Below are 72,089 nucleotides of genomic sequence, written 5' to 3' on the forward strand. Positions count from 1 at the left end.
TTGTCTCCCTTCAAAGATACACCTAGCATCCTCATGTGCTAGGTTAGGAAATGGATGTAGGGAGAAGATATCTACATACCCTACAATTCCAATTGAGGAAGGATAATTTATAAAGTTTGATAAGTCAGAAGACCCTATGACAAGGATGGGTGATTGGTTATTGAATGATAGTTTCCACCCTCCGTTACATCATTTCCCACTCCCCTCTATACCTCTCACCTTACACTCTCTTTGGTCTCTCACCTCTCTACCTCTCTCCCATTGTCCCTCTCTATGAATAAGAGAGATTGGAGTTAGACATGTGAGATAAAGAGAGAGAGATAAAATCAAATAAATATGGAAGGATGGAGGGAGAGGTATGTCTAGATAAAAAGTGTATGGGGGGAGTGAGGGAGAGGTAGGTAGATAGAGATAAGTAGAGAGAGGTAGAGAAATAGGTACCTAGAAGGGAGATAGATGTAGGTTGAGAAGGAGGTAGTAGGGAGAGAGATTGGGGAGAGAAGTAATATTGATAGAAGTAGAAAGGGAATACTTGGGAGATAGAGTGGGGGATAGAATAGAGGTCTTGCGAGGAGAGAGATATATATAGAGACAGAGATAGCGAGAGGGGAGATAGAAATAAGTTGAGAAGGGTGAAATAGATAGAGATGTGTGGAGAGGGAAGGAGAGAGATATACATAAGTGGAGGGGAGAGTTGGAGAAAGGGAGGGAAGGAGACGTATCCAAAGAGAGAGAGAGAGAGATAAAAGTAGAGAGGGATGAAAGGAGAAGTAGGTAGAGAGTGGTGCGGGAGCACCTAGCACTTAGGCTCATAGTCCTTCTTAAATTTTGGCTTGTACTGACCTTAGCCAAGTCAGGTTTCTAATAAGCACTCCAGGAGGGTCCAACATGTGTGTGCAATATTTGGTTTGAGTCAAGTGTAGGCCTAGTTGAGTTAGTTTTCTTTCTAGGTGTGCACTTTGTGAGTAGGTGTTAGGTTGAGTAGTTAAAATGGCCTTCTTGATGGTCAAAAGTGGCATAAATTGGTGAGAGAATTAGAGATTTTTAGAATAGTCTTAGGAATATTGAAAAAGACATGAATGATGGAGTGTGATCGGTTGCCTAAGTTGGAAAGGCAAAATATGGAAAATTGTAAAAGTTGTCATGACAACTTTGGTCCTAAAAGAGCTTAGCGGTGGAGTTAGGGTAACATAGGATGCCTCCACACATGGGGAAGACTATTTAAACCCTCTCTTGCATAGATACCAAGGTTGGATGCATTGATTTTTGTGAATGATAATCTGAAACCACTCATTTTTGGACTGCTATCATTGTTTTTGTCTTATTTTGCTTGAAAAGTGAAAAAAAATGGATTGAATCCATTGATACAACTTTGGATAATTGTTATTTGGTGTGTCCTAGTACCATTTGATCCATTTCATTCTTTGTAAATATTTTCAATTAGTTCTTTTATTGTTTTGTTTTCAAATGGCCAGTTTTGGCTTGTAAATAGCAAATTATGTAAAAATGGTTGCCCCATAAAATCCCTCTGTGCTACCACCACTGCCTATTGGGAAATGGAAGGAAACCCTATGTAAATTGTAAATATGTAGGGATGAGTTTTGGAAGTGAATTTTACCATTGTTCCCACCTTGTTTTAGGCGAGTCCAGGAGCAACCTGGCTAGAGAAAACAAGGTGTAAATTGAATGTATACTGTAGGGGTGACCTCAAAACCTAAACTTTAGCATTTGGAATTGAAGGAAAGGTCCATTTAGAGTTATAGTTGAGAGGGGAAGCTTTGACAACCTCATTTCATAGCCTTACCCCTTTGTTGAACAGTCACAACCAGTTGAAACCTAAAAACCCTTACAAAACCTCATTTTTGGGTTAGGGCACTGTATGGTAAGTTCGGAGACTAAAACCAACAAAATATCTTGAGGATGGATGAATGATTGAATAATAATATAACTTGTTGCAAGGTATTTTCGACTGATTCACTCAAAACCCTTAAAAACCGGATTTAGGAGGCCTAATTGGGGCTCATCCTTGTAGCCCTATTTCTAAGCAATTTTATGAAATCGGTAAGGGAATTGAAGATTGCAAAACCTCAAATAGACCTAGTTGACCTCATTTCATGGTAAATACAACCTCCACACCTCTACAATGACTCATAACAGTATGGGGGTGAAAAGTGAGAAGTTGACAAGTTGTTGTCAAGGTTGCAAGATGAGTATATGACAAGCACCTTGAATTGGTAAAGTTCCTAGTCAAAACACTTGTTGCAAAAACCTTGAGATTGGCAAAGAGAGAGTCCTAGCAGAGATTGAGAAGGACCTGGAGGTCTTGAAGTATAGCTAGACCTGGTAAGGTTGGTGGAATTGAGCAACACAACCTAGGTGAAGTGTGAGCAAGCTAGGTGAACCCTATCAAATTGGTATCAGAGCCTATAAGATTTGGGCTAGGTAAAAGTTGATGTCCTTAGAATTGGAAGAGTCAGTTAGAGACAATATCAATATGGTGACCAATGCAGAGTTGGCAAAGAAAGTGGATGATCAAGAGGAAGAAAATAGACTCCTGAAGGAAAAATTGGCAGAATTGGAAGGTAATCTTGGTAAAATTGAAACCAAGGCAGATGAAGTGTTGGTAAAGGTTAAAGGAGTAGGAGGGAAGGGAAAAGAGGTGTCAAAAGTAGACAAAATACCTGAACCTGATCCTATTTTGGAACAAGAACCTTTCCTAAAGGCATTGAAAGCCTTAAGTGGTTAATCACTAGAAGGATTGTCATTGTTTACTGGTAAGATGGAAGTAGAAGTGGTTCTATAATGGATAGAGGGCATGGAGAACCATTTTGAATGTGAAGGCATAAATGAAGCTCAAAGAGTCAAAGTGGCTAAGTCTAGGATGAGGGGAGCCATTCTCGCATGGGGGAAATTTGTGCACGATGAGAGGAAGAAAGTGGGTAAAACACCCATCTCTTCTTGGAAAGGGATGTTAGTCAAAATCAAAGAAGCCTATCTCCCTAATGACTATGAAGTACAGATCCATAGGAGAAGGCAAAACCTAAGACAAAAAGACCTTGATGTAGGTGGTTATACGGAGGAGTTTCACAAACTTAGTCTTAGATCTCACGTGGTGGAATAAGAGAGCCTTAAGGTAGCTAGGTACCTAAATGGACTAAGATAAAATATCCAAGAAGAAATCAGTCTATTGAGCCCAAATAAAGTTCAGCAAATCTATCAACTTTCCCTTAAAGTGGAATAAAAACTTAAATGGAAATATGATTCAAGTAGTAGCAGGGGCAGAGGTAGAGGAAAATAAAATAGAGGCCATAGGGGAGGCTTTGGAGGAAGAAATTTAGAGCAAAGAACACAAGGTGAGTCTAAACTCATTGAACAACAAGAAGGTGACACTGGTAAAGGAGGATTCAATAGAGGAAGGGGGTCAAATAGTGGTTTTAGAGGAAGGTCTAGTGGACAAGGTAGGCGTTCCTCATATTTTGCCTCAATGAAATGTTACCATTGCAATCAGCTGGTTCATCCAGCATATAGGTGTCCAAAGAAGGGAACTTCATCACAGAGTGGTGAGAGAAGGATAAACTACCTTCAAGAAGAGACTTCAAGCAACAAGACTTCAGAGGTTGCCTTAGAATCAGAGGTAAGTGGCAAACTAATGATAAGAAGAACTTTGATCAAAGAACCTGTCAAAGAAGAGCCTAGCCAAAGGAGATAACTATTTAGAATCAAATGGAATATTATGGGCAAAGTTTGTAAGGTGATTATAGACTCGGGGTCAACAAACAACATTGTGTCAGAGGAGGCAGTGAGTAAGCTCAAGTTGCAGATGATTCCTCACAAGAACCCATATAGGGTCACTTGGTTGAACAAAGGCCAACATGCCTTGGTAAATGAGCAAGCATGGGTGAATTTCACCATTGGGAGGTATAAGGACAGAGTGCTATGTGATGTCCTACCCATGGATGCATGTCATCTTCTATTAGGAAGACCATGAGAATTCGATAGACAAGCTATTCATGATGGATCCAAGAATGCATATTCATTCAAGAAAGATGGAGTCACATTCAAGATACAATATATCCTTGAGGAAGGTGAAAAGAGAGCAGCAGGTCCTAATGTCCTTTAGGTGAGTGAAAAACGGTTCTTGAAGACACTTGAGGAAGGTGAAGGTATAGGGTTTGCATTAGTGATGAAACCTAAAGAGGAAGATAAGAAAGAGAAACCAGATTTGCCAATGGAGGTTCAAGACCTATTGAAACAGTTCAAAGGAATAGTGAGTGGTGGACAACCAACCACCTTACCTCCTAAAAGAGCCATAAGCCATCAAATAGAATTCATACCTGAAGCATCCTTACCTAACAAAGTGGCTTACAAAATGACTCCCCAACAAAATGTTGAAATTGCTAAACAAATTCAAGAGCTCTTAGACCAAGGCTTAATTAGGAAAAGTATTAGCCCTTGTGTTGTACCTACTGTCTTAGGCCCAAAGAAAGGTGTTACTTGGAGATTGTGCACTGACTCTAGGGCTATAAATAGAATCACCATTAGATATAGGTTTCCAATTCCTAGAATAGAGGACCTAATGGATTGTTTAAGGGGAGCCAAATACTTTACCAAGATTGACCTTAAAAGTGGATACCACCAAATTAGGATTAAGGAGGGTGATGAATGGAAAACAACATTCAAGGCAACAAATGGTCTTTATGAATGGCTTGTAGTGCCATTTGGCTTATCAAATGCTCCAAGCACCTTCATGAGACTCATGAATGAGGTGATGAAGGACTTCATAGGTAAATTTGTGGTGGTATATTTAGATGATATTCTCATTTTTAGTAAGGATAAGGTTGATCATGTTAAGCATTTGCAAATTGTGCTACAAAGATTGCATGGGGAGAAGCTAACCATGAACTTAGACAAGTGTGAATTTTTTAAGTAGGATTTGGTTTACCTTGGGTTTGTGTTGTCACACGGAAATCTCAAGATGTATCCTAGCAAGGTTGAAGCCATAGTAAATTGGCCTACTCCTAAGTTAGAAATATAGGTGAGAAGCTTCCATGGTCTAGCTCAATATTACAGGAAATTCATTAGACAATTCAATGCTATATGTGCACCAATTTTGGACACAATCAAAGGTGGGATGAAGGAAAAGTTTCAATGGAATGAACAAGCCAATGAAGGTTTTGAAACCTCGAAAGAAAGGATAGCCACTCAACCGGTTTTGGTGTTGCCTAGCTTTGAGAAACTCTTCACAGTGGAATGTGATGCAAGCAATGTTGCAGTAGGTGTTGTCCATAGTGAGAAGGTAAGTGATGCTAAGAGGAAATACTCCCCATATGACTTGGAGTTATATGCATTAGTGCAGGCTTTGAGGAAGTGGAGACAATATCTCCTTCCTAAGGAGTTTGTAGTCTACACAGACAATCAAGCTTTAAGCTTCCTAAACTCACAAGACAAACTTAGTCACAAGCACATGAAGTGGGTAGAATATATGCAAGCCTACACATTTACTATCAAGCACAAAAAATGTCAACTAAACAAGGTTTTTGATGCATTGAGCGGGAGACTTGACAGTCCAAGAAATTTAGTTAAGAAGCATAGGTGTTGACAGTTTTAGAGACCTATACCCGGATGATGAAGACTTCTCAAATGCCTACAAGGTGTGCAAAGAGTATAAAAATCATTTTCATACTGAGTATTCTGATTTTACCTTGCAAGATGGGTTATTGTTTAGAGGAGGGCAACTTTATGTGCCTAGAGGGTCAATGAGAGAAAATCTCATACAAGAGAAGCATAATGACAGTCTTAGTGGTCATTTTGGAGTCAACAAAACTCAAGAGTTAGTCTAAAGATATTATTATTGGCCTAGCATGAATCAAGATGTTAGGAAGTATGTGGAAACTTGTATTGTTTATCAAAAGGCCAAGGGCACTTCTTCAAATGACGGTTTATACCAACCTCTTCCCATACCAAATAGACCTTGGGAGTGCATTAGTATGAATTTGTAGTGGATTTGCCAAGGACAAAACAGGGCTTTGATAGCATTTATGTCATAGTGGACAAGTTTAGTAAGATGGCCCACTTTGTACCTTGCAAGACCACTCATGATGCATTTCATATAGCTTATTTGTTCTTCAAGGAAGTGATAAGGATACATGGCTTACCCATGAGCATTGTTTTAGATAGGGACTCAAAGTTTATGAGTGATTTTTGGAAGACACTTTGGAAAAAACTTGGTACTAACATATCCTTTGGATCAACCTACCATCCACAAACAAATGGGCAAACTGAAGTGGTTAATAGGGGCTTAGGAAACCTATTGGGGTGCCTTACCAAGGAGTATGGTCAGACATGGGATCAAGTGTTATCACAAGATGAATATGCCTACAATGACACTATAAATAGAACCATAGGCAAGAGTCCTTTTGAGGTGGTCTATGGTCTTCACCCAAGGGGTATTCTAGAGCTAAGGGACTTAGGGAATGCTACCACAAGGAGTGGATATGCTGAAGATTTTGCTCAGTCAATGAAAGAGGTACATGAATCAGTCAAGCAAGCATTGATGGAGAACACAAGTAAGATCAAGCAAAAGGTTGATAAGAGAAGGAAGAAACTACAATTCCAAGTAGGTGATCTTTTCATGGTGCACCTTAACAAGGCAAGGCTACAACAAGGGATACATAATAAGTTGCAGATGAGAAGGTTGGGGCCATGTGTCATCCTAGCCAAGTATGGAGAAAATGCATACAAGGTGGACCTACCAAGTGAAATAGGATTGTCACTGATTTTCAATGTGGCAGACTTAGTTGCTTACAAAGGACTAACTCTAGGTTCAAATTATAGTCACTCAAAGGTATTTGATGATGTAAATAACCTTCAAGTACCAACAAGACCAAGTCTAAAGGCTAAGAAGGTAATGAGTTCAAGGATCTCTAAAAAGACAAGACACCAAATTTATTAGGAGCACCTAATCAAGTGGAAGGGTATGGATGATGCAAAGGCTACGTGGGTGCCTGAGATAGAGTTCAAGAAGTTAGGCATTGATCAAAATCTGATCCAAAAGAGGTGACTTAATTTTCTTTTGTTTGGGAGAATGGTGCAGGAGCACCTAGGACTTAGGCTCATAGTCCTTCTTCAATTTTGGCTTGTACTGACCTTAGCCAAGTTAGGTTTCTAATAAGGACTCTAGGAGGTTCCAAAGTGTGTGTGCAATATTTGGTTTGAGTAAAGTGTAGGCCTAGTTGAGTTAGTTTTCTTTCTAGGTGTGCACTTTATGAGTAGGTGTTAGGTTGAGTAGTTAAAATGACCTTCTTGATGGTCAAAAGTGGCATAACTTGGTGAGAGAATTAGAGAGATTTAGAATAGTCTTAGGAATGTTGAAAAAGACATGAATGATGGAGTGTGATCAGTTGCCTAAGTTGGAAAGGCAAAATATGGAAAATTGTAAAAGTTGTCATGACAACTTTGGTCCTAAAAGAGATTAGCGGTGGAGTTAGGGTTAAAAAATTAACCTAGGATGCCTCCATATGTGGGGAAGACTATTTAACCCTCTCTTTCATGGATACCAAGGTTGGATGCATTGATTTTTGTGAATGACAATCTGAAACCACTCATTTTCGGACTGTTATTGTTGTTTTTGTCTTATTTTGCTTTAAAAGTGAACACAAATGGATTGAATCCATTGATCCAACTTTGGATAATTTTTCTTTGGTGTTTTCCAGTACCATTTGATCCATTTCATTCTTTGTAAATAGTTTCAATTAGTTCTTTTACTATTTTGTTTTCAAACGACCAGTTTTGGCTTGTAAAAAGCAAATTATGTAAAAATGGTTGCCCCATAAAATCCCTCCATACTACCACCACGACCTGTTGGGATATGGAAGGCAACCCTATGTACATTGTAAATATGTAGGGATGAGTTCTGTAAGTGAAGTTTACCATTGTTTCCACCTTGTTCTAGGCGAATCCAGGAGCAACCCGACTAGAGAAAATAGGGTGTAAATTGAATGTATATTGCAGGGGTGACCTCAAAACCTAAAATTTAGCATTTGGCATTGAAGGAGAGGTCCATTTAGAGTTCTAGTTGAGAGGGGAAGCTTTGACAACCTCATTTCATAGCCTTACCTCTTTGTTGAACAGTCACAACCAGTTGAAACCTAAAAACCCTAACAAAACCTCATTTTTGGGTTAGGGCACTGTACGGAAAGTTGGGAGACTAAAACCAACAAAAAATTTTGAGGATGCATGAATGATTGAAGAATAATATAACTTGTTGCAAGGTCTTTTGGACTGATTCACTCAAAACCCTTTAAAACCGGATTTAGGAGGCCTAATTGGGGCTCATCCTTGTAGCCCTATTTCTAAGCAATTTTATGAAACTGGTAAGGGAATTGAATATTACAAAACCTCAAATGGACCTAATTGACCTTATTTCATGGTAAATACCACCTCCACATCTCTGCAATGACTCACAACAGTATGGGGGTGAAAAGTGAGAAGTTGACAAGTTGCTGTCAAGGTTGCAAGATGAGTATATGAGAAGCACCTTAAATTGGTAGAGTTCTTAGTCAAAAAAATTGTTGCAAACACCTTAATATTGGCAAAGAGAGAGTCCTAATAGATATTGAGAAGGACTTGGAGGTCTTTAAGTATAGCTAGACCTGGTGAGGTTGGTGGAATTGAGCAACACCAACTAGGTGAAGTGTGAGCAAGCTAGGTGAACCCTATCATAGAGAGAGATAAGTAGATAGGAATGGAAGGAGAGGTAGGTAGAGAGATAGGGGTAGATAAAGAGAGTAAGAGTGAAGATAGATGGATAGCTAGAGAGAGAGGATATAAATAGAGAAAGGGAAAGGGGAGGTAGAGAGTAGAGATAGATGGATAAGTAGAGAGGCAAAGAGGGGAGGAAGGAGCAAGATTTATGTAGATAAATAGAGGTACGTAAGGAAGAGAGGGAGATATATGTATAGAGAGAGGGAGAGGGGAGATAGACATAAGTAAAGATAGAAGGAGGGAGAGGAGGCAAGGAGGGAAGGAGAGGTATGTAAAAAAATAGAGGTAAGAAGGGGGAGAGAGAGATAGAGATCTCGGGGTAGATAGGAGAGAGTGAGATAGAGAGAGGTACAAAGATGGCAGAAAGGGAGAGAGATAGGTATAAATCTTGGGGGAGACAAAGGGAGAAAGATAAAGAGAAATGGAGAGGGAAGGAGGGAGTGAGGGAGTGAGATAGGGGGAGAGAGGGAGATTTATGTAGGTATATAGAAGTAGGGCGGGAGGGAGGTAGATGTATATAGAGAGAAAGGGGAGATAGATGTACAAGTAGAGAAGAAAAGTGTGTGTGTGTGTGTGTGTGTGTGTGTGTGTGTGTGTGTGTGTGTGAGAGAGAGAGAGAGAGAGAGAGAGAGAGAGAGAGAGAGAGTGAGTGAAGGGATAGAGAGGGAGAGAGGAGATAGAGATAATTAGAGAGAGAGAGAGAGAGGTGGGGAGGGGAAGATAGAGATGAGATAAAGAGGAGAGAATGTGTGTGATATATGTAGAAAAGAGGGGATATATAAAATATAATGGTGACAGAGAAAGGTTTAGAGCTTAGAGAGAGAGGAGAGACTGAGATAGAGAAATGGGGGAGAGAGAAGGAGAGGGAGAGTGATAGGAAGAGAGATAGTTCTAGAGATTGAAGAGACAAAGAGAGTTAAATACAGATAGAGAGTGAATGATAATATGAGCTTAGTGATTATTGAAATTTGACTACCTAATAAATTATAAGATCTAGAGCTTGGGGAGAGAGGAAAGAGGAGAGAGTGAGATAGATAGAGTTAGAGAGGGAGGAGGAGAGAGTAAGATAGAGAGAGTTAGAGAGGGAGGAGAAGGAGAGAGATAGGGAAATAGACAGGTCTAGAGCTTGGGGGAGACAAGAGCATGAGATAGAGAGATAGAAAGAGAATGATAATAGGAGCCTACTGATTACTAAAATTTGACTAAGTCTAAAAAATCATAAGATCTTCTAAAATCTAGAATCTACATTACTACTCCTAGAGATGTGAAACAATTCTCAAACATCCTGCCAATATGTGCATAAAATATAACTTGAAGTATAAGAAATATAAAACAAAAAGGTAAAATATAACCTATACTTTATTTTATGTATATATCCTAATGAAAAAACCTAAGGGAAGGCCCAAGGCATTAGCATTTGTAGACACCTAAAATTGGCCTATATAATTAAATAAATATTTTATTTAATTATTTTATCCTAAGTCTTCTATTAATTAAATAAATTCTTATTTATTTAATTAATTCATTAATCCTCTTCTAAGCCTTTCCTCATTTAAACAAAAACTTTTATTTATTTAAATTGTACTTTCCTAAATTATATAAATACTTTATTTATTTAATTGATCTCACTTCCTCTATTAATTGAATACATATTTATTTATTTAATTAATTCATTAGCTTTTTCCTTCAATGACACATGTCACTTATCTTTTAATTTTCCTCTACCTACCCTCTTACTATTTTTATTATTTCTTCTACCTACCCTTTAATCTTAGCTGACCATTTATCCTCTTGACCTTTTACTCTTATCCCTCCATTTCTAAAGTGTCTTCTATGTAAGATGATAATCTCCTTCATTATAAACCCTAATCAATGCATCTAATCACCTTATGCAATCAAGATTTCTTGCTATCAAGTGTCTTCAACCACAATCTATTCTTTGTTGAGCTCTTGTGCACACATAAAATCTGAGAGCAAATATATCAAACAAGATCAATGGAGATAGGAGACAATGGAGATTGAAACCCTACTTGACATGTGAATGGTAATATTGTTTAATTGATTTACATGATCTTAGGTATCTTCATTGGTGTATGGTGAATGTTTTGTTGTAGAAGTACGGTTTTTTATTGTGGTCGAATCTTTGTGGTCTTACTTGATAGTTTTCATCATCATTTTTCACCGTATACAACATTCAAACGTGTTCGTTCTTTTTGGAACTATAAACTTGAGTAAGAGCATGTTCCTTTTGTAGCTTTATGTTAGCAAAATGCATACATGGTTTTCTTGTTTAGCATAATGCATACGTGCTATGCTTATTGAGCGAAACGCATGCATGAATTGCTTTCATAAAAGCATGCACATTTTTTTATTTCAAATAATAGTTACGTGTTTTTAATTCAAATATATGTGTTTTAGCTTGGATTTTTTGAGTATTAACATGTATGTGGTTTTTTAATTTATTAAAAAAAGGTCTTTTGTTTTATCTATTTAGACATTTTTTTGCTAGTGGCCACCAAATTGTCTAGCATCTTGGTGCACTTACCCTATCTTCATCTTTATCTCTATCTCTAGACATATCTCTCACTCTCTATCCATCCATTTCTCTCCCCCTCTCTCTCCCTTTCCCTCTTCCTATACCTCCATATCTATATCTCTTTGCATGGCTATCTCTATCTCTGCACATTTCTTCTCCTATCCCTCCCTTTGTCTTTATCTCATTATTTCTCCATTTCTCTTTGTGGTCCCTATATCTCTCCCTTTCTCTACCTCACAACAAAAAACATCATTTGATAAATGGCCTACCAATTGACCTCATGTACTCCACAAATGTATGAAAAAATTAGATCATTTTTTTCCTAATTGATCTTTCTACACCTCTTTCGCATACTCATTATATACCAAGATGTGATTGCTAGTATTATAATATTATCAAATTATATTCCACATCCAAATAACATTGAAACAAATTAATATAATTAAAATATTCAAAGCAATATCATGACACAATATCATTTCTAATTTTAATTATAAATTATATTACTTCTTTATCATTATTTATTTTAAATAAATATATATATGTTAACCAAAGTAGATTAATGCTTCTTCAATTATAATTTAGACATTTGTCAATTTCATAAGAATGTCTAACTTAACCATCCCATATACTTTAAACACCACTATTAAAAAATCCATTAATAAAGCTCATTCTATTTATTAAATATAATATAAAATATAAAACATTTACAGCCTACAAACATAAATTTAAACAATACAAAATATTAAATATATTCTTTAACTATATAATATACTATTCTACCTAATTATCATCTTTTAAATTTTATAATACTACTATCAAATTAAATTCTACATCTAAATCATAATTAAAGAAATAAAAATAATTAAAATATTCAAACGAGTTAAAATAATTAAATATTCAAAACAATGTTAAGGATAATAAACGATTAAAATCCATGGCACCCAACATCGTTTCTAAATTTGACTATTTGCCATATGTGCTTAAGGGATTCCATAATATTTTTTTGACTAAACTAAGTAAATTATTTATTATTTATTATGTTATATGGGTTTTAAATGGTATGCAATTTATATAACTAAAACGTGTGCGAGTTATAAGAGGATGATTATATAAAGAAATTAAAGTGTAATTTATTAAAACTAAGTTAAATAAATTTAATAAGTGTTTTAATTTTTAAAAATTAGAAAATTGAAAACAGGTATTTGATTTTATTAAAAAAATGGAAAATAGATAATTTAAATTTTGAAAATGATATTTATTAGAAGATGAATAACAAAATTTAAATCAGTTAATTTTTAGAATCTAGTTAAGATTGAATTTATATGTTCAAATATTTAAATAAGATCAAATTTACACAAAAATTTAAATATTATATAGAAAAATAAGTTTCGAATCATAAAAATAAACATGTGAAATTTAGACTTTCTATACTTACAAATAAAGATTCACTTCCAAGTCTCAATCAATAACAAGATTAATGATGTTGAAACACATCTTAAAAATTTATTAAAAATATTCTATGATATTCTCTTTACGACAACTCCCTATTTAGAATCAATATCTTCTTATAAATTAATAAAAATTGTATTCAATAAACCTACAAGACAATGAAAGTAACTTTAGAAAATAAAATTTATATTAAATAAATAATAAATAATAATAAAAGTTGTATGCAATAAACGTCCAAGGCAAGGGAATGAAAGTAACTTTGGAAAATAAAATTTATAAAAATAAAACAAAAAGTGGAATCGATATTTGCTAAAGATAAAAAAGACAAGAGAGCCGAATAGAGGCTATTTCATTCATATAAAAGAGTTACCACAAATGTCTTTTTTAAAATATGGTTAATAACGATGTGATCTAATCGACATCTCACTTTGGAATTATCGTCCTATTCTCTCCCTCGTTTCTCTTGTCATCGCCCACGATTCTTTAGAAATAATAGTAAGATTAAAAGAATCTATAAATTTATTTATTTTCTTTAGTTTAAACCATAAAATATGACGTTTCGAGTAATTCAAACCATAGAATATCTTTTAGATTTATAACACCAATGCAATTTTAAAATAATTATTAAATGGTTTTCTGTAAATGTCATAAATTCGTCAAATCTACGTAGGTTAATAACTTTTTCCATTAAACAAAATTGTGTGGAGATGATCGAGGCGGGCTTTGGATTGAAAGGTGAAGGTTAAAGTAGGGATTTAATAAAAATATAAATTGGGTTTTTATGAGGTTATTATTTGTCAAATATGGGTCAATGTCAATGGGTCCTTGATCTACTGGTGAAGTTGAATGGTTCTAAATGAGTCCACAAGGGATCAAGTCTTGTTGAGTGCAAGGCTCCGACATCATAAGGGATGAGGTCGGGATCATGCCTCGGGCGAATTTGGCGGAATGGATACCCCGCAGTCCTCTCATTGGGCTGGTAGCTTGAGGGCTTCATGCCCTTGCTAGGTTGTCGTGCTCGCAAGTTTGGACCTCCATCAAAAAATATGGGTCAATGAGTTTGATTCGAGAATTTCATGAATATGAGGTCCCACTATAAAAAATAAAAAACTTTCTACGAAATTATTTGGAATCTTTTCTTGGAAAATAGGAGCTCCTACTTATTAGGCTTGCATATTTGAGCAAGAGAAAATGGGGTGGGGCTAGAAATTGCCCCACTAGTTTAGGAATTTTATTTGTCATTTGTCAATCATCTAAATTTAGATTCCTGTGATAAAAAAAGTTTGGAGGGAAAATGATTTGTGTTTACTTGATTTTATCTTTGTATATACTCCAACATTGAGAGTATAGAAAACAACATCAAAATTCATGAAACCACTAGCTTCCTTAAATTTTGAAGCTTAAACTTTTAAGTTGAATTGCGCTACAAAATTAATAGGACCAATAGCTTTAAAATATTCTTAAAAAATCTCATCCGCTCCAACTCTATTTTTTAGGAAACTCCCCTCCATGGGACCCTAGCCTAAAGGGGCTCTATAATGAATGGTTCATAAGACACAACTTGCTGAAGATTTTGCAAATAGGGTAGCCAACTAAGTGAGTTTAACCTTAGGGGAACTTCATTGTTAAGTGTGCTTGAGTTGAATTTGGAGTAGTAATGAGAGCTCAAGTTGGAGCAGCTATGAGATGGGTGACCTTACGAAAGGGTCAATGCTTCGCCTGTGTGAAGCATCACCTAGATAGAACGAGTGCTAAGTCTACCAGTCATTTTTCATGAGAGATGGGATGTTGTGAACCACTACTCATGAAACATGGGGCAATAAATTTGAATCCATGATTAAACACACTTGTTTTGGAGTAATGATGGGAGTTCAAATTGGAATAGTTTTAGAATGAGTGAACTCATGAAAGGTCTAATGCTTCGCCTATATGAACGTAGCGTAGATGCAATGAATACTGAGTGTATCATTGATTTTCATAAAAGATAAATTCTCGTGAACTATTCATAAGACGTGAACTACTATTCATAAGACATGAATCAATGAATTTGACTCAAAAATAACACATTGAATCTTGATAGTAAAATGATAAATATTAGATTTCAGTGAGTTTGATGAGTGATCAAAGTACTGGTCGAAGGAAGGAAGCAGCCGGCTGAAGACGCGGTTCTGAGCCGTCACAAAAGACAAGATACTCCCGCGCATTTGCTCGGATCAAAATCATGGACAGCCTTTCAAAATATACGAAAGTACAGAACAAGTTTTGTATTTTATGAGCCATAGTTTTATGCTGCCTCTGTTAAACGACAGACAGCCCCCTTGATTAAGATGAATCCACACACGCACTGGCAAACAATGGGCCCCGGTGAGAACGGTGGATTCGAATTTTTGAGTGATTAACCGTTACAGCGCATCAAAACAAAAAAGCCCGTCACTCCCCTATCTGAATGATTTAATCAATGTTAATCCGTGACTGTAACGAATTCCCACAATTCAAGTTGAGGAGCACAACGTGGAGACCAATGGGCTTCATTTCGAAGGAGCTGAAATTCTGGTGATTAATCTAATACCAAACGAATTTATATTTTCGATCCCGCCAGCCTTCCTTTGTCCCCATGCAATTTGTCGTTGCCGGCCCTCGTTCTCGCGTTCCATACGATTGCCTAAAACTACTTTCCCCGCTCCTCTTGTGTCAGTTCTGTGACTCCATTTCACGTACCATTATTGCGAGGACTCACAGAAGAAAAAAAAACTTATGATTTGAAGCACCTAGGCATCATAATAGGTACTGTAAATCATGGCGTCCTTGGAGGAACTGTTGGAAGGAGACGGATTCAGGCGAGAATCAAAAAAAGGAAAAGAAGTCAAGAAATCCAAGTCCTTGAATTATAACGTCTGCAGAGACATGAATCCAATGAGGCAGATCAGATCCGTTCCGCCATCGGGAGAGCTGGTGAAAGGTCGAGAAAGCTTCAAGGGATCACGACGTGCACACCGATCTTCTAGAACATCAGAAACAACAGAGTCCAGCAACACCAGAACGAGATATAATTCCGAATCTGAAACAAAATCTATCAAGCCCACAACTCTGGAAACAGAATCTATGAAGCTCACAACTCTGGAAACAGAATCTATGAAGCCCATAACTCTGGAGCTCAATAAGGAAACTTCCCTGGACGAGGCGGCGGTGAAGGCGGTGATATCGATGATTGGCGGCTTCTGCAAACGCTTCATCAGGGATAAAGATTTAAGAGAGTCTCTGCACAAAAAGTGCAGTTCTTCACTGCAGGAACATAAAAAGCCTCAGCCGCTAAAATACCATGCAGAGCAGGCTGTTGTGGCGAATCTGGATTGGGGAATGGACGGCATAGAATCCGCCATTGCTATGGCGGCCGCCGGCATTAATTCAGATGGCCTTTCTGAATCTCTGCGCAACAGCACCAGAATGCTAAGTGTGGCGGCGTCTCTTGATGTCGACGGATTAAGGTATTCTTCCACGTGCGGGCTAAAAAACTCCTGTCTTGCGGCCTGTGCCTATTTTTATCTTGCCATCGCTTATAAGCTCCAGAAAAACGACCGCCTCGCCGCCATACATGTTCTGCAGGTGTTGTGCGTGTCGCCTTCTGAGGGGCGTTTGAATTTCTGTAATGAAGTCTGGGATAATCTTTTTCTTCCCCATCTCTTGCATCTCAAAGTCTGGTACAATGAACAGTATGATTTGATCGATGCCGCTTTTAAGGATAATCTGTCTCATAATCCTGAGCGATCGAGGAAGTTGAAAAAGCTGCGGAAGTTGTATAATAAGCAAGTGGATGAAGGGACTCGCCAATTTGCTCTGTATTATAAGGAATGGCTGATGATCGGTGTCAAAGCCCGTGGGACTCCAGATATTAAACCTCCATCAAAATTGCCCAAGAAAATCGACAATGGTCTGGATTTGGTAGTGTTTTCAGAGAAAAACGTGGCTTCGCTTCCAAAAGTTCCGCTCAGAAGAAGCCTGTAAGTACCCATTTATATTTCTTTTTGGGGGGGTTTGTCAATAGAATTGCTCTGTGTTTTGCATTCATCGACCAAAATCATTCAACTGACAGAAATAGACATAGCAGTTCTCGACGATTGACAGTGACATTAATTGCGTTGATGAAATTTTATCTGATTTCTGTATTTCGACGCCATGAACAATATTATCTTTACCCACATAGATTTATTTTAGCTGTAGTATCAGATTTTAAATTTTAGAATACATCAGGCAACAGTTCTAAATATCATTTATAATTATGTTGATGATCTGAGACGTTCAGAAAATAAACAGACAGATAGTATCAGAAATTAGGCACAATAACAATATAAACTGTAGAAATCATATGAATGCAAAATCTAGAACCATTTAACCTTCAATAAGATAGAGCAAATTTTTACACACAAAAAAAAGTTATAATAACATAAAATACTAACTCAATTAAAATGACATATAATAAATTAATTATATTAATTTATTAAAAATTTAATATTGTTTAAATATAAACATCAATAAAACGTTAAACTCTTATTTATTTAAATATTATAATTGTTAATCTTATATAATTTATTCAAACAAGGTAGACAACATCCATTTCAATGCAACATATTAAATTAGTTTTCATGTTTAAGAAGAATGAAAATAATATAGGTCCATTGTGACATGTTTTAATATAAGCAAGTTGTAATATTTTGTATTATAATTATAACTTTGTTTTAAGGGTATATTTTTAATTTAAAATAACTAGAAAATTAATTATAAAATAGATGTTAAAATATTTGGAAAATTAAAAAACAACTCTAAACTTGTCAACATCTATGGAAAACTATTTTTCAATATTTAGTAGCAACTAAAAATATATATTTATTATCTTGAGTTTACATTATACATTTCAATTAAGATTGACTTTAGTAGCAATTAAAAATATATATTTATTATCTTGAGTTTACATTATACATTTCAATTAAGATTGACTTTGTTAATATATTTTATCAAATTTATTGTATTGTTTGTCTTTTATAATCATTAGTCATGTTTTCTTCCTTATCCAATAAAAAATGACAACAATGATTTAAAAAAATTATTATTATTCTTTTACTAATTATTTGGAAGGGAGATTTTTTATTTAAGATAAAGAGTAAATGGTTATATGCTATAATTTTACTTTTAAAATTTGATATCTATTTTAAAATATAGGAATGCTAGTTTATAAAATTTACCATATTATTTGATCTTATGTTTCTCTAAAAATAGATAAAAAGTATTTTTTTCACAAATCACATCAAAAAATAATTATAATTATACAATGGCACGAGAAGAAAGATGATCCACAATATACACATTGATTTCAATTTTAACTTTTGCTAAGATGTATTAACTAGGGGAGAGGGCCCAATAGTGGAACACATTCAATAGTGGGGATAGTAGTTGGGCACGATTAGCTTATTATTGGAACAAAAAGTGTCATGTCAGTACATATCTCAAATAGATTCCACTAAATTTGAGAAAACAATCAATTATGTGATGTCACATCAGCGCAACAATAAACTTAACTTACTGCACAACTATGGGTCTCACTTCTTTTTTAGATCATTTTAGAGACCGGCAAAAAAAGGCATGTGATGTGACACTATATTTAATCATGTAGACTTCAAACCAAATATTTTAAATAAAAGACTTGACAAATAAACAAATGTACAAAATTTAAGAAGATTTGAAATATTTAAGACAGATAGTAAAAAGCGCCAAGTTAGTGGTCCAATATAAGACCCTCATCCAAACTGCACAAAAGACAAATTTGGTCGGCTGAGATTTGTTTCTTGTACGGAGGGAAGTAGAGCGGTCACGTGAAGCTTAATAGCAAGGACTCCACTTGGGGACTTGATATACCTATAAATGAAATATCAAGTCCTCGACACAGCACTGCCATTCTGCCACTCCTCGTTTGTTCATATCTCATATTCCTCTTGCTCTAGTCGACAACACCGCTATATTTTCACGTGCCCTGCTCAGCCTTTTACAACTAAAGACATTAAATATCGTCAAAACCTAAGCATAGATTTCCAGTTGATTGTACGAGATCACGTTGGCCTGTTTCAACAGTCAAAACAGATGGTAATTTTGAAAAGTCGTTGGGGGACGGTTACATGTTAAGTTAGTCAATGGTAATTTCCGAAAATATGTAATCAATTAATATAAGGTAATAAGGCAGTGTAGATCCCTGCAAAAGTTAAACCAGGGTAAAAAATAATAGAATGGAAAAGGTTAAAAAAGATGCCAATAACAGGCCTTCTGTAGGCCCTCTATATTTTGAGCATCGATTTTCATTTTCATTCAGTGTTTTTCTTTGGTTTATTGTCGGTTCAATAAATTGGAAGTTTATTTGTTATAACATTTACTGGAAATTTTCTTAATTTTTTCTAGATTCGATTGTGTATGCAATTTTTTGTCATCATGCAAGTTTCTTTATTGGAAATTGCATACACAATTGAATAATCCAGAAGAAATTAAGAAAATTACAAGCATGGATTGTGGAAATCTCATAACATTAAATATTAATGTGCAATTGTTTCTATAATGTAAGATAAGCAATTTTTTTTTTTAAATGAAGTTTTGTATTGTCTAGGTTTGCTTTCTTTTTATCTAAAATTTTGTTGCTTCAAAATGTATCTATTTTTCATATAATTTTTTTAATATTTAAAGTAGGGAAGTTTCTTTTATTTCATTTATTATTATTATTTATTATTTATTTGAAATTTTGTATTACAAGATGTGTTTACTTTTTATAAGTGTTGGTAAAATTTTGGAAATATTATGTAATAATAATATCTAATAATTTGTAAACACTATTAATATATAATGAAATGTAGACAAAATAAATCAAACAAGGTTAAGGTGGGCATAAACATATTTAAGAAAATAAAAAATCATAGTAATTTTTTTAATATAAATCTTAATATATATAAATAAATTATATTTCTTTAATGCTGTAAAAATACATTATAATTATATTAATTATTATATCTAATAATTTATAATTAATATTAATATGTTAATTAAAGTATATTTAAATAAATTTATACTAATCATAATATAATACAAATACAATATAATCATGATATTCTTATAATCAATACTTAGTATAAATATCTTAAATGTATTTATGTAAAAAATATTAATTTTATATTTTATATTTTATATTTATTAAAAAATATTTTATTTAATCTTTAAAAGTATTCATAATATATATATATATATATATATATATATGATATATATATGTATATGTATATATGTATATATATATATATATATATATAACATATATATATATATATACATGTACATGTATATATGTATGTATGTACATGTATATATGTATATATATGTACATATATGTACACACACACACACACACACACACACACATATATATATATATACATGTGTGTGTGTATATATATATACATGTACATATATATATATATATATACACGCACACACACACATGTATATATATATATATACATGTATATATATATACATGTATATATATATATACATGTGTGTGTGTGTATATATATATATATATATGTATATATATATATATATATATATATATATACATATATATATATATATACATATATGTATATATATATATATACATATATATATATATACATATATATATACATATATATATACATGTGTGTGTATATATGTATGTATATGTACATGTGTGTGTATATGTATATGGGTGTGTGTGTATGTGTGTGTGTATATGTGTGTGTGTGTGTGTGTGTGTGTGTACATGTGTGTGTATATATGTATGTATATATATATATATATATGTGTGTGTGTGTGTGTGTACATATATATATATATATGTACATATATATATATATATATGTGTACATATATATATATATATATGTGTACATATATATATATATATATACACATGTATATATATACATATATACATATGTACATATATATATGTGTGTGTGTGTGTGCGCGCGCGCATACATATATTATTGAATACATGAATGTACAAAACATTTAAAATCATGAGCACAATAGCCCAAGCACGATAGTCTACCAGGGGACATAAAGCTTGCAACATATTGGATCCACAACTTAACTATCACACTATGAAATTAATCCATATATAAATATTAATATTTATTATAATACTTGATAATATATTATATACTATTATAATTGTTTCATAATTAATATAAATATATAAATATTTTTTATTTGATTAAATTTGTTTAATTCATTTTTTGTTTAAAAATTATTTTTATTTAATTAAGGAATATTTTATTTATTTTAAAATTATTTTATTTTATTTACTTTACATGTTATGTGTTTCAATTTCAATGTAAAAATTATCAAATCTATTTAAAGCATTTTGATAAGTTGGCTTTATAATTTTGTCTTTGATTGTCTAAGTATCTCGATTATGTCATTTTCCATATCAGCCAATAGTTTGTAAAGTTCAAGAGTACATCTTAAAACTTGAAACGAGAAAGTTTTTTTAAAAAAAGAGCAAAAAAACTGAAGACAAATTCATATCTTTGTTTGAAAATGCAACTAGGGCAGAGACCCGGGAAGAGAGATTGGTGAAGGCAGGTCGCGAGTGCCACCATCTTTGCGTCCACGACCCCCAACTCTACCTCGGCCCCTTCCACGGCCATGACCACGACTGCCACCTTGGTTGCACTGCCCGCAACCGCTTCCTTGGCCACGACCATGTCCACCACCTTGGCTTCCCGACCCACAACCACCTCCTTGGTCACTCTGTGATTGAGGTAGGTGGTTGTCATTGTGGATTGGAGCTTGTTGTTCATCTTTTGGGGAAAGAAAACCATTGAGAATAGAAAAATCTCTAAATTCCTCCTCTTTATCAGGGTCTTCACTTTGGTCTGTGAGAAATTTCTATTTTAAAAAGGAGTATGCCACAACAAATTGTCTGTGTTTCATTAGTGTAGGGCCCTTAAGATCTAAAAGGAAAGGATAAAATGTGAGTGCTTCCTCTACATTTGAAATCGAAGCAAGATCCCCTGCCCTTAGGAGGCTAACCCCAAGACTTTGCCAAGGCCAACCAAAAGATCCAGACCAAAAAGACTTTAGCCAAGTCTCTAACCTCAACCTTGGGCACTTGATCATCTAGCAGAGAAGCCAAAAATCTGGAAGAAATTTGGGTATTGTCTCTATAATACTCCTTTCTTTCAAGGTGGTCGGGCTGCCAAAAGTCATCTTCACAGCCAAGATAACCAGTTCATCCGTAGTGTGAAGAATTCTCTTTAGCCTCTGGTCGGATATTTCCTTGAAATTGGCTTGTCTAAGCGGACTTTCTAATGACACCAGAGTGTCCACACCAAAGCATGATATAGGATCTGAAAAAGTTTTGATGATGTTTTGTCGAAGCCGCCATGATCGCCTAACCCAGGGAGGATGTGTTGTAGTCCAAACTTCTGAGAGAGAAGACAAGGCGTGATGCAAAAAATGAAAGAAAGCAACCAAATTGGGGAAGTTAGGCGATGTAATTGCTCTCATTGAAAGCTGGCCATCATACCCGAGAAAACATGCCGCATTTAATGCACAATGCCTTGAAAGAAGATATCCGACTGTTGATAGAGAATTTGGAATAATTGTTCGTCGAGTGGCCCAATTTAATGGCTAAACAATAGGAGCATACATCTCTCCACTTAACTCAAAGCAATAAATTGAATTTTTGACGATGATGGTAAGCTCGATAGATGCCATCCACACTTGTCATAAAAGCTTCTTGTGTGAGATAATTAAATTGGGTACTAAGCCTTTCATCTTGATTAATTTGCAACCTTCTTTAGCAACACTCTAGCCAAGATTGAGTCTCATTAAAAATGGAGATGGCCTATTGTCAGAATCAACCATATTTAATATGACCTGCTACCAATTGATTTCAAATGCCAACTCAGCTGCCCACGGGACCACATCCATGAATTCGATGATGTGGCAACAAGACAATTTGACTTAGGCCACCAATGACACTGCTTAACGTTCTAATTTCATATTCAAATTCAAATTTGGAGAGGGGAAGAGCTAAAATGTCACTTCATCAACCTATAAGGTGACATCCATGTATTTGTTGAGCTAATAACAAGGATAAGTCTGCATAGGCAATGGTTGGCATTGTTTAACATTTTGATTCAGTTTTTGGCACCTAGTAAAAATTGAGTTTAAAGTTGTAGTGGCGGGAAAAATGCTTCATGTAATGGGAGCTAATTGAACATGCAAAAAATAATCTTTAGATAAACAGAGATTTTATTGAATCCTGATTTCATTCGCCCACCACCTAAAATCAAACCCTTTAGTCGCTGATTTGGAGAGTAAATTTGATTCAGAATTGGAGAATTGGCTTCCCTATAAATGTGCTTGCAAGAGAAATTATCAAACAAAGCCAAAGTCGATAAGATCTTTAACAATATTGCTTGTAGTCACCAATTAGGGGTTCTTGCAGCTCTAAGTGCATTGATTACTATAGCAAAGTCACCTTCAATTTCAATATCCTTCATTCCTCTCTTTGAGCACTCAGTAAGACCCAGTAAAAGGGCATTGAATTCAACCACATTATTAGTGTGGAGGGAGATAGGAATAGCTAGCTTTCCTTTAAAGATTCCATTATGGTCCTTAATAACACAACCTATTCTAAATGGACCTAGGTTGCCTTTTGAAGCACCGTCAAAATTGAACTTTAACCATCTTATCTTGAAAAAGAAGGTTGTATCATTCAACTTGAAAGAGAAGATTCAAATAAACAGTTCCTTTAGCTCAAAATTTGTGAAAATGATAACATCATTAGAATTGTTGCATGTTATTTTGCACCGAAAGTCTCAAAAAGTTACAAAAAAAATGGAATAGACCACAAAGACCCCTTTGCAGCCCTGAAGAAAGACATTGCAGTTTTTATCCACCAAGGGGAAGTCCTTTTGGTAGATGATTTTAATGCTAGAAGTGCAAGTGAACAAGCTAGCATTCTTTGTTGTTCAGAAGATTGCAATCCTATTTGGCTCACTGAATTAAGAAAGCATCAATGGATTAGAGTTTCAGAAGACAACAAAGGTTTCAACCACTTTGGAAAGGAATTGCTTATTTTGTGTAGCGCTTTCGATCTAATCATTTGCAATGGTATCAACAGATGGGAAAAGTCTAAAAATTTCACGTGTAATGCTTACAATGGGGCAAGCGTTGTGGACTATGCAATTGGCTCTCACAGTTTATGTGAGAAAATGGAGGAAGTTTTGATCGGTGAGCAACATTGGGATTTAAAGTCAGACCACAAAATAATTTACTTAAGTTTTTCTTGGGCTGAAAAACAGCGACAGGGGATGAATTCTCAATTTCTTCCTCAATCTCAGTCAAAGGGTAGAATTCTTTTGACCAAAAAAAAATGTGATATCTTCAAGATAACTCTCGAGAGGCTTTTTGAGAAGGAGAAAATTTAGTGTCACGGGCTGCATAGTCATGAGTTAACCAATTTAGTTCATAGTGCACTAGCAGAGTGCAAGAGAGCAAAAAATAAGAAATCAGATAAAAATTATTTTCCGGTCAATGCTTGGTTTGATGAAGAATGTAAAATGGCAAGGAAATCTCCGAAAGAAAAAAAATTAGAATTAAGCATCAAAAGTTACAAGCAAATTTTTAAAAGAAAAAAAGTTGATTACATGATCACAAGGAGAGGAGCTTATTTTCCCTGGTAAAAATAACCCCAAGTTATTTTGGAAAGAGCTTCAACCACAAAAGAAGCAAATGGTAAATAATATCTCATCTACTCAATGGTTTGACTATGCAAGACAACTTTATGAGAAGATTTCTGAGATTCATCCCCCCCCCTTGGTCAATACTGCGGCAAATTTGTTCACCATACAAGAGATAGAGATAGGAATTAAAAAATTGGGTGTTGGAAAAGCAAAAGACTTGTTTGAGCTTCAACCTTAGTTTCTAAAATGGGGTGTGAAAACTCTCGCTCCGCACATTATGAAAATATTCAATGGTATCATTCAGCGTGGTTTCCTAAAGATTGGACAACTAGCCTTGTTATTCCTCTTTTCAAGAGTGGTGATGTCAACAACCTATCTAACTACAAGACCATTATGATTAATCCTCTATTTGCAAAACTTTTTGGCAGCATGATAGAAAACAAAATTAGCAAATGGGCAGAAGTAGAAGATAAATGTGCAAAGGGACAAGCTGGTTTTAGGCCTAAACATTCCACACTAGATCACTGTATTACTTTGAGACATATCATTAAGAAGGTTTGGGAGAAAAAGGAAGAAGCCTTTTGTTGCTTTGTTGATTTCAAAAAGGCTTTTGACATGGTCCCTAGAAATAAGCTTTGGCACATGATGGAGGAACTTGGGATTCCTTTGCACCTTAGAGTGGTTGTCCATATGCTTTATGAAGAGGTCAAAGTTAAAATCAGAACCTCAGCTGGCATCTCTGAGAGCTTTAGGAGTGATATTGGGGTCAAACAAGGGTGCCCCCTATCCCCTACCCTCTTTGGTTTATACATTGACAAGCTTGAAGAGTGGCTGAATTCACAAGATGGCGATGGTATTCACTTGGGAGAGCATGTGATTAGGCTTCTCCTCTATGGAGACAATCTCATTTTGATTGCTAAATTTGTTGTTGGCCTTCAAGAGCACCTTTATGTTCTTGAAAGGTTCTGCAATGTGGTTGGGATGCAAGTCAATATCAACAAAACTAAAATCATGATTTTCTCTAACAGAAAAAAATAAAACCAGCATAAGTTTTACTTTGAAGACAAAATCCTTGAAGAAGTCACTGATTACAAGTATCTTAGAATTGACTTTGGCAAAAACTTGAGTTGGGATTGTTGTAGAAAGAAGAGGACTTTGAGCGGTTGGAAAGCATTCTATGCTCTTCAAAATAGATGTAGAGAAGCAGAGTTGTGTGATTGGAACACTACCCAAACTCTTTTTGGGCTTCTTGTGCTTCCAGTGGTTCTTTATGGTTGTGAATTGTGGGTCAGTAGTACTTCAGATTTATAATGGAGGCAAATTGAGCAAATTTAGAAACATTTGATTACAAGCAAGTTCAAAATCAAAAGCACAGTTACTTATAATATCATGCTAGTTGAAACTGGGGTTGTCCCAATTGAAGCAATGGCTATGATTCGTTCGGTAAGGTACTTAAAATGAATTCAACAAATGAAAGTAAGCAGATGGCCTAATATTGTTTTCAGCGATGTTTTGTGCAAAAGAAAGAAGACTTGGATGCGGCAAAACAAAACTTGGATGAGTAAATGGAATATATACTTGAATGCTTGTCCCACGACCAACAAGGAGATTAAGACTTTTGTGATGGATAAGATTTGTAAGTGCATATGGGGTAAAGGACTAGGGAGAAAGAAGCAGTATTATATCAATGAGTTCAATCCCACTTTTGACCTTCATCAAAAAGTGTACATTGGTGCTAATATTCCGTGGAAAGCTAAAATTCTTATTGCTCAACTTAGAACTAATTCTCATCAACTTCGTTCAGAAACTGGGTGTTGAAAAAGGCCAAAAGAGGTGTGGGAAGAAAAAGTGTGTATTTTTTGTACCTCCGGAGAGGTGGAAACTGAAAAACATTTCATTTTAGAATGTGATGCATATAAGGACAGCAGGGACAGTTATGCGAATATCTTGACAGCTGGTTCTCGGTATAATTTATTTAATGAGGGGTTAGTGGAGAAGCTGGGGATGCTCATCATCAACTTACATAAGAAGAGATTGGAATTGCGGAAGCCAATTTGATTTGGCGGTTTGTCCCATAAGCTTTTGTTAGTCTCATGGACGTTAAAATAATTTCTTCTTCTTCTTAGGTGGAAACCAAACAACAGAGCTTTCTTTCCAGTAAATGGGGGAATTTAAATCAGAATCTGATCCTGCCATCCTGCCATCTCAGCCTATAATGTATGCGCGACATTTATTATATGTAAGATATTGATTTATAAGAATGCTCACTCTAAGAGGAAAGTTTAGAAGGCAAGTAACAAAAAGACAGGTTTAATGAACTCAAAACCCAGACCATCAAAACAAATTAAAACGATGATAAAATTCAATTGTACACCTCATGAAAACAACGAAAAGAACATCTATTTTGCACTTTGAACAGAACTAAAATAATATAATAGCTGTTTCGATACCTTCTCTTCCTGAAAATAAGACTTCCAAAAATTAGAGTTTATAATAGAAGGTCCCAAAATGAATCATCAGAATGATTCATGAAATATGATCTAAAATGTACTGCAAATTTTATAGCTTTTAAGAGTCATTCCTGTTTTGTGAGTATTTAAACACTGCTTTCTCATCTATGTTATTAATTGCGAAAATATTGCAGCCTTCATTTCCGTAAGAGCATCTAGATAGTTTTTAAGGTTTAATGTAAGAGTTCAGCATTGTATGCCTTTGTAGAACAATTTTCACATTGAATAAAGTTCTATTTTTTCAGTTTTAATAAATATTAAATGGTTTAAATCAAAACTTTCAGGGTATATTTTGAAGATATTGCTTCAACGACTTTTATCATTTCTGATCAGTATAAAATAAGCTGCACATAGCCCAAATTCTAGGAACATAAGTTACAGGCAGCAGTAAGCGTAAATGTATAGTTTTAATTAAACTGATTTGTGATGCCAGGTCTGAAGATATTTTTGATACACCCAACAGAAGTAGAAAGATAGATTCCAGGCATGAATCTGTTTTGGATACACCCAACAGAAGTAGAAAGCTTGATTCCGGGCATGAATCTGTTTTGGATACACCCAACAGAAGTAGAAAGCTTGATTCCAGGTCTGAAACTGTTTTTGATACACCCAACAGAAGTAGCAAGTTTGATTCCAGGCCTGGATCTGTTTTCGATACACCTAGAAGATCTGGAAAGCTTGATAAAACAACTATGGGAATGCATAATGCAGAAACAAATAAAACTATCACTTCAATGCCTCAAGCACAAGAGACAAATGTGGTTTTGGAAGCTGAAGAGCTCAAAATAAGGCCTAATGGTCACCAGGTGGAAAATGGTGTATGCTATATCAAAGAAGGCTCTCTTGGAAAGGTTAGCATATGTTGAATTCCCTTTTTCTAGAATGCAATAGAAAATTCTATTATATCTCGTTGGACTTTTGTAAAATCCTGTAAGGATGAGTAATATTTATCATTGATTGTAATCCATGATCCACTGTTTCCACGATTAGTTTCTGTTGCTTCACATGATTTGATAGAAATGTGTTGATTTTCGGCAACTTCATGAAAAATATTAACTTATGCTAGTGGTTTTATAATTCAAAAGCAGAAGAAAGCCACTCCATCCATTTAGATACTAATTCTGTTTAGTATATATTTTAAGAAGTTGTGTAATTATTACTCTCTTCATAAAATCACAGTAAATTTGAAGTAAGTTGTAAGACTGATAACTTACAAGCAGCCTTAACCTCTTTCTGTCAAACTGCAATGGCCATTGCAAACTCTAAGCTGTGTAAAATGGTTTTAATCAGCAGTAAAAATATAATGTATCATTATAATTTTTTAATGTCTTTTGAAGACAACAGTGCACATTTATAATATATAAAACAGAACAAGCAAACCATCTCCAAGTTTAGATATCTGTCCACACTGTGACATCAAATGAGGGTATATGATGAATCTAATTTTGGAATCCCTAAATATTCTGCAATGTTTACAACAGATATAATTACATGTGTTTGATATCATGGATAAAGAAAATTTACCTTCCAATGTGGATGGTCATTGACATCATTCACTTCAAAGTGAGAAACTGTTGTACTAGGTGATGTTAAGATGTATGAACCTCTCTCTTTTTCAGTTGAGACACTCACAAATACCTTTGGCCTGTTGCACTTGATTTTAACAGACAGGAAACCAGGTAAAAGAAGCAGATGAAAGTATATCAAAAAATAGCATATTTCTGGAAGGAAAAGAGCTTAAAGAGGAAGAGATGCTGAAGTTATGGGATCATATGACACAGTACACTACATTTGATGAGAAGTGTTCTATTATTTGCAAGCTTTCAGACAGGAAAGGAAATGCATTGACTTTGAAGCAGTTTGCTGAAATTATACACAGTCTGCAACAATCTAATCCAAATTCCTACTCCCCTTTGAGCCCATTATCTTCTTCAGAAATGACTCAACCACCATCTGATTCAGAGGTATTAGTAATGTAGACATCGCATAGTAATGCTGCTATTAAAGGATTGGGCAGTTTATATCAATGCATTCCCAAGCATTGCCCTCATGCTCTAATTTATAACGTTGTCTATGCATGTAACAGATAGAAACAGAGATTTCTCAAAGTGCAAACCTAGGAGAGGAATGTAAAAAAGAAAACAACACTGTATCTATACGTAACAATTCTGTATCAGACAGGTTAGTTTTAAGGGATGCTTTGATTAGATGTTCTGAGAACTGTGCGATGTGATTTCATCTCTGGTAATAATACTCATATCTTTCAGTTGTCTTTCATTGCAGTGCAGGACTCAAACCTCAGAACACTGTATATTTTAAACAAGCAGGTAATATAAGAATCCCAAAAGATTTTGTGTGTCCTCTTACAGACCAGTTGTTTGAGGATCCAGTAACAATAGAGACTGGACAAACCTATGAGCGTGCAGCAATCCAGGAACGGTTAGATAATGGCGATATGATATGTCCAATAACTCGGCAGAAGCTGGAAAGTTTGACACTGCCAAATACGAATTCCTCACTCAAGCAAGCTGTGGATGCTTGGAAAATATCACATTCAGGAATTTGGACAGAGCATGGTCGTGCCGGTCAACAATTGGAACATACAGTTTCACTCCAATATATGCCTGAAAACCATGCTGATCTTAACAGCCTTAGAGAGCAGTCACCTAAACAATTTTCACACAAACTGAATGCAAACAGCAATATGGAGAGTTCAAGCCAAAAAGGTTTGCTGAGCAGACGTTTTTCTCAGAATGATAAAGAATCGTTTGATTCTACCCATCCAATTTCACATGATCTTTTAAGTAATTTAAAGCAGGCTACAGCCATCCTATGCACTTCAAACGACTTAATAGAATGTGAAGAGGCTGCCCTAACAATTGCTCATATTTGGCTAGAATCAAATAGTAACCCTCTAGTAGAAGCAAGCCTCTCAAAGGTTGCCGTTATTGATGAACTAATGGAGGTTCTTTCAACTTCTGAAAATGAAGAGGTGCTACAACATATCGTCTGTATTTTAGCAGAACTAGCAGTCAAAAGTGACCTAAATAGGAAGACAATCCTTAGGGCGGACTCAGACTTTGAAATTATTATGCGAATTGTCAAGAGCAACATTTTCCCACATGCTATAGTTCTACTGCATCTATTAAAGCCCCCACCTTCAAAATTAGTTTTGCTTGACTTGATATCACTGCTTCTTGCGGTTATCGACAACACTTCCGACTTTCAAAGCTTAAGATTCAGCCTGTGTACACCTCAAGAAGCAGCAATTTTATTGTTGGAACAGCTTCTCACTGTTTTAGATCATACTAAAAATAGAGAAAATGCAAAGCAAATCATATCTCTAGGAGGAATCCCATTTCTTTTACGCAGATTAGAATTGGGAAGCATCCAAGGGAAGATAAGTACTGTATCAATTCTTTGCTGCTGCATGCAAGCAGATGGAAACAGCAGGCATATATTAGTGAGAGACGTTAAAAAAGCTTCTTTAGTAGAGCTCTTACACTGCAACCAAGGGATGTCCAGAGCTGTTGTCATTGCCTTTCTCTCTGAACTACTTTGTCTTAACAGGTACATGTTACTGGTATTCCAGCTAAATGCATTTCCATATTTAGCATGTAATCTTACTCGTGCAATTATAGAAAATTTATGGAGTAATCTCAGACCATTCTTCTGATAAGTGCAGCTACCTTATATTAGATAAGGTTAATATATTTTTCTTTCTAGAATTAATGTTTGGTGCTTGCCCCACCTTTTCATCTTGTGGTCATATTACCCATTTTTTAAAACTTGCATCCACTTATCCTAAGTTAAAAATGTTCTGTCTGTCAGAGTTGTCCATCTAATTTCATTTGCTTTCCTCTGCATCTATCAGAAGGACTCTAATTAGCAAGTTCTTGAGTGAATTGCAAAAGGAAGGGCTTCTAAATACTATGCATGTCCTTTTGGTTTACCTGCAAACGGCATCACTTGAGCAACAACCAATGGCTGCAACCTTGCTGTTACAGCTAGAACTTCTGGTATGTCTGTCTTCTAGTACAGGATAGCAAGCTTGTTATTTTCTCTGTAAGTTTGTGGACTTCTTTAAGTTCTCAAACTGAAATCCATATCATCTTGTAAAAATTATTTCTTAGGTAACTTGTACAAACAATAAGCATAATGTGTCATGCACTTTAAATTTATCTTCATGCAATGTTGATTGAATAAAGGTACAACCACGGCGATACAGCGTATATAGAGAAGAGGCACTGGAAGCCATAATAGCTGCACTACATTGCGGAACGGATAAAAAGGCACAATTGCAAGCAGCCAAAGCTCTTTTGATTTTGGGAGGACGCTTCTCATATCTGGGTCAGACTTTACTAGAAGCTTGGCTGCTCAAAAAAGCTGGACTTGAAAATGATTTTATTGATTCTTTGATAGAAGAAGATGATCCTTTAGAAGATGACATGAAGAGATGGGTATGTTCATCATACATCAATGATACTAAAAATGCTGTTTCAGATGTTATTCATGCTCTATGTTCCTAAGGAATTTAGCTTTATTTAAAAGCAAAAACAAATTGAAAATAACTCTGTTTTTAGACTAATTAAAAATGAGCTCAGCAGTGACTTCATGCATTAGATCAATGTTCTCTTTTGGGTCACATGACCAGATCACTGCAGCTTTGTTTCCAAAATGGTTCCTATATAGATGCTGGAAACATTTATTGAAATACCAGATTTGAATAGGATAAGAAATAGAAATGAGATAGTGCACATGCACAAAAGACAGAAATCTAGAAGCAAGGAGCGTATTTTATTGACAACTTTTGCACTACTATACAGGTAAAATAGGGCTACTAATGTAAAATTAGTTCTCAAAGATCAAAGGAGGTGTTAGTAAATCTGATAACAAGGGATGATACTTAGAAAGCTATGAATTCAAGCGTTCTGAACATTCTTTTCACTAAATAACAAATGTAGCTTAGTTTCCAAAATGATTCCTATATAGATGCTGGAAACATTCATCGAAATATAAGATTTGAATAGGTTTAGAAATAGAAATGAAGATTGCGTACATTGCACAAAAGACTGAAGTCTAGAAGCAGGGGGCATATTTTATTGACATCTTCTGCACCACTACACTGGCAAAATAGGGCTGGTATTTAAATGTAGGTCCCAAGGATCAGAGGAGGTGGTGGCCAATCGAATAACAAGGGGTAATGCTTAGAAGGCTATGATTACAAGTATTCTGAACACTTATTCAGTGAATGACCCTTCTATTTAAACCTTAGATTTATGCTTCTTTAGCTTTAATTCTTTCATCTAATTATTAATCAACTTCATTGAGTAAACATGTGAAATTGTAGAATAGAAAATAATACTTGGTTGTTGAGTTGCACATCTTTCAGACTATGGAATTTGGGTTTCGTGATTCCATCTTCTTTGTTTTGATATATTTTATGTGTTTCGATCTATTTTATTGGTTTAATAGTGTTTCACTCTTTGGTCCAGGCTGCATTCCTAGTATTATTATCCGTTCCACATATTGTACTCCAATTGCTAATCAGCTGCATTTGGAATATCATAAATAGTTGATTAATGATTATTTTCTATCTATAACTTATTTAATCATTTATTTTAAATTATTGACTACTTGCAAATTCAGAATGAAGAGAAGATGGCCACAGATGAATGGGAAATGAAAATTACTAGTGCTCTACTGACTAAAGGCAAGCCACTATTTGAAGCCCTGGCCAAGTCTTTATCAGGTCGAGTACCTGAATTGGCAAAACCTTGCCTTGTGACTGCTGCATGGGTCAACTGTGCACTTGCATCAATGCCTGATACTGGTATGCAACTTGTTGCATGCTCAATTTTACTTCCTCAGCTGGTAGGGTGCTTACGGCATGACAGACAAGTTGAAGAGAGGATATTGGCCACCCTCTCACTTCATAGTTACATGCAAAATCCAGGTGAGTGATGGTCCACAATGTATACTGTGTAATCAAAATTAGAAGAATTATCTTTTAATTACATACGATCAACATATACATTAGAGAACAAATTTTTATCTCATTTTTGTCCATAATGAGAAAGTAGAGTGTACAGTTCTATATGTGGAAGCATGGCACTTATATAGACCTTGTTTGATGACCCCAAAAAACTGTGCAGAATGCCTTCAATTGATTTCAACTTTTGCACAAGAAATAATCGGTCCTCTACGAAGACTCAAATGGGTTACATGGACGGCAAAAGAGCTCCTTGATGTCATTGCAAATGATCCTATTCTAAAATCAGTACGTTGATGCCACATGGAAAGGAATGTAATACAGATGAACTTATGACACTCTAGAAGCTAAAACACAAACAAAACATCACATGCGTGAAAGAATTATATTCAAATTCCTTTTAGTTTCAAAATGCTTTTGAGTGAAATGTAAATAGTACTAAATATTGTATTTATGTGTGGTTTACTAGTAGGCATTCAGACTATAAATAGAAAAAGAATGATACTTTGTGAATCTTACAGAGAAATGTTGAATGGAATTATATCAGCATGCAGACATTTTCGTACATGGTGAAGTAGCACAAATGGATGCTTCTGTCAATGGAAGAACTGAAGCGCTTACATATGGCAAAAGAAAATTATATAGTGGGCATTCAGATGGCACAATCAAGGTTGCTCGGCACCCTTATCATCACTTAGGCCTCTCCTAAAGTACCTTAACATTTCTTGAGTTTCACACAACTAGTAAAATTAATACTTCCTCGTGCTTCCAGCTAACCATTCAACAAGATTGTATATATCACAAATATCTCTTTTCAGTATGTCCTGTGCACTGATGTTTTACTGTTTCTGCAAATGTTTTCTTTTGAAGGTTTGGGATGTCAGGAACCAGCAACCAAAGTTGATTACTGATGTCAGGAAGCACAAAGATTCAGTCACGTGCCTGGCTATCTCACAATCATCAGAGAGACTTTTTAGTGCATCTGCAGACAAATCAATCATGGTAGGAAACGTTTTTCCGAGGAAATGAGGAAGAATTATAGTTGGCAATTATTATGGCAAACAATAGGTTACTGAGAAAGAGCTTTACAGCAGGTTATACTAGGGAGTTTAGCCAAACCAGGGGCTCAATTTCCTAAAATTATCTTCATTTCATGTAAATGATGAAAAGCATTCAGTATTTTGAATGCACTGTAACTTAATTGGTGCTTACCATCCATCTTTGTTAATGGACAGGTTTGGAGATTGGGTTTTGAAGACCTTGTTTGTATGCAAGTAGTGCAAACGAAGGAAGTGGTGCAAAGAATTTCTGTAAATGCTCTTATGACATTCATCATTTCAGAAGGGTATGGAATAAAGGTCAGTACGACTGAAAATTATAAAACCTTGAATGGCCTGTACTAAAATTTTCCCTTTGATTATTGTTGAATCCAAGCTGCAACAACCAGTTGTAGAATAATCTAAAAATATCAAATACTTTAACCATATTATTAGCATGTATATTAGCACTAGAACATTTTCTATGAAAGCTAAAAACTTGGTTGGTAGCAGCTAAAAGTAGCTTTCCTGGACAAAAAGGGTAAGCACAGTCTCAACTTCTTGATCATGATGCCAAAATAAGTATATAGATAACAGCAGAACATGCTAAAGAAGAACAACAAATAAACTGACCAAATACGTGAAGTGTTATTAACCCTAAATGCTCTAGTAGATTTGAAAGTAGAATTTTGTTCCATCTCATTGGCCTAGGACTTTCTAACACAAACAGAGGTGATCAGCAGGTCTCATGCTTTTCTACGTTGATTGTGTCCATGAAAAAAACACAGTTGTATCTGTAAGGGGCTGCTGTCTCGGGGAGATCAGTAGGCTTTTGGGGTTGTAAGTCCCTTGTTATTCTCAGTAGGTGGAAGTTGTGGTGATTGACAAATGGTTAATGCCAAGCTATAGTTGTGTGAGAATTGGACGAAAAACTTATATATGGGGGTCGGTTGAAAGAATAGCCGAGTGCCAGGAGTGCACCAAGGTGGTCTGCAGTAGACACCTCCTCCTAGGGGTGAAGAAGAGTAACCCTGCCCTCTAGTCTCAGGGAGATAGAGGTCCTACATGGACATTAGGGGTGAAGTAGAGTAACCCCGCCTTATCATTGGATGGTGAGGTTTACTGGTGGATGCGTTCTCATGGTCCCTATCTTAGTGAAGTGGATTAACTGAGCCAATGTTGGGGATGACTCCCGGGGAGTTGTCTATGACCCGAGGACTAGGGAAGCGGAGTACCTAGGCTCTTGTGAGAAGGATGATCGTGCAATGGATTGTCCCAGTTGGGGAAATGGAGTACCCAAGATCTTGTAAGGGGGGATGGCCGCACAATGGGCTATCTATGTCGGAATGTTGGAGCTTGAGAGTTGGGCAAGCTATGTGGGTTGAGTTGCAGAGCCAGAAGTCCATGTGTCTTGTGGAACAAGTGGGGTGATGTGCCGGGCACGCACCTAGGTTACCTGAAGTGGGATTTGCATTGAGATTCGGGATCTCAAGGCCCTAGAGTGGGGGTCAAATGTGGCAGTAGGGACTGGGTTCCGAAAGTGTGCTCATGTTGAGCCGAGCCATGAGGCGAGTCCAAGAGGGTGACAAAGATGGATGAGTTGCACGACCGAAAAGAGGACATGGTCCGTAGGCGAGTTGTTCTCGGAGCACAGCCGAGTTGAAGGAGAGTTCAGCGACCAAGGATATTGGATTGGATCATGGAGCGAAGAGCTTGGTGCCCAAGTAGGAGTGCAAGGTGTTTTGTCAGTTTGAGAGACTTAGACTGAGTGTTTGTATGGAGCTGGTTATTGTGCATAGGATGTACAAGGAACCGGGTTCACCAGTGAAGCCATGTAGGCATAGGCCAGGGGCCCAAAGCAGTGTGACTTGGAGTCCTTGTTCAGGAAGGGGTTCTGAGTTGTGTACTGGATAAGCCGTCGCGGGCTCATGAGAGAGTCAGTGGTTGGCCAGGTTGAGTTCCGAAGGAGACAGGGTCTTTGTGGATCAGGAGTCTATATGAGAAGCTATCGCCTGGGGCGAGGTGCAGTGGTATCTGTACTGGTGTTTCAAGAGTGGACGTTGATCTAGGGGCAGGAACTCGTGATCGGATGCTTGGGAAGTATTTGGGGTAGTGTTGACGTGTATTTTGTACACAATCATACACAGAATAAAATACCCAAGGGTACCTTATCCTCTCTTGAATAAAGTCTCTGATTGCTAAAGATATCGCAAAAAAGGATCAATCAGGGTGACTCCAATGTTCTTTTATGTAGGGTCTCTACATGTGGATAAGCACCAGTGGTCGTTGTGATTGTTGTTTCATCAAGGGGCCTTACGTATCCGAATTGCAGGAACAAGATTTCCTAATACTAATGAATTCCAAAAAGATCAAAAGGGTAAGGTTTGCAAGAGATAAATCCTAATCTAATTCTAAGAATGACTTAACGTAGGCTAAACTTGGCAAGATTCTACCAACTTCAGTATTGCCATGAAATAACAACTTTACTGAAACTGATGCGATCTTCTAAGGTGAATAATGATTTTCAAATCATCAAGAATCATAAGCACTACCATGAAGGTACATATCTATGACTCAATAATGAATGAAGGTTTATGCAATCCAAATATTTCCAGTCGACCACACAAGGCGTCCTTACAATCAGTAAGAAGCTAGTGGTTTGGAACGTGAATCTCACCAAAGATCAAGCCCAACACTTAGTCCTTCAAACTGAAATACTACTTTGACTGAGAATGATTCAAGAAAGTAAACAACTATGAAGATAACCACAAGAATTGCAATAAAACACCATAACTTCAATATTTTATTGATCTCAAAGCCATCATAAACAACAATTGTTTGAAATTCCTTCTTCAAAGCTCAATTTTGCTACAAAATAACTTGCTTCTCTAAAAACTCTAAACTCTAACTATTTCTTATTGCTCTCTCTTTCTATTTCTAATTGCTAATTCTATATATCAAAATGAAAAGGAGTGAGGGTATATATAGCATCCTCAATTACAATGAACGGTCCAGATCAAAAGAAGATCAATGGCCAAGATTATGACACCTAAACCCTAATTAGGGTTTATTACAAATAGCCCCCTTTTTATTGAACAATATTAAATGCATAGCCAAATATTAAATTTGGCACAAAAATCTAGGAGACATAGACCAATGATAATTAAGGTGCCACATCATCTATAACAACCTTTCTTCTAGAATCTTATTCCCTTTCCAATGCTCTTTCTTAGCATATGCAATGAATCTAGACACGATTCCTTCGATCTCAGCAATTGGAATCTCAAGAAGATTCCTCATTCATTCCTCCAAGTGGATGACCTGATCGAAAGCCTTGAGGAGAGCAGTGTCCCATCCAGGTTCAAGTTCTTTGATTTTCTCAATCAGGAGCATGGTAGCAAACATCTGATCCCGTTGCTCATCTGTAATAACATTCTCATCTTTGCAAAAGATGACCCTGACTCTTTCTTCTAATTCTTGCAAATCCACATCTGTCTCAACTGCGATCCTCCTGCCAAGGATAGTACATAATACTTCAAACACTTTGTCCTGGATCGGATGGACAATTTCTTCAACTTGATTGCATTTGTTACTGATGTCCTCAAAAAGAACTTCCTTCATCTGGAGTAAAGTTGACCATTGGAGTAAACTATGAGGTCCCCCATCCATATTCTTTTCTTGTGCTAGGACCTTCCTTGATGTTTGTCTGATTACTTGCAGGACAGGAATGATAACATCTTTAGTATGAGCAAAGGCGGCTACCGTTATCATTAGGTTGTGGATGATCTCAAGAACCTGGATAGCTCGATGAATGGTCTGCATCATTCTTGTTGCAAATTCAATAGCAACTGTATGGGATTTGTCAATCCAAGAGCTCATAAGCTGAACCAAACTCCTGACTCTCTCTGCCTCACCAACTGATTCAAGGGGAAGTGCCTGCACAGGAGATATTGCTGGATCCTGACGCCTCAAAGGCTAATTGAGATGGCTAAAGTAGCCTCTCCAAGCACCTCTCTCTCTCTCAAGCTTTCTATTCTTTTCCATTTCTTCCTTAAGCTTGTCCCTAAGTGCTTCAAACGAATCGGTTGCCTCATCCAACGTTTGCTCGGCTGTGAGTGGACCAAGCTCAAATGTCTCTACATCATATTCCTCTGCGAGGATCTCACCTTCATACCTGTCCACTGCTGGTGTAGCTATCTGCAATTTCCTAGATCCTGTCTCATCTCTGATCATCTTGGACATCTTAGTAGCCTTCCTCTTTTCTGTCACTTCCTGAGAATTCCCAACAAGGCTTTCTAAATCAATCACATTATCTTCGTCCTCGATCACAATCACCCTTGTCAGTCTCTCCTTTAACCAATCCGGAATGGCAGATCTTGTTTCTCTAACCTGTATCTCCTTAGGCAATGTTTCTTCTTCTCTGAGAGGAGATGTCACTTCGACATCGTTCTTGTCTTCATGTAGCTCATTGACTTGGAGAGATCGACTTGATGAACGTTGAGGTACCTGTTCTTCTTCCTGTTTATCGTTCTGTACTATTGATTCCATAGATTCCTCCATTTCAAGTGTCCTCTTCTCTTGTCGAGAAGATGTGTCGGATGAACGATCTCGATTGGCCTCTTGCTTCTTCTTGGAGGATTCTCTTTTCTTAGGTCTCTCTTTTCTCTTTGAGCCTCTAGGATGAGGATTACCCTCACTTACGCTTCGAAGGTTGCCTTCACTTGTGCTTCTGGGATTAGGATTACCTTCACTTACACTTGCTCCTCCTTCTCCTGGCCTTTCCTCCAAAGTAAAAGTCATAGATATGCCTTGCTCTCTCAACTTTTGATGTTGCACATCAACCCATCTGCGAGTACAAGACAAAACTGGAGCCATCAAGGCATCTAGATCCAAAATTTCAGGTTCATTCCAATCTAGCCTCACTGCTTTGCTTTCTCGGTCATAAGATGATTGGAGATGTCTGCCACTGTCCTGAGCTTGGTCGGCCACTCTGTAAATTTTGCATTTCCTGATGAAGTCTAAAGGCAATCTGGAATGCATCTTTCTTTTTACTTCAAGATCATCTGAGAGATTCATCACAAAGTCTTCCACCTGAGGTTCATGTTTGTATTTCCTTCCGACTGTCTCCTCTATATACCCATAAGGATCAAAACTCTCTCTCAAGGCAAAGAATGAAAATGAATATAAAGCTAACTCCTTTTCTGCATCATCCATGGCTAGAGCATTAGGACATACCTCAATTGAATTTCCTAGTATGATTGGCACAGGAACTCCATTTCCATGCCTGTGTCTGAATGCCTTCGCATAAGCTGCCAACTGTCTAGTCACCTCAAGTAACACTATTCTGTCTGTCGGATATCTTGGCAACATGTAGGGAGGCGAAGGACATCCATGAACTCTAATATATGTAAACTTTTGAAATTGGATGAACCAAGCAACGTACCTCTTTACAAGCTCTTGTGCATCTTGAGATAGCCGATTGTGAATCCCGCCTTGCAATGTCCTGGTGATGTTCATCGTGAAGGTATCATTGACCAACTTGTAGTCACTTCCTGAAGGATGATGCAAACGAACATAGGAATCACAAACTCTGACTTCCCCGGGCCCTCTTCCGATCACTCCTCTGTGAGGTAGTCCTACATATTCAAAACTCCTGATCAAGGCATATATGATGTATGAACTCATGTGGAAAGACTTGGTAGCCTTCAATCTTCTTAACTGTACGTCCAAGCAATGGCTAATCATTCTAGCCCAATGAATTGTTCCTTTTCCTTGAACTATCACTTGGATGAAGTAGAACATCCACTTCTCAAAATAGAAGGCTTGAGGAGCCCCTGTAACTCGGTTGAGTAATGTTATCAAATCTCTATACTCCTCCTGGAAGTCGATCCTATGTGGTGTGTTCGGAATCTTGCTCAGGCGAGGATGACTCTTGAGTAACCAATTCTTGTTGATGATGCTCAAGCAAGTGTCTGGATCATCTTCGTACATGGACCTGGCTCCTTCTAAGCTTTTATAAATCATATCTCTGTGCTCCGGAAGATGGAAAGCCTCACTTATAGCCTCTTCTGAAAGGTAAGCCAAAGTGTTTCCTTCCTTGGACACGATCGATCTTGATTGTGGATCATAATGGCGAGCACACTCGATCATCAACTCATGGCACTGGATTGCTGGAGGGAAGCCAGCCGCCTTGATAATGCCACTTTCAATTATTCTTCTTGCGACAGGTGATGGCTTGCCAATGTAAGGGACCTCTCGAAACTTCTTCGTACTGAAGTTTCCCAAGTTGGTATCTCCAATGTTGCTCCATTTCGACACGATCTTGGTCTCCAATTCTTCATTCTTTTGATCTTCCTTCATGAGGGCTGGACGACTGGTAGATGCTCCTGCCTTTGGGGTCGCCATCGTGACACCTACACAACATTTCATAATGAGTAACAGATTTCACAATGTAGAAATATAGATTAAAATTTAAATTTAGGAAACTTCATGATAAATCCTTGAATTATCATTTCCTAAATATAACGATGCAATTCAAAATTCAAGATTGAGGCTAGGACGATTCAAAATTCATAATTTGGACAAGGGAGATCTTGCCATACCTTTCTTGAGAACTAACTCTAAAAAAGATGCAAAATTAGGAAATTCGCCTAGGCAAAATGAAGATTGGAGTCTTCAACGTGAGCTTCTCCTAGCAAATGCGCCTCCTTTATTAACTTCACCACCTTTGGGGTCTTCAACGCCTTGAGGGAAACTCGCTCCACCTCTAACCTCTAACAAAGTTCGCACTCTTCCTTGGATTGAAATTTCGCTCTTCTCCAAATCGCATATGAACAATGATTGAATGATGGTTTAAAATGCTTCAAAGTACCCCCTCTTATATAAGCGCTCATCTCCTTATTCTCACATAGGCCGACTTTTGGAAATAAGGCAAATAATAAACAAAATTTAAATAAAAAGGAGGCCGACTTTTATAAAAGTATAAAAATATAACCCCAAGCGCTCTCCCTTTTTATTTAATTTAATAATTAATTAATTTAAATGCCTTTGTAATTAAACATTTTGATTTTTTAAAAGGCTAAATTAATTAATTAAATGCCTTATGCGCTATTTTTAAATGCCAATTTAATTAAATATTTCAAAGTTTTTATCGAATTTAGCATTTAATGTTTTTCAAAAAATTATTGGCGCCTAGGCATGGGAGGAATTTGGGACTTTAATCAAATTCGCTCTGGTCCCTGGGAGAGGGATAGGAGCGCCCATGCATTTTGGTCCTCCATCTTTCATTCTTCACGTTTGAAACTTCATCCTCTACGTCCAAAATGGGGTTCTCGCTTGGTATTTTGAGTTTAACCTATTCCATCTTTGGAATGAATGCCTTTTAAACCATTTTCGCCCTAGTCCCTTGGTGAGGGACAGGAGCGATTTTTGCTTTTCCTTTGGTCTTCACTTTCCACATTGCCAAATCGAGTTGTGAGGGCAATTGATGACCCTTGTTTGCTCTACGCATGCCCAACTTGTCTCCCCAAGACCAAATGAGCCCTTCTAAGGATATTCGCCCTGGTCCTTGACTGAAGGACAGAAGCGAATTTTGCATTTGAGCTCAAAATTATCGACTTTTGATGTTAACTCCTTGTTCATCATCTTCCTAAAGACATTTGGGATCTTGCATGACCTTGCCTTGACGTAGTTTTTGAAGGGAACGGTTGACTCTATTGAAATCGCTTTGGTCCTTGACTGAAGGACAGGAGCGCCATTTTCTTCTTTGTGCGAACCCTTGATCGTATCAACTTCCAATTGCCTTCGAAGCGAAAAACGTTGTTTCTTATTCCTTCTTGAGTCTTGCAAACGATAGAGGCACTCTAAAATTAGGCACACTTGAAAATTTCGCTCTGGTCCCTGGGAGAGGGACAGGAGCGATTTAGGCAATTCCATCAAGTTCTCGTGGTCTTTGCAACTTCGTTTTCCCTTAAAGCATTCCAAACATCATTTTGACTTCGCGTCTTGACTTGGACCCATTCAAATTCGGAGGGGAGGCTAGATAACCCAAATTTCGCCCTGGTCCCTTGGAGAGGGACAGGAGCGAACTTGCATTTATAAGCTCATTTGTGTTTTGCCAACCTTCAAGATTATCTTCAACGGGGTGATCACGCCTTCCTTCATTCATGTCAAACTTGAAACTTACTTCACCTTCGCCAAAAACTTGTCTTTTAAGAAAATCGCTCTGGTCCCTGGGAGAGGGACAGGAGCTTCATTTGAAAATCGCCCTGGTCCCTGGGAGAGGGGCAGGAGCGAACTTGTGTCTTGGGTAGATTTTCTCTTTCGTGGTCCATCCAAGTTATATTCAATGGGCAAAATGTACTCTACTTGATCTCTTCCAAATCGCAAAATCATTTAATCTTGCAAGAATAAGGCAAACTTGGTGTTCAAGCTCCGGTCCTTCAGTGAGGGACAGGAGCGAACTTGTCATCTTAGCATATTTCCTTGCTTGTCAATTACTTCAAATTATATTCAATGGACAAAACATGCCCTCCTTGATCTCCTCGAATCAACAAATTGTCTTGGCCCTACAAGGACAGTGCAACTTTGAGAAACAAGCTCTGGTCCTTCAGTGAGGGACAGGAGCGATTTTTGTCCTTAAGGTCAAATGTTCAACTTTTATTGCAAACGACTAAGTCTGGGTGCTCCATCATGTTGATTTCATCTCTTGTTGCGTCCCTGATGCTTTAGTTCGATCAAAATGAGGCCAAAAATGCCCTAAGTAAGTCATTTCGCCTTGGTCCCTGGGAGAGGGACAGGAGCTATTTGACCTTAAACCTTAAAAAACTTGCCATTTTGAGTCTCAAAAAATCTTCAAAACCTTCAATCCATGCTCGATTGTATCTCCTAGCGACCCTGCACAAGACAAATGAAACAAGTCAATAACCAAGATGCATAAAATACCAATTTCACCCTGGTCCCTAAGTGAGGGACAGGAGCGATTTTGCCTCTATAGGCCAAAATACCAAGAATTTAGGCTTTCAGTCACTTCACAAGGCATAATTAGGCCATCTCCAAGGCCAGGGGTCAATTATCAAACCTTCCAAAATTTGGTCAAAATTCACCCGGACAAAATTGCACAATTTCCATCATTAACACTAGGTAAAATTTGAACTTGCTTTCAAAATTCCGACTGGACCTAGACAGACACACCTGACATCCTGACAGACTCATCCTATTTCAAAATTGCAACCTACGGGAGGAAGCTCAATAATCTTCAAAATTTGACTGGACTTCGGCTTGAAAATATCAACAGGAAACCCTAAGGCTTAGCCCTAGTCCAAACGACTCACTCACTTACCCAAAACCCAAAAAGCAGAGAGAAGAACAGGCAAAACCGAGCAAAAAAGAGGGGGTCCCCATTTTAATGGGGCGATGTGTGAAATGGTCACAACAGGTAGTGACCAACGACAGAGTTGGAATTGTTTGTAGATCGAGCCAGGGGCCGTCTCTTCATAACAATAAAGCTATCTATTGCCCCAGTGTTGTGTTCATTGTGTGGAGATGGACAAATAGGAAGCTAGCTCAGGGAGTCTAGTCGTCCCATGAGATATGTTTGGTGCTTGAGGGTTCAGAGGAGCTGAGGGAGGCCAACATGGGGCGCCAGTGCTGTGGGAGTACTGGGCATGCTCAAGGAGTGTGCAGAGTTGGAGCCGGAGGACTTAAGGAGTTCCGGATGGGTCAGTGCTAGAGTAGAGTCAGGGACTTGAAGGGAGTGCTAGGAGCATCAGGATGAAAGAAACCTGTAAGAGGGTTGGCATGCACTTCTATTCCGCATGGGTGTGTGTTAATGTGGTCAGGTGGTGGACACTTGAAAAGGTATGGCGTAGTCTGGGAACAAGAAAGGACTTGTCCGCAATGGAAGTCGTGAGTAAGGTTTGCCAGTGCCGCATGAGGTTGGACCTCCTTTGGAAGGAAAAAGCTTGTTTGGGCAGCAGGTCGGTCTAGCCCCGTGACAGTATCTATGGGGTTATGCTATGCCGTTCACCCAATGTGAACACTCTATGCTTAGCATGCCTTGAATTCTCAGATTTTATGGGACTAGTTTAAGCATTACTCTTGTTCCCGTTCACCCAATGTGGACACTCTATGCTTAGAATGCCTTGAATTCTCAGATTTTATGGGACTAGTTTAAGCATTACTCTTGTTCCACATTTTATTTTTCTTCATGTTAGGCATGCATTACATTCTTAAGGATAAAGGTCAAGTTTAGTATGTGTCTAGTGATTTGTGAGAGAGTTTACTCAATGTGTCTAGTGATTTGTGAGAGATTTTACGCGGTTACAATTCTTATGTAGCCCATAACTTACATATTTTGAGCATCTGATAATACGCACAGTCCCACAAGCAAATAGGTAAAGTCTCTATGTCTAAAAAGTAGGGGTAAAACGAGGAAACAATGAATCAAGGCCCTGAATGTGTTTTGTGGAAGCCAAATAAATGCTTGTGTGGTAATGAAAAGGGCATTTAGTCTATTTTATTAATGTTATGTAACCACAATAGAGTCCTACCACTTATAAAATCATCAACTCAACGAGAAAACCCTAGGCTGTTACAGCCTAAAATAATGTGTGAAGATTGATCCATAGGAATAAAATGAATGATATTAACAGGGATACATGGGAATGTGTCCCAGGGGTTTTTGGCCGTCCCTATACGGTTATACCTGTCACATTTCAAGGACAAGGGAACATTTTAGAAATGTCGCTAGGCCATCCTCAATATCCTCTTAATGTCTGGAAACATACCAGAAACAACACTCAGCCATCCCGGCATGTTCGGAGATAGCCAGTCATCCTTGTACAACAATCACAGTTTCCAAAAACATAAAACAGTCGAATGTCCTGAAATGAATTTGCGATCAATTTGAGGATGCTACATAGTATACTGTGTACCATAATTCAACCAATTTATCAAGGAATGGGACAATGAAGTGTTGAGTCTGTTGACTGCCTTTACTAAGATACGTCCATACACCACCGCCTAGCTTAATCTGTCATTCCTGTTATCGCCATAATATTCCTAAATTCCTAATAATGGCTTGGAACATGATGTCATCATGGCTAAAAGTTGAATTGTAAAATGTGGCAGAAAAAGGTCCACAAACCAAGTTATAATGTTTCCCTCTGTATGGTGTATCAGATTTTCCTGTTCATTCATATACAGCTGCAATTTGTGTGTGGTTAATGTGACTTTGTATAGATATGAAGAAAACTCTACTGGAGTGCTACTCTTCATCAGAAATGGAGTACTTCAAGGAGAATTTTTGTGCCAAGATATTGCATTGCCAAAGTAGGTTATATCATGGTTATCAGTTGTCTAAGGATTACAAACTTTACCTCAATCAAAATTAATAGTGATTCAGAGAGAAAGGCATGGTAACCAACTTAATAAATTGCCCAATCAAGAGATGTGCCCTAAACTATGGAGCATATTGTTTATCAGATATTTTACATTTGTCGTTTCTACGTTGTAGTCTTTCAACTTGACAATGAAAAAAATGAATTTTTATTGATTTGTATGTTGACTCATGTGAATCCTTGATTCAGCTCTAATTTTATGTAATATCGTTACATAATGGATATGGTGAATGCCTTATCATATGGATGGTAGAAATTTCTTATACTTTTAATTGCTGTCCCCTGCCATCCTCCCCAAAAAGGCCTCATGTACCCTGTCGTCCCCAATATGCATCCTAGTGTTTCCTGCCATCCCCATCCCAGGAACACTATGGAATATAGGTGGTATAGCATAAACTAGTTCCTGTAATTGGCAAACAGGAACCATGTAGGCGTATAAACCAACACCCAATCATGCAGCAAGAGAACTCAATTCCCTTCCAAGACAATAGGATTAATTTTCATGTATCAAGGGTTACTGTAATTCATCTCTTAAATTAAATTCAAACGTATATTCTTTAAGCTTAAACCTAACTATTGTTAGGTAACACCATCCAATAATTAGATGATGAAATTAAAATGCCACAGAAATCAAAACTTTGCATTAGAATCGTGATTATGTTGAGCTCTAAAAAATGAACCATTTCAATATTAGTTCAAAATTCAAAACCTATGGATGAATAATTGATTAACAACAGTGCTTACTTGATCTTAATAATTGTTGAAATGACCTTAAATGATCCTTAAGCAGAATTTTGTATCTGCTACTAGTCACGCATGCATAATAATATTTAGATATGAAGTCACATGACAAAACATACATCAATCTTGGAAAAAAATCATTTTACAAAAGGAGAAAGGTAAAACCAGAATTTCTGCTGTCTTTGTCAAAACTTTTTGCCAACTCTTGGGCAAAATCTTGGCCAAACGAGCAAGTATTTTTCCTCCATGCCAGACGGATCTAGTCCAGTCCATTTGTGAATTGAGAAGGAAAAACCCTGCTTAAATAAGTTTCTTGGACACTTCAACTACTCATCACTCAGATAGATTTGTATTTTTACTTCTTTTCCATCTTATATAGAAAATGGATTTTTATTATTTTAAATGATTAGATGCAACTTTTCTTATCATTGAGGGGATGCAAGACACTAAAGCAATTCTAAGCTTGATTTCATTCTTACTAACATTTCTTGATGTTCTGCTGCTACCCATTTTTTGAGTTGCCTGTCTATAGTATATCTCCTTGCCCATTCAAGATCACTATAATTAATAGTTAATATTCACCATTCAAAAAGTTTTCTTTAGTCTGTTGACTTTGAAGCTTCTTAGGTTTTCAATTAAGCATTCTCATCAGATATCGATGTCACTTAGTTTCAAAGATTCTTAGGTCTCCCATTAATCTTTCATATCAGATAATCAATTTTTTCAACTTCATGGACATCCACATCAATCAGCATGACCCTTGTAAAACCTAGACAATGCCTTTAGTTAAGAGCTCTCATCAAAGTCTACATGCATCTTCCCATTCACTATCTGATATGAATTGCCATTTACAGGTTGGCTTGTCAACCTTCTCAACTGTTAAAGATATGAAGTTCCACAACATTCATGTTTATTAATGTTGCTTCCTGGTTTTGGTATGAGAAATTTAAATTTGCTGACAACGTATCAGAAAGCTGCAATGATACACGTAAACTTTGCTCAATGGACATGAATATCTATGAAAAAATGTTTCCTGATTGCTGATGGATTTGTATCAGCCATAACACAAAATTCAACTTAGTCCAAATCCTCAATATCATCCCATCTTAAACATATTCTTCATTGCCAAATCCTGCTATTTTAGCACATCATAGATAATAGAACTGCAAGATTCTGGGAGGACACCTGTCATGAATTGGATGCACTGGAAAAGGGGATCCAACAAGAATTCATTTTACTGATGAGCGGTTACACCATTTTTAAGAAGACATCCATTGCTTAGATGGTAAGGAAAAAATTGTGATGGAACCTTGAAAAGAAACCCTAGGAAGGCCCCAGGTTCATATGCCCTTATTGGACCAACTGACTACTAATGAATCAGAACTACTAAGTGCAATATGCATAGATCACACATATTATAAAGAAAAGCACAATTTTTGTCATCATTTAGCTCAAATAACAACCCCCCAGCTTCATTCTTGTGGAAACCCTATACTAGAAGTTGCACCATACACAAAGGAAAGATGGCATATGCATTAGTGTGTACCTGCATGTAAATGCTCAACAAAATTATACACAACCTTCAATCCTTCACATTTGTGCATGTCAACACTCTAGGCTACAATTCCCCTTGATATCATATTCCAAACATTCAGAAGTGCACTTAGTCTTGCTCCCCACCATCTTTCATCCTATTAATCGCGTAATCAACCCCTTGAGATGACACAAGTATTGAAATAAATGAAGAAATTTTTGTCACCTCATTGGTGCATAAGAATTTTATTGATCTAAGAAAAATATACATTAAAGCTGTGTCTATGTCGTTGCCTCTGCAAATAAAAAGGTGAAGCAACAACTAACTAAACTTCTCATATGCAAACTCCCAGTCTTCCACAATGTCCCAACTAACTAAAATAGAATTAAAATATTTAAACCTTGGATCAAAATAAACTAACACAACATAAACATTTTGTGATCCAAATGCCATATCTTATCAAGTGAAAGCTAATCCAATACAACCCCCTTGTGATTAGATGGAGTTCTTGGGAAAACATCAAGCTATTTCCAACAATTCTCGTTGAAAAATACTCTTCAAAATGGACGAGACTACTCTCATTGAAATCTCAAACTAAAATAAATTAGACCACTAAATATGTTTAGCACTCCATATTTACAATTCGTACATTTTTTTTGATTTGTGGGTAGGATTTTAATACACTGAAAAATAACGATAGAATGTTGAATTCAAATCAAATTAAACACAAATGAGAATTTAATCCAATTCAACACTAGGAAAATACTATATCATATGTTTGTTTGTAGCACATTTTTATTGTCTAAATGAGAAATAATAAATATGTACAAGTAAAATGCTATAAATAGGCAAATATAAGAAAGTAAATATTATGTCCCAATGGAGATAGAAATTGATTTATATCATCTACAAGTGCCATATTTTATTGATGGTCAATGGGATGCCCACCTTGGAGAAGGAGATCACTGTTACACAAGGGTGAAAGAATTTTCATGATGACAATATTTCAAAGATAACATCTCTTATCTAATTTGTAAAATTCACTAAATAACTTATTTTTATATTTATTTAGATTGATCCTTTTGAGAAAAGCAAGTTATCCATCTTCTTGGTGAAGGCAAGATCTTTGAAATTATACACATCAATCAAATATTTTCCCCATGCTATAAAAGTTTGTTTGCAAGCGTTCAAGAAGCTCAATTCAACATGCATGTAAATTTCAACCTTATACTATATCAGTTTCCTAGTCTAATCATTGAAAAAAATATAAGAAACATGATATAAACAATGAGTTATCACACGTTTCATGTAGTGATAATGGATTAGTGTCATTTGTGATCAACACAAATATTGTTCATACTGACAGGTATTGGACAACTCTGGATTGGAAAAGATCTTACATGGAAATAAACATGTTCAGGGCGTTGCAGTTGCTGAGAATAAAGTTTACTGTGGCTGTTCAGATTGGAGCATACAGGTATACAGTCCCCATTCATCAAAGAATATGAATTATTCAAGTATTAATAGTAATATATTATATACCCTAGGTATCTTGGCAGTGAAGCCCCCTGAAGGTGCTAATGTAAAAGTCCTGCATCTGCAGAGGCAGATACAAAATTTCCATTAATCAGTCAAAACAAACCTGATGTCTATATGATAAATTTCAACTCTGAATTCCATCTGACAGCTGTACAAACTACAAAATACCTGAAGTTGACACATTGTTGGTGTGCAGGAGGTGGACCTACGAACTGGAGAAGTAATGAGTTTGCAGCCAGATCAGGGTATATTACAAGGAAGACGATCAACAAGTTGTGAATTGCAAGTGTTCAAAGATTGCTTATACATTTCCGGTAACTCTGTTGAAGGTGTATCTACAGAAGTAAGTTCGTGTAACTTAACAAAATTGCATTTAAGTTGAAAGAAAATTTATATTTAGCTGTATTGATGGGCACAAGAACCCAGCTCTGCTTATAACCATCTAGGGGATTAGATCCTTTATAGGCCAAATAAATTAGAATAAAATTTCCTTATCCATTGGCATTTTTTTTAGCATTTTCTTGATGTTATAGGGACTGATTTCATATTAATAAGTAAACACATGTATTGAAGGTATGGAATTTGAAAAACAAGAACCTCGCCGCCAAAATATCCACAATTACAGATGTCATAGCAATGGCAGTGAATGAGGATTTCATTTACCTTGGATGTAATGCGTCTACTGGGCTGATTGAGGTAAGTGTGAGTCAATACTATGTTAACTTCAATTACTTTCATAATCTACAAACATAAGAAATCCAAGTTCATTTGCATTAGTTATGGCTTCAAAAGTATTAATTCTATGCATAATCAAAACTTCATGGGCAGTGGCATATTGGTAGCATGGTTTTCTGAATTAATAGAAGTTGTTGACACATTATTGAAGGTATGGCTGAGGGAAAAGTTGCAGAAGGTATCAGTGATATGTACAGAAAGCAGGCTTTCTGCATTAACATTTGGAGAAGATGTCCTTTATGGTGCTTCTGAAGATGGAAAAATCCGGGTAAGAGAACTACCAAAACAAACTCTGCTAACAATGACCTTATTTGTTATAGTCCCTGTTTAGAAATGTTCAGTTTGTTAAAATGCTCATCCTTATAAATCTTTCATTTAATGTTTCAGGCTTGGGCTCCTATTTAGAACATAGCATGAAGATCTTGTAGTGATGGCCCAAGAGAAAAAGTGGAACAAATTAAAGAGGAGGAGTCGATTGTATATAGATGGCTTGGAAAAGCAAATGATTAATATTTTGTGAATAAAATTTTGTCTGTATTGTTCATCAAGCTTGAGTGTCTGAAGAGCATTTCTTATTTATCTCCCTTGTCTATTTTACAGAGTAATAGCAAAAGGCTCAAGCCTACAATTTTTTTTGTAAATGACTGAGGTGGGTTCTTAGCCAGATTGACGTCATTGGTGTATCACAAGCGGTTCTTTTCAAAAGTTATCAGAAGATCCTACGAGAATCTAAATATATGAAATTTAACTACAGAAAGAAGTATATTCATGTTCACCTACAAATTTAATTGTCATAACTTAACAGTGAAATATTTTTAGTAGGATAAACAACATTCAGGTAAAGTGTAGAACTGCATCAAGCCAAGATGGATAGCCAATGCTATAGTTTGGCATCTAGCAAAAATGGACAGGCGATGCTATTTTTATCACATAATGCATTTCACTTCTGTTTCTGATTAATGAAGTTGCTTCTGAGGGAATCTGCTTTTCACGGCTTTGGGTTTTGGCCATTTGCTTATTTAATCAATGCCATTTACAACACCCTCACCTCTACATTATCTATTGTTGTATTAGAGACATTCCTACCCAGTCACATTTCATCAAATTCAATGCAAAACCAGATCAAACAGTTAAAAGGAACATCAAATTGAAACAACACAGAGGAAAAAGTGAAAATACAAGAATTCAGGCAGGTATACAAAATTATTTTTTATAAGAATGTAAAACGGACAGTTCTTAAATCTCTACAAATAAAAGTCACAGCAGTTCTAGAAACGCATCTTACCTAGAAGAGCAATGAAAAACCACAGCGACTTGTATCCTTTGGTTTTGATCTCTTGACCAAGCTAAGCAAACCAGAGTTTAGAATTTGTATGGAAATCATGTCTTACAACTAATTTTAGAAATACTTGTTGAGCCTTGCCTTTTGTTTGGCTGATGTCTGAAATAAGGCTGTGTCTTCAATTTGTTTTCAAGTTTGTACATTTTGTGTAAATTATGAATGAATGAATGAAGGAATTTTAATGACGTCCCCAAAACCCAAAGGTCCAAGGGACCAAGATAAAACAAGTTAACCCGTTTTCAAGTTCTTTTCCTTGTTGTCTCTCTTGCTATGAATCTTGAGTAAGAAACTCGCTATATTGTGAAGTCTTGTCTCTTCAAAAAGCTCATTCAAATTGTCTAGCTTCAATTCGTTATCAAAGTGTCTATGGATATCATCATATGCTACACACTCTTTGATGAATTGTCATTCTGTTTCCATTGCCCTCTTATTGCAAAAGATGCACGTCCTTTCTTCCCAGTCTTCTTTGGGTATCTTCCATCTACCAATTTCATATCTCAAATGATGGTATCCCGTCCTTGACTGTGCAATTAGAATTTTGGCCTTTTCGTTGATTGTGGATCTCCAATAAACTTTTTCATTGTGTACCCAGGTAGGGTTAAATTCTTTAATATAGTATGCTTTTTTCCCTGCCTAGCTGTTTTGTCCAAATAGCATTCCTGAATTTTTCTAACACCCACTTTTTATCTCTTCTTTAGTGCTAGGAGAGTCATGTAGATTTATGTCCCACTTGTTCAACCACTTGCTATTTTGATTTTTCCAATTCTTTTTCCTACGAGTTAGCTCATCTTCCTCAACAATCATTTTGGGCAAGCGATGCTTATCTATATTTTCAACCTTCTTTAAGTAGCATAACAACCAAATGACCGTTGAGGCCTTAATTGGAAACATACCAGCTTCAGCTAAAAGAATATCATAAGGTATCGTTGATTTGACTTTAAGGCTACTGGTGATTAGATGTTTTTGAATTCTTTCTATTTGTCGCCATTTGTGATTTGACATGCTATTCCCCTAGACTTCACATCTGTAAAGAATAATTGACACAACTAACAAACCGAAAAAGGGTTTTCTTAGTCTTCCAATCCCACAACTTTGCTTTTCGACATCTATTCTGAAGAAGGTATAAAGTTCTCCACCCCCCTTGTATCCTCTTTGATCTATATGTCTCCCAACTAAGCTTATTGTGGAAATCAATTCCTAGATACTTGTATTCCACCACCACCTCTAAGGGGCTACCCTCGAAGATAAAATCGACTTGCTGCTTCTTTATTTTCAAAGAGAAGATCATGACTTTGATCTTGCTGGTATATACTTGCATCCCAACCTCCAAACAAAAGAGCCTGAGAGCCTTCAAATGCTCTCTCAAACCTTGTGCAAATTTAGCAATAAGAATAAGATCCTCTGCATATAAAAGCAACTTCACCACGTATTCTGCCAATTGGATACCTTCTCCATTAGTATTGTTTAACCACTCTTCAAGTATATCAATATATAAATCGTACAAAGTGGGGATATATATATATATATATATATATATATGGCTGATTAATTGTTTCTTAGGAATGGGCCAAGAGAATCTACTAGCTAATTTTCTCCATCTTTGGAGGAAGAGAAGCTCCCACCATTTCTTTGTCTAGTGCTACGTAGATCCTTAATAGTAAGTTTGAGTGTTCAACCATGTAGGAAATTCACAAATCTTTTGATTAAAACAAGAAATATTTTGATTGAGCCTTTTAGTAAGTGTAAAAACAACTCAAGAGCTTTCTCCCTTTAGGCTTCTAAGAAAGTCTAATTAGATGATCATTAGTATAAGTGATTGCTTGGCATGCCATATAAAACTATTTTACATGGTCTTGTGGATCTCTCTTTCCCTTATATTTATTGAACTTTGGAATTTAAAAATATGGAGAGAAGGGGATTCGTGTCATGGATTTGTAGAAGGGATAAAGACACAATCTTAAATATGTACTCTTGGCTTTGTTTTTGGTTTCCTACTTGTAGTTCCTTTAACTTATCCTTCATTTCTTGAAATACTTGGTCAGGTGGTGTACCAAGAAGTGGCATTCCAATGTGATAAAATTGGGTTGATTGGGTTGTGAAGGTTTAGATGATGAAGTACCTACATGAAAGGTTTGGTTTGCTAGTTTTTTGGTTATTAGTTGTAGTTGGGAAATCAACATTTTTTTTCAAGTTCGAGTTCATGTGGTGTGTTGAGTTTTCCTTGTTTTGATGTTTAGGGTCGGATTGTATTGCATTTCCCTCATTAATGTGAGGAAAGTTCTGAGATTTCCACTTGATTTAGCATGTTATCCAATAGGGTTGCTAATGGCATGTTCTTTCTTTGAAGGTTCTTTATTTGTGATGTTACTTAATTTCTTCAAGTTGTAGTTTTGGGAAGCTTAACTCTTTATTCTGGAAGGCACAAAAGAATGTCATCTTAGTGTTGGGACATATAGTGTTCTATTTGAGAAAAAAATCATTGAGTGTTAGCCAATTCATTATTCTTACCAAATTGGACTCACTTAAGATCACAAGGCAGCCATCATGATAATCATTTCTAAGGAAGATGTCAACTTGATTAGAGGGTTCATCATTATAAAGAGAAAATGAAAGAAAATGACTCTCCTTATTGAATTTTAAACCCATTCTCGCTTGATGTCTTTCTATAGGCATGACTCTTGTTTACTTTTATTTTGGCTTTGGCTATGAGGTTAGTATAGGTTTCACATCTAGAGGGGAAGACCAAGTAGACACAACAACCTATTTTAGTCTAGTGGGAGTGTTCACACTTGTGAGCCCATATAAACACCTTGATCTAGGCATGGAGAGTAGGGCCCATAGAGAAGCACTAGCCACTTTTGATCCTCAATATTGCTCTAAGATAAGGAGAACATACATGGCCTACTATCTTGCTTCCAAGGTACATTGTAATTCTTAGGTCTAACCACTTAATGATGCATTGCAAATATGAACAACTAAAAGTTTTATAATCTAGGTTTATATCAGGATTAATAAGGGAGACACTGATATGCCCAAAGGTACATATGGTCCAAGTCCATGAAATTAGAGCATCTATCTAAGGAAAGTAGTTGGGGTAAAATCACTTCTCACTTCACTTTGTTCTCTTCAACAAAGTTGCATAAAAAATAATAAATCCATCTTATACAAAGTCTTTCAATTCTCAATTCCCAAATTTATATATCTTGTAGGAACATGTGAGTTTAGGTCAACACTTGGTGATGAAATCCAATTCAAGCTCAATTGTATAATAAAATAAAGAAAGTGGCTCTTTCTTTTGATCTCCAAGATTTCCCTATGACATGAGGAGAGAGCATAAGCAATTATCCTTTCAAGATATGCAAATAGAAAAAAAGTGATTTTAATTATCAAGTTTATCTTGTGATGTGAGAGGAGAGTATACACAAATTTTACCTATGAAGCCACAAGACAAAAAAAGGCAAGCATGACACACAAAAGATTAATTCCCTTTAGCAATAAAAAGTTTAAGTGATTTTTCAGAATTTGACCTTTGACATGCAAACTTGCACATAATTGTTATTAGGGTAAGTGCACAAAGATGGGGGACCAAAAAGTTGTTACCCTACTTTTTGGTCCCCTAGAGACCATAAGATGAGTGCACTATTATAATGCACTCATACCATGGTCAATTCAAACTATAGCGTGAGCACATTTTAACACACTCATGTTATGGTTAATTCAAACCATAATACAAGCATGCTATAATGTGCTCACATTACATTTTTTTAACCATAGATTATTATAACCCTAAAGAATTTTTTTGGTGAATATGATTGACAAAGTAAAAAAAATTAATAAAGTAAACAAGCTTGTATTAAACATTTCAAGAATTGTAACTAGAGTAAATTAAACATTTCAAGAATTGTAACTGAAGTAAATTAATCAATGTTGCACATGATCATAATATACTTCTTGGTTTTTTACCCTAAAAATGTATTTCAATCTAGTCGACTTTTATATTTTTTCCTAGAATAGAAAGTCAAACTGGAAAAAGATATAACGGTAATGGGTTGAATATACACGTGGGATGCGAGTGACAAATATGAATTTTCGTGTAAAGCTTCTGAGAAAAATTATTTGTTTAATTGCATTAGTAGTTGACTTCATTAATGCCATATTTTGGTATGTGATCCTAGGTTTTACACATTTTCCTTCACAACTTGAGAAGATTTTATGATTAAGAGATTTTTTTCCTTTGCAACTGTTTTTTTTTACATAATATACCATATACATGCTAATGCTTCAATAAAAATGAATACTAATAAAAAGAAGATACTAATTTTCCACATAAGATGGAGCAAATGGATACAACCAGTGATCTTCATGACAATTGATTGTCCTAACAACATAAAATGAAGAAAAGAAAAATACATTGAGCACATAGTCCATGTCCACATAGATGGGGTGTCAAAAAGGGAGGGATAAATTTTCTCAATGGGAAGCCCTTCGCTATAAATCCATCCTCCATTCTAGTTATGGCAACTAAGAACTAATTTATTATTCCACAGTAACCAATTACACTTAAGTATTAAGGTCTGGTTGTTTGGCCTTTTTATTGAGCATGTGAAGATAAAGAAAAATGTATTATTCAATAAAATAGAAAAATAATAATACTGTAGGCTTAGTCATTGAAAGAATAGGAAAATATTTTGCCTTCTTCATAATGCTTCAGTCAACATTATGATTGTAGGCAATGCTTTTAGGCAAGGCAAAGCATGACTATAACTAGAACTAGTGCATCGTATCTTATTACTAATACAAATCTATAACAATAGCGAGGATGAAAAATATTAAATACTGTCATCTACTATGATATTTGATAGTTTTTCTTTACTGGAGTACCAGCAGAAATAGTCTGGTAGTAGGGCACATTGTAACAAATTCTTCTACAGCCAAGCAATGGAGGCCAACCTGAAGCACAATGAAAACAACAAAAAAAAGAATTTGTCATCATGCTTCCCGTAAACTCATGGATGATAAAAAAATATAGCTATCCATAAACCATTCACATTGCATCTCTAACATAATTCCTTTCATTATGTGACAGACTGATTCACTTGGTTTCTTGATTGGAGGATCTGAAATATAACTCTATAACCAACAAAATATGCCAACTTACAGTAGAAGCAAATTGTGAGTTTGTAGCTCCACTTTTCAAAGCCACAACAATTCCCTGTAATCATCAAAAGTCAATCAAAGATATTCAACTATAGCTCCACTCAACAATAAATAATTATTAACCAAGAAGCATGCTTACGTTTTTTTTCATTTTATCAGTTCTAGATGATAAAATAGTCTTCCAAGAACTTCAACAACATTAGTCATCTTAATATTAAGAAAGAAACATCAAATAGAATTTCATGTATAACAATTAGATAATTTCTTTACAACTAATTGTTGTTATTTACTCTCTCATAAGCTTGTAAATGGAGACAGAGTCAGCTATTCATTTACAAGTAGCCAAAGTAGACTAAAACTTATTGTTTCATATTCATATACAGTTTTAATAAAGCACAAACATTGCTTATAAAATATAAGAAATCATTAGTTAGAGTTTCTCAGTCTAGAAGAAGAATCCAACTAATTAGGTAGATTCTAAATGTTTGAACAACCATTGAATATTAGTATCTACATTAAACACATTAAAATAATTTGTTTAGTATTTAATTTATAATCAAAATGGGCATTAGTATTTAATTTATAATCAAAATGGGCATTAGTATTTAATTTATAATCAAAATGGGCACAGTGGTTTTAAGGTAACTAATATATCCTCCACCTAAAAGTAATTTTTAACATAAGAGTGTCTTGAATAATCTTTGCTGCCATACTTGCACAGGTAATCTAGAAAATTGCACAGGTAATCAAAATGGGCACAGTGGTTTTAAATGCCCATTCTGGTATAGAGCGCAAAATAATATCAGGAGAGTAAAATTTGGTGCCTTATTTTCACTTAGTAATGTTTGAAATAAAATTTTGTTTGCAGTGTCACTCGGTCCTATGGACTGCAACTTTTACCAGCATCCTCCACCTTTCATGAAAAAAAATTTAAGCTCTAATCGCCAAGTAATTGCAAACTGTTCATTCCACTTGTACCTTACGGTGATTCCTAGGAGTTTTGCAGACCTGAAAAAATTGCAAGCTCGAGCAGCCCAAGACCAGTTTAGAGGGAACTTTTGCTAAGATGATGGTAAGAATTATCATTGAGTTCTAGTCCTAATATCTCATCTGAATTTATAGGGACATTCATGTCTGTAGATAAGCTTGTGATAGGAGTTTTGGTGATCGTTGACCCTCCAGTGAAATCTATGGACATTGATCTCTCTGAGTTAACCACAAGACGCCACCTATTCCCTAGTGGAAGAGCTAGGTGGTAGTTTGTTACTCAGACTTCAAGCATATAAAATATGAACCCAACCTTGTCAGTCAACTTAATTTTATAGAAATGGTGAGAATTGAGTAGATATAACAAAATTTATAAAGATCTCAATCATTAAAACACCTATAAAATATAGCCGAGATAGCCAGGTCCTTCACAAGAAAGAAGTGAAGAGCACATCCCAAATTCCAAACCATCTCACCCAGGATTGCAGAAACCTTTGGAAATTCTACTAGAGAAAATTGTACCAGATGTTATCATTTTTTACAATATGTCGCGCTGGAAGAGCTTAAACAATTCATACTTTGTCTCCAGTCAATAAAGCGCATGCATCGAGAACACAACTTTCACACTCCTTAAAGAATGTTGAGGAACTTTTATAATCCTCCAAAAAAACCTATAGATTTTTTGCAATAACTTTTAGTCGAACCTGCATGTACATGTACATTAATGTAGCCCAATAAAGCTTCAAATAACTAGTTGTAAATTTATTTTTCTTAATTGTAAATGCTAGAGAAACAAAATAACAGCAATGGGTTTTAATATTTGAAATTAAGTCATGAGATTGAAATCTATGATTGTAAGTTGTTTCTACAATTTCCTGAAACATTATTTCCCATATTTTAAATGACGTAGATATGCCCACTATAGAAAATTCATACAAATAGATATTTGCTTGTAATTGCTATCTCGTAGAGTATCAGTAACATAGAGTGTAAAACTTTACATTTCATCCATTACAAACAAAGAAACTTTCTTATACAAAGCCCACAATTGGCATACCCATAAAAGAAAAGGATAGTGTGGCCAAAACAGGCCTATCTTATAAATTTACATGGCCATGGATTGTAGGCAAGAATTAACAGCAACAAGTTTCATAGCCTGTTGAGCTCACAGTGGAATTTTACTCCAAGAATTGAATTGATGGAAACAGGAGAAATAAGGATGTTGAAGACACTGTTTTGCTGTTAATCTTTTGTTGGGATCCACCTCCAACATCTTCACAAGCAAATCCATTCCTATTGAGTATCCCATCATTTGAGCTGTACTTTCAAGCCGATTCTGCAAATCAAAACTTGAGAGACAATGCCTGCTTAAAAGCCGGACAAGGGTAGTTATCATCTGAAAGAAAGAACCTCCCACATGCTGAAATACAAGATTTAGCTGCTCTTCTGGACACTGCCCACAAAATATGGGCTCTCCTATCACCATCTCTGCAAAAATGCATCCCAGTGCCCACACATCAATTGCAAAGCAATTGTATGTGTTTTGCTGCATTAGCAGTTCAGGAGCTCTATACCACAGTGACACATATTCTTTTCCATTCCTCTCCTTCAAACCATTCCTTTTATCCTTCACCATCGTAGCCAATCCAAAGTCTGCAAGCTTAATTTTGATGGCTCCTTCTTTGCTAATAGAGAGCAGACAATTAGAAGGCTTGAGATCTCTATGTGCAACACCCATGTCATGGCAATAGGCCACACCACAGCAGAGCTCCCACATTAGCCCTTTCACCAGCTCAGGCCCATTGTTACTAAAATAATAATTATTATATGAATATCCTCCATGTATATATTTATTGATGAATGATAGCAGGTCCATATCCATAAACTCCATAGCAATATAAGCAATTTCATCTGCAGTTACATTATTTTTGGTTGTTTCCTTCAAGAAACAACCCTGAACTATTTCTGCCTTACCCCATCCGAGAATCTGCACCACATATCGACTGGGAGATAAAAAATTCAGTATCTCGCTCTCCTGAAATGCAACATCAATGCATGAAGATGTTTTGACTGCTACTGTATTCCCCCATTTAAAATCCAGAGCCTTTGCCACTGTTCCATAAGCCCCACTACCTAAATAGTTTGTCAACCTGTATTTGATCTGCATCAAATAATGCTTCAAAATGTCACTTCAATTTGTTTCAGAAAAATGCCTCGCAATTTGAAATATGCTGAATGAAATGTATACTGAAACTATATATAAAGATTTTTTTTTTAATATGATGCATGTTGATATATTTCCATTTTTCTAAAATTAGAATGTAAAAAAAAAACATAATTTAGATAAAAATTGGAATTGGGACATTTGAGATATCACTCTTGCTTTAAAAAATAATAAAATGTTTTTTATTTTTTAAAACAATATTTTTATTTTAATGTATTTTAATTATTTTATATTATTAAAATATATTTATTTGATGCAATTAAAAATTAAATGTTTAATTTCTTTAATATGCTATTTTTAGAATTTTTTCAATTTGTTTTTACGGACATCATCTAAAATTATATAGTCTATGGAATTTTTTAATATGGTGCATGTGGATATATTTTCATTTTTCTAATATTAGAATCTTAAATAAAGAAAAAAATATATAATTGAAATAAAAATAGCAATTGTGATAGTGCTCTTGTTTAGAACAAAACAATAAAATATTTTTTATTTTAATATATTTTAATTATTTTGTATTTTATTAAAAATTTAATAATTCCTTGATGTAATTAAAAATCAATGTTTAGTTTCTTTCATATGCAATTTTTAAAATATTGTTTTTTATTTTAATTATTTTATATTTTATTAAAAATAAAATTATATCTTATCCAAAAAAAAAAAAAAAAATTATATCTTTATGTAATTAAAACTTAATGTTTAATTTCTTTGATATTTAGATATATTTATATTATTTATAATATTAGAATGTTAAGTCTTTTTGGTTTCACTGCTTAATGGTTGAGGCCCAACAATATTTTTTATTTTTATGTATTTTAATTATTTAATATTATTAAAATATATTATTTTGATGCAATTAAAAATTAAATCTTTAATTTCTTTAATATTCTATTTTTTAGAAATTTTTCAATTTGTTTAAGAAAAATGCCTCACAAAATAAATTTTCTCGTATTCTTAAACATTCAATATTTGTAATGTTTTGGTGTAAATGAAATGATAAATAAAATAAAGATGCATATGAATGTCTTGAAATTAGATGAACAAGCATTTGAAATTTGTAATCAATGCATCATTTATTAATAGAGTAAGAAAGCATTACCATAATTTATTATCTATTTTGAAAAATAAAGAAAACAATATAACTGAATTAAAAATAGCAATTGTGATACCAAAGATATTGCTTTTGTTTAAAACCAAACAATAAAATATTTTTTATTTTTTAATATTATTTTTTATCTTAATATATTTTAATTATTTTATATTTCATAAAAAATTTAATAACATCTTGATCTAATTAAAAATCAATGTTTAGTTTCTTTGATATGCTATTTTAAAAAAAAATTATTTTAATTAATATTTTATTAAAAATTTAACAATATTTTGATATAATTAAAAATTAATGTTTATTTTCTTTGATATGTGGATATATTTATATTATTTATAATATTAGAATGTTAAATAAAGAAAAAATTATTGAAATAAAAATAACAATTGTAATTTTGTAGATATTATTTTTATATTAAAAATCAGCGAGCAATTTGTTAGCTTAGTGAGATAGGTGGCTAACTTTATTTTTATTTTAATATATTTTAATTATTTTATATTTTATTAAAAATTTAATAATATTTTGATTTAGGATAGGCCTATATATTGTGAATTTTTCCATAGGTAAATTATATTTCACCTTTGATAGAATGAGACTTTTTTTTCTTTAAATTTTTCCAAGGTGCGGATAGCCTCCCATTAATAAATATTTTTTAATAATTTTTGCTTCTAGTTTTGAATTTTATTAAAAAATTAAATTTTTATTCAATTTAGAAATTTAGCAGTGTTAAAAATTTATAGTGTTAAAAATTTATGGATTTCATTTATTTTAAGAGTTTTAAGATTGAGGCTTTTGAAAATAACAATAATAACAACTGTCTTGAAGTGGTAGTACTTATCTTTTTAGTATTGTAATTCAATTATTGCCTAATTTAAATCATGATTATTATCTAATTTTAATTTTAATCATAATTATATTGTGAAAAAAATTATAATAATTAAGATAAAAGTTTGAAACACATTTATTCTATAATAATTCAAATTTTAATAGAAGAAAAATAATTATAAATTGAACAAGTCTTAATAACTTACTTTTATTTATTATTGTAATTTCACAAAATAAATATAAATAAATAAAATAATTTCAAATTTAAATCTACTTTGAAAACTAAAATAGAATAAACAAAAATACAAAATCCAAATATTAAAAAATTAAAATCAATAATAAATAACTACAGTCAAGTAATATATAATCATCTTATCAAGTCAAAATTAATTAAATAAAATGAGAAAAGACTTGTGTACGGCTGAAAAATAGGGCGCGAGGAATTTCACAAGGCAAGAGCGAGACTGTGAATGAATAGAGCTTGCAAAAGGGACCCCCTCAAAATGGCAGATGGGTTGAGGATGCAGAGCTATCAATTCCTATGGAGGATTTGTGAGTGCATGTTGATCGAGGGATGAAGGCTTTCAGGAACCCGCAATCAATGCCAAATCTTTCCAGGGATAAAAAAATCCCACTGAGACATGAGCAACGAGCTAAGGGAAAGATTGATCCACATTCCTGGAGGAACGCGAAGAACAAGACACAAAAGTCTTGGTATCCAAAGATAGCAGAGAATCGATGAGACAATTGAACTAGACCAAGGAGAAAAACACATCCTAACCGCCCAAGGGCACACTTAGGACCAGGAAGGGTGTTCCCTTGCAATCCAAATCTAGAGTAGGGAAAATACAAATCATTCATTGAACTATTTAACCATAATGGATTTAAAAGGTAGGTGTATGGGAAATTTTGGCAAAAAAATAAGGAGAGAGTGGAAATTTCAAGCATCTGGTGGCAAAAGGAACCTCAATAATGGGATAAGGGCATCAGGAATCAAGCTAGCAAACCATGGAAGGGTAAAAGGAAAGATCAATCTAGAAGAGGATCACTAAATGAATCCTCTAGAACCACAAGGTAAGAAATTTGAATGCATATTTTTGAAAGGATATCCACTGGAAAATTTTAGTTGGTAGGTTAAACAATGTAGGGATGCTTTTCAAATGGGGGGAAGATGACCAACAATGAGAAAAATCAAAATCGATGTGACAAAAATTGGGGAGGGAATGTCCTTGTTTGGGCCTTGCCAAATGGATTTTTCTTATCTAAATTCCTATCTAAGGAGGATATATGGAGGATTCTAAATTGTGGTCCATATATGATAGATGGAACTAGGTTCTACATGAAGGAATGGTGCCCTAATTTTGACCCTTGGAAACACAAGGTAGATCCAACACCTATATGGATCAAATTATATAATCTCCCTAATAAATATTGGGACAATGATGTTCTAGAAGATATTGGGGAAAACCTAGGAACCTTAATCCGGGTGGATAAGAAAATGGAGGATAGTTGCTTTGGGACATATGCTAGGATTTGCCTTAGTTTGATGTCATTACCACCAGTACCTCAAGAGATTGAAATCTACACAGATAGAGGGATATGTAAACAAAAGATGGAAAGAGAGGAATAATCAGTTCTATGCCCCAAGTGCAAATTAAAAGGCCTTGGGAAATGTTAGTGTTGGAATTTGGTGAAAGCCAACAAGAAAGACTCATATGAAATAGGAAAGGAAATAAGCCCAGATAGAAAGAGGTGCAGATTCTTGATCGGTGAACCATCAAACAAGAACAAGAGAGTGTGGGGTATAGAAGGAGAGGCAATGGAAATTTTAGGCCACACAGACATGAAAAAATTGAACCCATGGTAGGGAAAGGTGACATATGACATTGCAAAAGAAAAAGGAGCATAGACCAAAAATATTGTAGTTTGCCCAATTCATGAGTAGGGCCCCAATGTTGCTCAAATTGAAGTTGACAATGATATATTGGAAGGGGATACAGATTAATAGGACAATGACAAGATACCAGAGGATACAAAGACTACCACAATAGAGGATAAACAACTAGATGATGTTAATGGGGAGCCAATTTCTCCTTTGGAGTATATTGGGAAAAGCACAACTTCTCCCACTCTAACATCAAGGAACCCCAACTGGGTGGCAGAAGATTAGGACAACCTTAACCTAGAATCGAATGGTGAGGATAATACTAAAGAAGAGGAAGGGAAATTTTTTACTAAGAGGGGCATTGAGCAAACGCAACCCAAACTGGACAAACCAAACATCAAAACAAAAGGAAAGTGGGGACCAAAATCCAACAATGCTAAAATAGAAATTGTGGCTAATGTTGAGGGGCAACACAAACTTAGATCAAGTAAGAAGATACTTCTTCCTAAGAGGCGATAAAGCTCCTAATGTGGAATGTTAGGGGCATTAATACCCCTAATAAGTGGCATTTGGTCAAGCACCAAATTGACCAAAGCAAAGTAAACATTTTTTTTACAAGAGACAAAGTGGAGCAAGGAAGAAAGCATGAAAAGAATGAGGACATGGAAACAATGAAATGAAAATTTTGTGAATTCAAGAGTTACGTCAAGAGGTTTAGGGATAGTTTGGAGCCACTTGAGAATGGCTTGTGATGTGGAAGAAGAAAATTAGAATTGGATGATAACAAAATGTAGGTCATTGCAGAGGATCGAGGTGTTTTGGGTGATGAATGTATATGGCCCAGTATCAACAATGTGAAAAAAAAATTAGAATAGCATATCGAAAAAATTGAATAGATGGGACGAGGATAAAGGAGTATGTTGGTGTAAATAATTATTCATCATGGATATTATTACACTTACTTAAGTTTACTTAGGATAATGCATTTCATAGTAGTTTGGATATGAGACACTTGGGTGTTTGTGTCACATTGGGATAGTGTGTGTAGGAGAAATTCCACCTTTTATGGTGTTGATCTTGTTATTACACTATCATATCCACTTATTGTGGAGTGATAATTCCACCTTCGGTGGGTGATCCACCTCATGTGGAATATTTTATTATTTCTCCTACCTACCCACACCTATTTCCTACCTACCCTTGTTTGTCATTGAGCCACTTGTCATATTTGTGTGCTCATACATCCATATGGCCTTGCCTATATAAGCAGGCCTCTATTCATTGTATTGGTTAATCCAGTTGATCATTTTTATATTGATGAGAATACAGTTTGTTCTTGTCATTCTATTGTCTCTTTTATGCTTTTCATTGTGCCCTTGATCTTGGCAAAATCCAACATGGTATCAGAGCCATTGGGGCTTCGTTAATCAGTTTTTGGAGACATCGTGGAAGGCTTCTATTTTCGGATTTGGGGATCTTCATTTTTTGGAGGCATCATACAGCGATTTGGACATCACCGTTGAATCCGGGAGGCCATTTCCATAAATTTCGACTATAAAGTCGACCTATTTTGGTGAGGAAATTTTTTTCTCCATTTTTGCCCTATTCGTACGGATTTTCGAATTTTATATATATTTTTCAAAAAAAAAAAATTCATTTTTCAGAAATTTGTTTTCAAAAAAAATTCAAAAAAAAGTTAAAAAAAAATTCGATCAAAAAAAATTTGAAAAGGAATCAAAAAAAAAAAAAAAGATTTTTTTGGGGGGTTCGCAGACCCCCCCCCCGTGCCGCTCATACTGCGTGCTGCAGGTCGCAGGTTTGCCGCAGTACCTTCCTGTTGCGCCGTACTCTGTCCCGGTAGCCCACGCCGAAGTCTCGTCGTCCGCAGTTTTCCCGACTTCCGGCGCCTGTCCCTCCGCCCAGCAGCACCGCCTCGCTCCCTGCCGCATTGTACCCGGCACCGCTCCCCGAGCACTGCTTCCCTGCTGCTCCGCCGGCGCCTCCCCTGCAGCGCCACTGCCCGCCTCGGCTCCTGGTTCTGCCGCCTCCACGCCACCCTCGGTCTCCGCCCGGCAACCTCCACTCCGGCCTCAGCTCCGCTCCACGCAGCGCCAGCTCGTCCGCCACGCGGACACAGGTCCCACAAACCGGCGAACCCGCGTCCGCCACATGGCAGGTGGCCACTGGCCCGCGGGTACCTTCCGTACGCAGCGTCAGCAATTCCGTACAGTGCCACGCAGAAAGCCGTACGCTACATCAGCCTGCCCAGTCAGCATTTCTGTACAGTACGGAATACACAGTCAGCACGCCACGTAGTCTGTCCGTACAGTACGGACGCCCAGTCAGCCAAGGAGGCGAAGTTTTCGTGACAGTCATACGGTCGTCAAATTTAACACAGTGTTTTTCTGATGTCAGCGCCACATCAGCACTTTTTGAAAAATTTTAAACCCCTCTCCATTGGGCTTTTCAGTTTTGCAGTCCAACTTTGGAAGGCCATATCTTGCTCATTTTTGCTCCTTTTTTGGTGCAATTTTTTTTGAAATGGGCTAAAATTTTGTGATCTTCGCAGTGGTGTGGTTATTTTTTGATTTTGATGCATAGGTTTTTCGGAATTTTCGGATTCTCTCAGCTATACCTGTCCAATCCTCAATTCTGCAACTTCAAAGGCCTCGTTTGAGCTCATACGACCTCCTTTTCAGGTGCCGTTTTTTTTGAAAGTTCTTATTTTTTCATCTACTTTCAGAATCTATGATCATATTTCAGATATTTTGAGTGAAAATTGTACTTTCAGATATTGGTCTTATTTGGCCTATTAGGTACTTGTAAATTGCTTGGATCTTAGTTAGATCTCTTGCATTATCAGTTTGAGTCTCTTTTGGCCTTCTTGAGGCAGTTGTAAAATTGTAAATCAGAAGTCCACTTTGCCATTTTTTGCAAGTGGCCCATTGTATACGCACTACTTATAAAGTGCCAAAATCATCACACTTGGGGGGGGTTCTTTGATTGAGTGAATTTGGGGGGGTGTCTTGTGTGATTGTTCCTCTCTTTGTGCTCTTTCCATTCTTGTTGCAATGAGTCCTAATAAGTTTCCACCATTAACTCCACATAATTATGCATCATGGAAAATTAAAGTATGGAGTAAACTAATGGAAAAGGGTCTCACACACTACATAGATGGAACAATAACAGCACCACCTGATCCTAAGGCTGATCCAAATGCTCAATTAGAATGGCTCACAAAGCATTGCATGGCTCTTGGAACCTTACGCAAGTATGTATCAGATGACCTCATTTTCCACATTGAGAAGTGTAAAACAATTAAAGAGGCTTGGGATATGTTTCAGAAATTGTATGGACAAGTTGATGAAATCAGAGGCTATCAGATTGATAATGAGCTCACCAACCTAGATCCCAAGAATTTTGATACAATCCAAGATTATGTAACCAAAGCAAATGAGCTAAGAGCAAAGCTAAAGGATTGTGGAATTGACAAAAAGGATGCTCAATTGATATTCAACTTGTTGGACAAGCTTGCACCAGAATATGCAGCATTTATATCTAGCTTCCAAACTCATCGTTTGACAGTGGGGAGTTCTTATGTTATGCCTTCTTTTGATGCTTTCACAGAAATGTTGATATTGGAACAATCTAAGTTGTTGAACATGGGGTTTCTCAAGTCTTCAAAGTCCAAGGCTTTGGTAGCAAATCAAGGAAATCAAGGAAATCAAGGAAGTCAAGGCAAAAATTCCAACAAGAAGAAGAAGCAATCTAAGTCTCAACCACAATAGGAAAAAGGACAATCATCCTCTCCATCACAAGATAATCTTCAATCCTCTTCCAAGAAGGGGACACCACCTAAGAAGGATAAACCAACTTGTGCATATTGCAAAAAGTATGGTCATGATGAGCATCGATGCCACGCAAAGCAAGTTGATGAGTTAACCAATCTTCTCAAGAAAAACAACATCAACTTGCCATCCGCCTACACAAAGAAGGATTCATCTTCTTCTTCTTCCTCACAGTCTAAGGGAAAAGGGCAAGCATTTGTGGCTACAACAGGGTCTTCACAGCAATGGATACTTGACTCGGGTGCCTCCTATCACATGGGTTCTACAAAGGAGCAGTTTTCTTCATTAGAGCCATCTAAGGTACCTCACATTTACATAGGTGATGATACACAAGTAGAGGTTGAAGGGAAAGGCTCAGTTGACATGGATGATGGAACATTTGAGAATGTTCTCTATGTTCCTAACTTGTCTACCAACCTTCTCTCCATCTACCAAATCACTCACTATGGGAATGGGAAAAAGGTTGAGTTTACACCAGATTCAGTTGTGGTAAAGGAACTTGATGATGATGCCTTGGTAGCAGTGGGACAAGTCAATGACAACTCAAGGCTTTATTCATTTTCCCACTTTGTGCCAAGTTCACCTTCTAGGGCCTTGCTTACTCATTCAAATTCAGAAAGTAAGCTATGGCATGAGTGGTTTGGTCACCTCAACTACTGCTATCTTCAGCAGCTCAGCACTAAAGACATGGTCACAGGTCTTCCTCGAATCAGCTTTTCAGAGGGTGTATGTTCAGGTTGTTCTATGGGCAAGCATCCTGAAGAGAAATTTGATAAAGAGAAAACTTGGAGAGCTTTGGAAGTTCTTCAACTTGTTCACAGTGATGTAGCAGGTCCATTTCCAGCACCTTCATTTAGTAAGGTCCGCTATGTTCTTACCTTCATTGATGACTACTCCCGCTTCACTTGGGTCTACTTTCTCATTCATAAGAGTGAAGTATTTGACAGATTTCAGGACTTCAAGACTTGTGTGGAGAAGCAATCAGGGAAAGTGATCAAGATTCTTCGTACACATAATGGCAGGGAATATGTGAACAAGAGACTTGAGGATTTTTGTACAATTGAGGGGATTGATCTTCAGCATTCTGTTGCATACACTCCACAGCAGAACGGGGTTGCAAAACGCAAGAATCGAACTCTCAAAGAAATGGCTAGCTGTATGATTCATGCACGTTCTCTTGATCCGCTTTTTGGGCAGAGGCTATCAGTTGTGCCACACACATCCAGAATCGGGTTCCTCACAAAGCTTTACAAGGTATTACTCCTTTTGAAGCTTGGGCTGGTAGGAAACCGATTGTGAGACATTTCAGAGTCTTTGGGTGTCCAGCATGGGCTCGCATACCTCCACAGAAACGCAAGGCATTGGAACCACAGAGTCGGCCTTGCATATTTGTTGGATATCCTGAGGGTGTTAAGGCATACAAATTGATGGATCCAGAGACACATGAGGTATTCATTGAGAGGAGTGTTCACTTTGAGGAAAGCTCTCCTAGCTTAGCCTCTCTACCTCCTCCACCTTCCTCCATTGTGGATAGTGATGTTAGTGATTCAGATGATGAGACTCCCTCAACTCCGACTCGCAGGGTTACACCTCCGCAGGGTCCACTTGCAGTTGAGGTGCCTCATTCTCCACCTCCACCTAGACCTCGTTGGGCTCGACAAACACTTGAGTCTGCAGGTTCTCTTGTTGGGGATCCTTCGGATACACGGAGAACTCAATCACAACATTAGGATCTTCCACATGCATTTATTGCTATTGCTTCCGATCCACAGACATTTAGGGAAGCTTCAGGGGTTCCTGAGTGGGACCAAGCTATGGAGGAAGAGTATAGTTCCTTGATGAGGAACAACACATGGGATCTAGTCCATCTCCCTAAGGGGAGAAAGATGGTTCGATGTAAGTGGATCTATCGGACCAAGTTTGCAGCAGATGGTAGTGTGGATAAGTATAAGGCTCGGTTTGTTGCAAAAGGTTTCTCGCAGGTTGCAGGTGTTGACTATACTGAGACCTTTGCACCCGTAGCTAAGATGAACTCCATTCGTTTGACACTTGCTATTACTGCAGCTCATGGTTGGGCTGTACATTAGATGGATGTGAAGAGTGCCTTTCTTCATGGTGACCTTGATGAGGAGATTTATATGGAGCAGCCACAGGGTTTCATCCAGGATACTTCCTTGGTTTGCAGACTAAGGAAATCTCTCTATGGCCTTAAGCAGGCCCCCAGGGCTTGGTATGCCAAGATGAATTCCTTTCTTCTCTCCGCAGGTTTCACCAGGTGTCATTCCGATCCGAATGTCTACATTTTGCGACAGGATGACTCTCACTTGATACTTGTGCTCTATGTTGATGACTTGATCATTACAGGGAGTACTTCATCCATCATTAGCAGGGTCAAATCTGCTTTGCATGACAGATTTTCTATGACTGACTTGGGTCTTTTGCACTACTTTCTCGGGATAGAGATTTCACAATCACCTTCCGGGATTACTCTATCGCAGCCCAAGTATGCTCTTGATCTACTTGCACGCTTTCATATGGCTGATTGTAAGCCTGCCCCGACTCCCTTTCTTTCAGGAGTCAAGTTTGAGGCTCAGTGTTCTTCTCCACTAGTTGATGCCACTTTGTATCGTCAACTTGTGGGTAGTCTCATCTACTTGACTCATACACGCCCTGATATTTCATTTGCAGTTGGCATGGTTTCCCGCTTCATGTAGGAACCACATGAGCTTCATTGGAAAGCTGCCAAATGCATTCTACATTACATCCAGGGTACACATCACTATGGGATTCACTATGCAGCAGGCACAGGACTTCGCTTGGTTGGTTACACAGACTCTGATTGGGCTGGCGATCTAGTTGATCGTAAGTCTACTTCTGGTTACAGTTTTCACCTTGGTTTGGGCCCCATTTGTTGGCAGAGCAAGAAGCAACATGCTATTGCTCTCTCTTTGACTGAGGCTGAGTATCGAGGCGCTGTTAACGCAGCGACTGAGACCATTTGGCTCCAGCAGATTCTCACAGAGTTTGGATTCACTACTCCACGGCCGACAGTCCTATATTGTGACAATCAGAATGCCATTGCCATCTCGAAGAACCTGGTCCAGCACCAGCGGACCAAACACATCAAGATTCATATGCACTATATCCGAGAGCTCATCCAGGAGCAGGTCATTGATTTGCAGTATTGTTCTACAGCAGAGCAGGTTGCTGACATATTCACCAAACCTTTCACCGAGAGTAAGTTCCAGCAGTTGCGAGCTCTCTTGGGGGTGCAGGATGTGTCATTAGGGGGGGTCAGCTGACTTCTCCTTCCTCTCTTATGGGGGGGACTTTTTCCTCTTTGAGGTTTTGTCCTTCTTCCTTGAGATTCTTTTGTACATTCATCTCTCTTTTGGGGGGGAGTTTTTTCCCACTGGGTTTTCTCCCTTTCTTCGTTTGTGAGAGATTGCATTGCATTGGTTTGCATGCATTTGCATTTGTGCATGGGTACCTAACATGGCCTCGTAGCCGGGACCCATCTTGCATTACTTAGTTGCATTGTAGACTTAAGTGCATTCCCCTAAGTTGCACTTAAGGGGGGGTGTTGGTGTAAATAATTATTCATCATGGATATTATTACACTTACTTAAGTTTACTTAGGATAATGCATTTCATAGTAGTTTGGATATGAGACACTTGGGTGTTTGTGTCACATTGGGATAGTGTGTGTAGGAGAAATTCCACCTTTTATGGTGTTGATCTTGTTATTACACTATCATATCCACTTATTGTGGAGTGATAATTCCACCTTCGGTGGGTGATCCACCTCATGTGGAATATTTTATTATTTCTCCTACCTACCCACACCTATTTCCTACCTACCCTTGTTTCTCATTGAGCCACTTGTCATATTTGTGTGCTCATACATCCATATGGCCTTGCCTATATAAGCAGGCCTCTATTCATTGTATTGGTTAATCCAGTTGATCATTTTTATATTGATGAGAATACAGTTTGTTCTTGTCATTCTATTGTCTCTTTTATGCTTTTCATTGTGCCCTTGATCTTGGCAAAATCCAACAGAGTAATTGGAGGCAAGCTTAATGCAACACTAAGTAATTTTGAAAAGTGTGGAGGACTGTACAACCCCTCTTAAGTGCAACTGGACTTTCAAACCTTTATAGATGAGAGTAGAGTAAGAGAGGTGCAAACAAGGAATGATACCTACATATGAACAAACTGAAGGAAAGGCTTCACAAGTAATGTTAAAAGACTAGATAGATTCTTCCTATTTGAGGATTGTGAAATCCAACCAAGCACACTAGCAGCGACAATAATGCCATACAGTGGGTTTGATCACTTCCCTATGCAGGTAACTATAAGACCTGGTGATCTAAGTTCTTCCAAATTCGAAAACATGTGGCTTAGAGATGCAAATTTGCATGAGATGATGAAAGGCTTGTGGGATGAAGTTAAGCTCAGAGATTAGACCATAAAATTTTAGCTCCACGAGAAGCTAGCACACATCAAGAGCAAGCTCAAGATTTGGAACAGGGAACACTTCAAGAATATATTCACAGAAAGGGAGAGAGTGGAGATGGATCGAGCAACACTAAATCAAGCAATCATTGAGAAGGTCATGAGTTAGGATTATTATGAAACATAGAAAAAACTAAAGAAAGAACTATATGAACTGACGATCAGTGAGGAATGCTTCTGGAACCA

The 72,089-nt window shown here is 36.3% G+C and overlaps 2 protein-coding genes across 2 annotated transcripts; one reads left to right on the forward strand and one right to left on the reverse strand.

Annotated features, from left to right (window-relative positions):
• The first annotated feature begins 15,338 nt into the window (after nt 1–15,338).
• On the forward strand, nt 15,339–50,650 carry LOC131048426 (putative E3 ubiquitin-protein ligase LIN-1). The gene is made up of 17 exons (XM_057982383.2): nt 15,339–16,749; nt 27,466–27,883; nt 28,700–28,996; nt 29,119–29,213; nt 29,316–30,602; nt 30,907–31,051; nt 31,241–31,492; nt 32,682–32,988; nt 33,188–33,312; nt 33,572–33,694; nt 33,895–34,026; nt 34,260–34,382; nt 49,102–49,212; nt 49,471–49,617; nt 49,848–49,970; nt 50,161–50,277; nt 50,397–50,650. The coding sequence occupies exons 1-17, from the start codon at nt 15,548–15,550 to the stop codon at nt 50,412–50,414; spliced, it is 5,022 nt and encodes a 1,673-aa protein (XP_057838366.2). The 5' UTR covers nt 15,339–15,547; the 3' UTR covers nt 50,415–50,650.
• A 7,893-nt stretch (nt 50,651–58,543) lies between these two features.
• Nucleotides 58,544–59,716, reverse strand: LOC131048433 (cyclin-dependent kinase B1-1). Its single transcript, XM_057982389.2, has one exon. It carries the CDS (start codon nt 59,660–59,662, stop codon nt 58,661–58,663), a length of 1,002 nt encoding a protein of 333 aa, XP_057838372.1. The 5' UTR covers nt 59,663–59,716; the 3' UTR covers nt 58,544–58,660.
• Between the last annotated feature and the right edge of the window lie 12,373 nt (nt 59,717–72,089).

Source organism: Cryptomeria japonica, chromosome 8 (genome assembly GCF_030272615.1).
Source record: "Cryptomeria japonica chromosome 8, Sugi_1.0, whole genome shotgun sequence".
Classification (NCBI taxonomy): domain Eukaryota; kingdom Viridiplantae; phylum Streptophyta; class Pinopsida; order Cupressales; family Cupressaceae; genus Cryptomeria; species Cryptomeria japonica.

Bases quoted from the DNA above. Each gene is read 5' to 3' on its own strand.
- LOC131048433 (XM_057982389.2), bottom strand. From the start codon at position 59,662: ATGCAGATCAAATACAGGTTGACAAACTATTTAGGTAGTGGGGCTTAT.
- LOC131048426 (XM_057982383.2), top strand. From the start codon at position 15,548: ATGGCGTCCTTGGAGGAACTGTTGGAAGGAGACGGATTCAGGCGAGAA. The intron at 28,997-29,118 runs GTATTAGTAATG...TGCATGTAACAG, and splicing joins AACCACCATCTGATTCAGAG to ATAGAAACAGAGATTTCTCA. The intron at 49,213-49,470 runs GTATACAGTCCC...GTTGGTGTGCAG, and splicing joins GTTCAGATTGGAGCATACAG to GAGGTGGACCTACGAACTGG.